This window comes from Copadichromis virginalis, linkage group LG22, assembly GCF_057382275.1.
Source record: "Copadichromis virginalis isolate Kocher_CV1m ecotype Utaka linkage group LG22, C_Virginalis_male_GT1.1, whole genome shotgun sequence".
NCBI lineage: Eukaryota > Metazoa > Chordata > Actinopteri > Cichliformes > Cichlidae > Copadichromis > Copadichromis virginalis.
The window spans coordinates 21,496,508-21,553,535 of NC_140638.1; the positions used below are offsets into that span (position 1 = coordinate 21,496,508).

Here is a 57,028-nt window from a genome sequence, read left to right on the forward strand (position 1 = left end):
GTAACAGATCTGTTAAAGACTGAATCAATCAACCCTTGTTATGCCCATTGTCTGTATTATTGTTATTAGTACTAATGATTTTCTCTCGTATGACTGTCCCTGTGCTGGTGAATCGGTGTCATTGTTTCCAGCCATCAGACAATATTCCTCTGTGCTGATCACCAGTTCACTCTGTACCAGTGGATCTGTGACTCCCTGCAATCACATGACCCTCAGTACTGCTGGAGTTTTCTGTCTTCTGTCTCTTTTTGCTCCTCTTTTATTTGATCTGCACGAAGAGCTATTTTCATCTGTGTTTCTGTCTCCCGCTCTCTGCTCCTGACTCTCATCTGTCGCTCCTCAGGACTTCTCACATTGATGCTTCTATACCCCACTCAGACAGTGCAGCATTCAAGCCCCATTTGGTCAGAATAGCATCAGTGTAATTCAATAAAGCTATGCTCTTTTCTGTCATCTGTTTCCATGACAATACCTTAGTCAGGGCCAACAAAGAGGCCTCATCATCAGTAATATTAGCTATAATAATGATGATAATGGTGCTCTTGAAATGCCATGCCTGTGATGATGATGGTAATAGCGATAATGGTCATTATTCCTGCTTTGTGTTAACCCCCCATCAATGCACAAACACAGCACCACCACCAGTGTACACATTTGAATCAGCAATGTTACTTAACGGCTCCACCTGTACATACCAGGTGGATTTACGCTTTTCCCCATTGTGACCATCTCGCTGCTTTGATTTAATTATATTTTTGTGCATCTTGTGTTTTGTATATTGGAAGCATTTTGTGATAAAGCGGTTTGTTAAAAGCACTCCACGGATAAACTTGACTTGTTTGACCTCAGAAATTGCTGTAATTAAGTCTACATAAAACTGTTTTAATTAGCCATCACGTTGTGTAGCCCCTTCGGTGTTCTTCCTCATTCAATGATGTTTTTTATTTCTCCTTGGTGGTGTGATCCACCTCAACATTCTATGTTGCCATTACAGATTAAGATCATTATTCTTTTTTTTTTTTACAGCCTTACCACCCATATTTTTCTTTTACAAAGCAGTATGTTTTAGCTGATGCAGATAAGTGAACTGAAAGGCATAATCTTTGTGCTGATAAATCGGTAACTGAATTTGCAATCTCCTCTGTCTATTTATCTTTGCAATCTAAAGTAGCTAGAGTAGTCTCAGTTTTTTGTTTTTTGCTGTTGTTGTTGTTGTTTTTTGCAATCCTGCCTTGTGGGGAGACTGTGCAGAGCTGTGGGAAGAAGTACAATCTGTGACATGTAAGTGTGCAATCTGTGAGACTCAGTCCTCTCTCATAACTCATCTATGGATATTCCTATTGGTGGAAATATCTTGCATGTTTCATTCAGAGCTATGAAGATTACTGGAACTCAATCAGAAGTTGTTAAAGCCTTATCAAATTCTAAGAGGTGTCATTTACTGGGCATTTATTCTTCATAGACTGGTTATAGTAATAAAAAGTTCAACCTTTGCTTAGTCAGGTTGTTTTTTGTTTCTTTGTTTGTTTTTTAAAACTTACTGGTTGTTGCTTATCCTCTTCCAGCAGCCAATTGTTTGGGTCCTTGTCTTTGCAGCCTGCTGTCTGCTATCTTCTAGAGATCTTCACAAATGAAATGAACGCATAACTTCACTATATATTACAAAGAACTTATACAAGTAATGCCACAAAGCCTTAATAAATAATTATTAAACATTATTGCACAATTTTGCTGAAATATATTGACCCCCTTACTTTGCATTTAACAAACAAGTAAGGCTTAGCTTTTGGACAAATCTAGAACAACCAGCTACCTGCAGGCAGTCAGTAACGTCACAGGCCGGGGGTCACGTGACCAGTCAGCTGGTCTTCAGCCAGTGAGCCTGACACGCTACTGTTTACAAATCAGCGGAGCCCGAGTGAGCAGAATGAGGCTTCCTGCGTGATCCGAACAGGTACGTGAATAAAAACTGCTAACGCATTGCTTTTTGGTGCTAGTTCCTGAGCGTGCGGCGCAACTTTGTCTCGTTTAAAGCAGAAGCTGTGTGTGTGTTGGAAGTAATAACAGGGCCCCGAGTTGGCTCGCTAGGCTAATGTCATATTAGCCTTCCTGCTTCCTGTCGTTTCAACTCTTATTCAATCAACATGAAGAGCTTCAGCTGCCAGAGTAAGTTTAGTTCATATTTAGCTTTGCTAGCCGACGGACGATACAAGCTAGCTTAGCTGCTGTTTGGCGTTTTATTTTGCTTTTTTAAGCCCCCTCTGCTTCGATCATCTTCCTGGCAGCTCATTCGTGCTGCATCCCAGACGGACCCTGTGTACGTTTTGCTTCAATTTGGACAGACCTTGTCATTGATGTAAGTTACGATGTCAAAAAAATGTGGGGAAAAACAGCTAATCGTGGGTTTGCTAAGTGGAGGACTAACTATGGGTGAAAGATTCAGTGACTAGTTCAGGGCAGTGCAGAGGTTTGGTAACAGCTAACACCACCTGCCTGTGTAGTTTCGTGTGGTTTCACACATACTTCTCCACACTGCCAAGATGAAGTTCAGTACAAATGTCCGTGTGGGAATCTTTCTGTAGGACACCGTGGACTGCAGAAAGGCCGTTTGGACTAGAAAGGAGCGAGACCCGGGACTTAAACACACCGCCTGCTAATAATATTGGAGGAAATGTTCAGTACTTGCTGACTTGAGTGTTTCTGTGCATTCAGAGTTTCGTTCCCTTTAGTGCAATGCTTCCTAGCTGTTGTTGTTGGTGGTGTTTTTATTATTTTTGTTTAACTTGTGATCTTTTATATGAGGTTACATGTAAATGTCATTGAGTAGTCCAGGCAAGATGTCCCCTTAGTTTTATCTGAATAGCTTTTATCAGCGAAAAGGCACTTTAGAAATGCCCATTTTTTAGATTTACCTTGCGACTCTTTGTGGATGTCCTCTTCCCCCATGTTACTAACGAGTTGTCCATTTCAGTACAGACAGATGTCTGTCAGATTTTATCTTTGGTAATTAAATCTTTCAGGACCCAACAAGTTCTTGGAATTTTGGTAAGGCTAAGGTTCCAGACATGTTCTCAGTCTCTTGCAGAGCATGTGACCATAAAGGCTCTTGAGCTCTCACTGTGTGCTGAAGTAGAGGCATGTGAGTTTGTTTAGCTGGGGTGTTTCGCTGCTGTCTTGACTGAAGCTGCCATTGACAGTTCCTATTAGCGCTGTTTGCCAGATCCTCTTTGAATATTCATCCTGTAAAAGCAGTTTCCCCCCACATGAAACTGCTGAGACTCTTGTGGATCAGCTGTTACTGTTTATTACTACTTTTAAAAAAAACATCTGAATTTGAATGCGAAATGATAAAAAGCATATCCCTGAGCGGAGAGCAGAACTGTAGTTGCAGTTCAGTCAGATGTCTTCAAATGGAAATACTGCAGGCACTTCAGCAAAATGTTTAATACAACTGACTAATCTGGGTTTAGTTTCCAGCTTATCTAGCCTGGAAAATAAATAAATATATATATATATATATATATATATATATATATATATATATATATATATATATATATATATATATATATATATATATATATATATGTGTGTGTATATATATATATGTGTGTGTATATATATATATGTGTGTGTATATATATATATGTGTGTGTATATATATATATGTGTGTGTATATATATATATGTATGTGTGTATATATATATGTGTATATATATATATATGTGTATATATATATATATGTGTATGTATATATATATGTGTATATATGGATGATTTCCATGAAGTATATTTATTAGACATCAGTCTGCAGAGTCAGCTTTACATGTTGAAGTTGCCACACAGCACCAAGGTCCTGGGTTTGAATCCACCCCAGCTGGCCTTGACTTTTATAGAGTTTTCATGTTCTCCCCATCTCTCTGTGGGTTTTCTCCAGATACTCTGGCTTCTTCCCCCATAAATTAACCTAATTAATTTGGTTAACTAGTTAACGTAGTTATTAAGTCAGTTAACTAAGATCAATAAACTGGCAATCTGTTTAAGGTGTTAAGAGTAATATGTCTCTGATTACCATTGCTAGCTTTGATCTTGTGTCTTATAGGGACAACCAGAAATTGTGTAAACCTTTAAAAAAAAAAAAAAAAAAAAAAAGCAGCTTGGATGCTGCAACCATAGATGATATAAAAGCGTACCATGAGGTCATCGATCAACTTCTGAGTTCTTGAGATTACGGTTTTTCCCTCTCACTGTTTTTCTTTTTCTTTTTTAAATTTACATGAAACACTTTATGTGTAACACCGAGGAGCCCTGCTCTCAAAAACTGACATAGATGTAACACTGTCTGCAAAGCTGCATTTAAGAAATAAGCGCTTAAAGTTTTTAAAACATATTTAGAGCCATGCCCGTACAGAACATGTCATCACCGGGTTGGTTGGTTGGTTGTGGTCAGTAGACTGTCACTTTTGCAGTAATTTGCTCTTCGTTGTTTGGCTGTTATCAAGTTAGAGCAGTTTTCCCATAGATTTCTACAGCACCAAAAGTGTTTTTGCGACCACAGATATCGCCATCTGGTGGTCTGAAGTTTGAATGCAGGTTGAAGGTCCTTCAGAAGTTACGTCTGTCTTTTTAATTGTCCGTCACTGAAACGCAAACTCAGCTGGATTCTTGGTTGGCGTTCTCTGGTACGCATGTCCAAAATGAGGTAATTTTGGAAACCACAATGTCATCGCTCAAATAGTGCACTGTGTAATAAAGGCAAGTGGACAGGAATCACTCATTGTTCTGGTTCTAATTTTAATTAAAACATGTTTAACTCTGGGGAGTCATTACCACTGCACAGCTCTCTGAAAGACAACCCATGTGCTTCATAGAACAGTTGCTTTGCTGTTGCCCAACTATCAGAGCAGACAGGCTTTCCCTGGAGGGCGGTAGTAAAGAGACCATCTAAAATGAGGCATTTCACACAGCTGGTAAAAGGAGGTTCTGCAGAAGTGTACAGTATGGTATGAAAACATGCCAAGATGTGGAAATCTGTTCTAGCAGACCCCAAAGATAAAATCATGAACCTATAGTTGCGCATACTGTGGGCTCTATTTAAAATGTGATGCTTCTTGGCTTAGATCAAATGGGAAGTGTTAGTCTGTGGTTTTTAAGCTCACTTTCAGACCGAATGTGTGTGATGGGAAATGAAAAGTGAACTGTTATGTTGCACGCCTTGTGGAAGACTATTAAGGATTGAGGTTTAGAGTGAGGCTGTATGCTTAATTTTGAAATCATTTCAGTGTGCTTCCCACAGTCCCGGGCATCAGCATAGCTCATTTGAAATCCCATCTTGGGTAAGAACTTAAAGAAGCCAAATCCTAAAAAATCTGCAAAACTAACACAGGATGATGTCACTGCTACAGTTTGAGTTTAGCTTTGCAAGCTTTTGTTAGCAATTCCCAGTAAGTGATCTTCTACCTCCGAACAGATGGACTCGCTGTTATTTGCCTGTTGATTTATTTATGCATTTCATTATGTATTGATTTGATTATTTCATGAAAGATTCGTGCTTTGAATTATTGAGGTGTCTCCAGGTGCCGTGGATTAAATTATGCAGAAGCTAATTTGCCTTGATTATTATGTAGTAAAGTTGGGATGTCATTTTACGTTCGACTCCGGGAAAAAGTAATGAAAGCAGCAGAAGGCTAAGAGAAGAGTCGCTTCAGGCAAGGCTGTGCTAACACGGCGAGGCCTCAAGACGAACACCCGCGTCATCTTTCACTCGCTCGGAAAGGCTTGCGGAGACACGCACATAAGATATGCCTATGCAAAGAACAAGTAGGGATGAGTGATCTCTAAAGTTTAGAGTCACTTTTTACTTTTGGAAAGAAGAGACAAAGCGACGAATGTGACTACAAGACTGTAGGGAAAAGAATTTTCAAAGTACTTTGCATGAGTAATTTTGGTCACAGTGATCATATGAATTAATATTCTATGCAAGATGACTACCGCTTGTATTTGTATTCACTCAGGAGACTTTAAATCTTTCATGCCAATCTTTGAAAGCAGAAGATGCTATTATTGGAAACACCTATTCACACCATTCTTCTGGAGGGGGTTTGTTTTTTCCCATAGTTGTGGACTGGTGCCGATTATTTGATAGGATAATGTCCTTTTTAGGAAAGCAGGGAGGGGGGGGGAGCACACAGATTTAAGGAGAGCATTCGTCTTCGAGTAGAACAGATGTTCCCCGTGAAAACAGCCGCATACATTATGCATATAAAATAATTTCTATTTTGATGGCATGTGTAGCTAATTTATCAAGCAGTGTTTCATTCACATGGTTAATTGGTTTAAGAAATGCCTTTGTTGTGTTATTTCCACAATTATTAAATCGAAAGAAAACACAATGCTTTGTGGGCACGTGCTATTCTGTAGGCCTGCGCATTAGGCTAAACATATTCATAAACATGGAATAATCCCAAGCCGGATAAAGAACGAAGGCAGGATTGGTTAACCTGGATTGTGATGTCTCACGGAAAAAGTAAACTTCTCTCAGAAGTTGGCAGCGAGTACTTGGCTCACGGTTTACCTGGTCGGGATATTAATAGTGGGGTTTTTTGTTTGTGTTTTCTTGGGATTTATTTATTTATTTTTAATGAATCCATCTTTCTGTTCTGGTAAACCACTCAGTATGGCATTAAATCATTGGGAAATCTTTCTATTCATCCTCTCTTTTTAAGATGAATCAATTAATGTATTTCTATGTGAAAAATGAACATAGGGGGTGGGGGGAAACAAAGGAAAAGTTTCTCCTAACTTCTTCAAATTGTTTTCTTCGTATTATATGTTTGGTCGTTAATTTACAGTCAAAACAGAGAAAAACAATATTACATTATTATCACACGGAGATTAATTTGTGGTGTGATCAAAGAGGAAGGCACGGTGCCCGTTAAAATTAGAGTCATATCCATCATCGCCTTGAAGGTTGTCTCTTTGTGAATCTCAGCACCACGTCCAACATTCCTCCTGCATTTGGATGGCTCCCCGGAAGTCCCGTCCTGACCGCTCGCCAGAGCTGATTTTTGTTTCAGAAACACTGCTGTCCGTGAGCCACGCGAAGACAAGTTTCTTCACATTAAACATCAGTAATTAATGCATTAATTTGCCTACTTAATGACCTCATTAGCTTCACCAGTTATGTTCAATGTATCACAAAGAGCACCGTGGAACATCAGGCAGCTCAAGTGCTTCTTGTTAATTTCAGCCATTCTTCACTGACTGTAATCAATGTCAGTGTTTTATTTTATGTTAAGTTGAAAATAATACATTTGAAGGGAGACTATGCCATATCCCTTTGTGCGATTGCCACAGTGTAGGGAAAAAAAAACTAAAAATACAACCCTGCTATTTTTTTTTTCTTTTTTTTAAGCATTGCTTGAAACACTGACTTTTTCCTGACATACTACATTAATTTACTATATAAAGCATATTTCAGTAGTTTTACTCGCTGAAAATCAGTATCAAACTCAAAAAAGCAAATTTTGATCAAGTCGCTCCTTCATGAAAATACTTTTTGAGAAATAAATTGTTGGATTTATTCTTCACTATGAAATGCATCTGCAGTCACTTTAGTCTACGTCTTTAGTGCTGGGTGTTTCTACAAAGCATTTCTTTCACCAACGTCTTTTAATTTTCTTCCAATGCTGCCTACTTCTGCTCTACTGTATTATATTTCACTGAGTCATTTTTGGCCCTTTAGCAGCTTTGTCCTTCATTTCCCCTTTATTATCAGTCCTTCTCCCTCTACTTGCAGAAACGATCCTTTCCTTCTGAGTCTCAACTGACGAGAAACACAAAGCTGTGACAGTAAGTACCGAGATCAAATGGTGTGCTTGGAGAAACTTTGCTGATTGCGGTGGACTGATTTGCCAGCACTGTTATATAAAAAGAGGTCAGAGGCTACAATGTTCATGAAAAGTTGGCAAAGTCAGGACAGGTTCTGAAGCTGAAACTGAAGCTCTGTGTCCCTGTTAAAAGAAATAAGTTTAGTTTGTGCTTTAACACCAGGACTTTTTGGGAGATCGTGTTCAGTTATCTTTCTTCTTTATATCTTTCTCTTTTTTGCTCTTACCTGCTGCCTCATTCTCCAGGTCCAGCTGGGTCGCAGTCATGCAGCATCCCAATTTTGAGACCCGCCATCCACTCCAGAGTGAAGATCATCAGGAGACAGGTTTTGACGCGCTCCAGAGTTTCAACAAGAATGAAAACAGTATGTCAACTTTCAGTTAAGACTTCCAAACCTCTGTTATAGATAACACCTGTAACCATTTCCCCTTCCTTGGACCAAGACCCACATCATAATATACCAATGCTGCAGTCCTTTTGGGACTAACAGGCTCACAACAATGGAGATGATAAGTTTAGGTTCATTCTGGAGATGATTAAAAAGAAAATTTTGAGCTGACTGAAGTGTGAGTCACAGATGTGGCTTGCGACACCCCCAGGCTGAGTGTGTTTTTTATGTTAACGTGTGACTGAAAGAAAACGTTGGTGGCTGGCATGTTGTGGAACTGATGAATATTCATACTGAGCGTCCCTGTGGAGCGATCCACTCCTGTAACTAATGCTGATAGACAGCTCTCCAACTTCAATGCATGTTCACCTGCAGGCCAAATTAGACTTATTACGGCCAATAAAGAAGAAACAGAGTATGTTACTTTACTTCCTTTAATCACCTTCTCTGCTCCCCTTTTTGCTCTACTGCGTGCCTTGTAAAAGAATAACTGATGGGTTATTGTGATGCAGTAAAATTGTCTAAGTATGCATTTTTGTTGCTCTGTCATTGCCTCGTCTAAAAAAATATATATACACACACACACACACACACACACAAATTGATTTCTGCTTTGACGCCCTAGCACTTGTTGTTTACATCTCCCCCTTGTGGCTGTGTCTGTTCTCAGTAGGAGGATCTCTTGACAGCAGCACTTCGGAGTCTCATTCTACCTTTCTCTCATATAGGTGAGTTATTCCATTAATATCCCTTCATGGTGGTATCGTGAACTCGTGGCCCACTTCTCTTAGCTTCTTATCTTGTTTGTTTAGTGCTTGATCACACAAGTTGCCCAAGTTGAGTTGAAGCTGGTAAATCCCCTCATGCTTTGCCTCCACCACCCCCTCCCCAATGCAGGAAAGAATGGGACGACTTGTTTCTCAACAGTAATTACCTGGCCAGGATCCGGCAGGCAGGCATCAATGGGCGGCTGAGGAGCAGCCGCTTTCGGAGTGTGTGCTGGAAGGTAACTGCCAGTTGGATCAAGCGGTCCTATCGAGTTTGATTAAGGGGGCTTTGGCAAATTCCCTGTCACAGAAAAGGGAAGTTGTGGTGGCTTACAGACTTTTTCCTCAGTGGATATAACAGCCTCGAGCGTAGTTCTGAAAGGGCTGATTTTTCTGCATGTTAGTGATTTCTCAAAGATGAACTGTTGCATGGACTGATATGTGCATTGCATGTCTATAGCTGTACCTGGAGGTTCTTCCAGAGGATAAAGAGCAGTGGATAAACAAGACAAAGGAGCTCCGGGCCCAGTATGAGAAGATCAAGGAGATGGTGAGAGCACCCATCTGTGGCCAGTGTGGTTCTAAGATATAAATGTTCTCCATTAACCTCACTGCTCATTCATATGTAGAATTTATAGCTGCTTATATCCTGAAACACGGAGCACAATATGCAGCCCATGAGGGAAAAAACTGATTACTTATCAAATCATCAAAGGTTGTAACTAATTGTTGTGCATTATTGTTGTTTTGTTTTGTTTTTTTCTGTCACAGCACATTACCAACCCCCGCAAGGCCGCAGGCCAGCAGGACCTTGTGGTGAACAACCCACTGTCCCAGGATGAGGGGGTGAGTTTTCTCCACAAATGTTTCATGGTTATGTGCAAAATATGACCCTGACACTTTGACACTTTGTGACCTTCTAATAATTATTGATACTGTCAATGACATATTGGTTTTTAACATATAGATTTACACACATTGTCATTGTAATGACAACAATCTCTTCCCTTGATTTTCTGAATGTAATTTTTTTTTTCTGTCACATCCAGAGTTTGTGGAATAAGTTCTTCCAGGATAAAGAGCTAAAGGGAATGGTCAAGCAGGATGTGTTGAGAACGTAAGTATCTCTGTTACTATTTGCTTATTTTATTTTATTTTTCTGTTATTAACATGGCAGGAAAAAAAAAATTGCTCTTTTTGTATTTGGATTAGATTCCCTGAGATCCGATACTTCCAGGATGAAGATGTGAGGACCAAGCTGACTGATATTCTCTTCTGTTATGCCAGAGAAAATGAGCAGTTACTGTACAAACAGGTAACATTCAACATCGTCCCGTGTGTTTGTTCAACAAGCTCACACAGAACAAAATGCCTTTGTAACCTAAGCATTACAAGTGTCTGTAACAGGTGCCAGCCTGTGAATAGATGGCCAGCATAGCATCTTTTTTACAAACTGGAAGTGACACATGGCTGAGCAGTGGCTAACAATATCTAAATTAAACCTGTCATGACGGATTAGAAACCTCGTGCATCACTATTAAAGAAAGACTGACCACAATTGAACTGTATTTGTTTCCTCTCCCTTCTGCCTTTTATGCATCTTACATTCTCTCTGCCTCTGTCTGATTTTCTGTCTGTAGGGGATGCACGAGTTGCTGGCTCCCATAGTGTTTGTGCTGCACTGTGACCATCAAGCCTTTCAGCATGCCAGTGAGACGGCCAGCCCCAGGTCAGTTTGCATTTCACTGAAAAGCCATTAACACCTTCAGACCTGCTTCTCTGATGACAACATATTTTTTTGTATTTATTTGTCCAAAGATTAAATTGAAAGATTCTCACTTTTTTCAGTGAGGAGATGAAGTGTCTGTTAGACCCAGTGTACCTCGAGCACGATGCCTAGTAAGTATCAGCCGATTAAAAGGGTTCAGAATAAGAAATGTTTATACTTTTAAAAAATCTCACTACATTTATCTTTGCCTCTCTCTGTAGTGCCATGTTCTCGCAGCTAATGGAGACAGCAGAGCCGTGGTTCTCCAGCTTTGAAAGGGAAGTGAGGAAGGTCTGTTCTAATTTGAAAAACTACTTTTGACACTGAAATTGATTGTAGATTGTAACACAATACCAGCTGATTGCACTGTCATGAAGACATGACATTATATTAACGCTAAATTACAATGTTGAAGAGCTCAGTCCTGGTTAATTTGACCACTCAGGTGGTTACCATGGTAGCAGCAATTGCATTTTTATTACTATAGTGAACATAGGACGAGAGGCTTCGTTGTCAGAAATGCAGACGAGCAGCTGGATCTGTTTGATGTACCCAACCGATTTGTGGCACAAGTGCAGGAACAAACAGAAACCATGATTATCACTGACTGTCAGTCAAATTGTTACTTAAAACACTTCATGTTTTGTGAACTTTTTTATTAGTTTTTTTTTTCTTTTTCCACTCCAAATTAAGCAGACTGTAGAGGCTCTTCAAAGCTCTTAGAGACAAATTTGCAATATAAGACTTTATACTGTCGCAGATATCTAATCAGCCAATGACATGGCAACAACTTGGTGCAATTAGGTTTGCAGACATTGTCAAGTTGACCTGCTGAATTTCAAACGGAGAATCAGAATGAGGAAGAAAGGGGATTTCAGTGACAGCCAAATGGGCTGGTCTGTGTTTCAGAAACGGCTGCTATGCTGGGATTTTCCCGCATGCCCATCTCTAGAGTTTACAGAGAATAGTCTGAAAAAGAGAAAATACCCAGTGAGCAGGATTTCTCTGGGCAATAATTTCTTGTTGACATCAGACATCAGAACAGAATGGCCAGACTGCTTTGAGCTGATGGGAGGGGAACTGTAGCCTGATTCGACAAGTCTCAATTTATGCTGCAACATTCAGATGTTATGCTCTTTCATGTTGGTGTAAACAACTTGCAAACATGAATCTAACCTACCATCTAAGAACAGTTTAGTGTGGGGAATTAGTTTTTTTTTTTGTTTTGTTTTTTTGTTGTTGCCTTTGCGCCACTGTCATTGCGAGCATCACTTAAAGTCCACAGCCTACCTCAGTATGGGCACAATGTGCCGATCTTCTGACGACTGCTTCCAGCAGCATAAGACATCATGTGACCTCAGCCCATCTCAAACTGATGTCATGGCCATGACAATGACTTCACTGTACTCAAATGCCCTCCAGTCACCAGATATCCTCCTATCCTGTTAATATTAGAGATGGACCGATCCGATATTACGTATCGGTATCGGTCCGATACTGACCTAAATTACTGGATCGGATATCGGAGAAAAATAAAAAATGTAATCCGATCCATTAAATATCACGAAAGCACCTCACAAAACTTGCAACACGCCGTAACTTGCCTCAGAACGTCGGAGCAGTATGCATCACGTGATAGAGCGGCTGTGGCATGCAGGACCTGTCGGTGGTCTGGATAGCATTTGGAGCTTCGCTAGCAACCCGGCATTTCATCTCCGACAAAGTTATCCCGAGAGAAGTAAAGCAAGTGTGTAAGTCCATCTCTGAATGTTTGTAAAGCATGCCTGCATTAAGCTTAACAAGCGATATATGGAGCGACTGCCTCTCCTGCTGCTACTTCAATCATGAAACTGCTTAACGATCAGCTGATCGGCTTTTCTGTCGCGAGTCCGTGTCTCTAGTTTGCTTTTGGCCCACTTTGCACCAGAAAGAGGAAACCAGCGGCTGAACAACAGCAGCACGTTTAAGCTTGATCAGCTGTTGTTAGAATTTATTTAATATTACTTTCTACTCGAGGATCTTTTTCTACGTAGCTGACGCTGGTAACTGTGCAGGGGCGGATCTAGCAAAGTTTAGCCAGGGGGGCTGATAGGGCATTAACAGGGAAAAGGGGGCACAAAGACATACTTTTCTTTCTTATTCTCATTTAAAATGTCGAGCTTTTAATAAATAATTATCTGACACCCAAAGTTTTAATTTGATGCAAAATAAATAGAAGTCCATTACTGTATATAGTAACTATTAAGTCTAATATATATACCCTAGTAAGCTATAGTACTTTTTCCTTTGGGAAGGTACCATCTGTGCAGTCTGCAATTTTGTTGAAGAAAGATGTTGAATCTATTTAATATTTCTTGAAAAATAATTGATTTCTGTGCATTTTTTTTCCACACTGCATCAAATTAAGGTTGGTTACGTCGATTAAGCATCATGAGGTGGAGCGTGAGGGGTGGTTCCCTATTTTTTATTTATTTATTTTTGTTGTTGCTGGGAGTTGGAACCCTATTAGTTAGGCTGCTTAATATTTATGCTAAGTACTCTTTAAAATACCAGAATAGGGAGGATGGTGTAGGTTTAAGTTTATTAGATTGATCAGTATTGCTGAACTATGAAATATTTTTTTTTGCATACAGGTATAACAGAATAGCTTTAGTGTAGTTGTTGTTTTAAACTTGAGTATGAACTTATACAAAATGCAGCAAGATATTTAAAAAAAACAGTTTTGTTGATTAAAAAACACTATATCGGATTCATATCGGTATCGGCAGATATCCAAATTTATGATATCGGTATCGGACATAAAAAAGTGGTATCGTGCCATCTCTAGTTAATATGAATCAAAAGATCTAATAATTAAACTCCACCTGAATTAAATAAAGTAAAGCAAGTAAACTTAACAAAACTCAGAATAGCATATCCTCCCAAAAGGATACTGCAGCTCCTCATTGTTGCTGATTTTCCTCATTTATGTTTGCATGAAGATGTTTCAGTTGTGATGGAACAATCTGCTTCCCCAGGGTAAAGAAGAAATGCTGACCACCATCCCATTCGCTCGACCCCAGGATGCAGGGCCATCTGTTGCCATAGTAACCAAAGTCAACCGCATCCAGGACCAGCTGGTGAAGAAGCACGATATCGAGCTGCACATGCATCTCAATCGGCTGGAGATCGCCCCGCAGATCTACGGGATGTCAGTATTTACATCTTTGGGCAGTCTGACTTTTTTTTTTTTCCTGATCCACTGCTGGACACAAATGCAGTAAAGCTTTTTTTTTTTTTTTTTTTTTTTTTTTTCTTCTGTGTCTTTAGCCGGTGGGTTCGTCTGCTGTTTGGCCGGGAATTTCCTCTTCAGGACCTGCTGGTGGTGTGGGATGCCCTTTTTGCTGATTGTATCACTCTGGACCTTGTGGACTACATCTTTGTGGCCATGCTGCTCTATATCCGAGATGCTCGTACGCACCATTTATTACTTAAATAATCCAATAATGCCATGTGTTGTCTTTGTAGCATGTAATTTCGTAAGACATACATAAGTGGAAAACTGTGAATTACTCCGGCTCATTTAGTTAGACAGAGTTATATTACTTCGGACTACAATTGATCTTTTCATATAAATAGCATAGACTGCAGTTCTGCTTGTATAAGTGCTACTGTTATGCCAATGAGCCAAAATGTAACACAATGCAATTTCAGTCTGCAGTTAATGAAGCTTGTCCATTCGCACTTTTTTCTTTTTTTTTTTTTTATATATAAAAATAAGTCTGCAACTTCTCTTTTTTTTTTTTTTTTTTAAGTTATTTATTTATTTTTTTTATTCTGATATTTTGTGGACTCTTTTTGTTTAGCTTTGTTTTTCTTGGAATGCAGAGTCTAGTCTGTGACAAATAAGTCAAATAGAAAACACTAAGGAAGTGAGACTACAGCTTGAAACACTCTTGGTGATTCACACTTGATTAAAGCAAAGCACAAGCTGTTACCAGATTTTTATTTTTATTTTTTTAAGATTCTTCTTAAATCTGTTTTTCTTTTTTTAGTAATTGCTAGCAACTTCCAGACATGCCTGGGCCTCCTAATGCACTACCCCCCAATAGGAGACATCAACTCTCTGCTGCAAAAGGCTCTGTTCCTTCGAGATCCCAAAGTAAGTTATTATACCAGCGTACTTAACTAGAAAAATAATACATGTTGGTTTTGCTGATAGAATTGACAGTTGGTGATGTAAGTCTCTATAAAAGTGCTGATGTGTGTTATGCGCTCACGTGTCTCTTTCACTGTCTAACTGGTCACAGGTTAAAATGGGGAAGAGAGAAAGAGACTCATGATCAAAATCAGAACAAACTTACAGTTAAACAAGCTCTCTTCTAGCAGCTTTTATCAAGTACTTACTGTAAAGGCGATGCCTCACTCAAAACAAGTTGCCTTTTGTCCCCATCACAGAGGAAGTAGAAGTTTTGCAGAAGTGAAAGACTCATATGCACAGTGGGCTAAAATCCTCGAGCAACACACTTTTAGCAAGGACCAAAAACCTTTTTGTGGTGTTGTTGTACTCTCAGAAAGCGCTTGGGTGTAAAAAGTGAAGTTAAAATTGGCAGCAAGTATTTTAGTTTCTCATGCTTGAGAGGTTACATTTTAATGTCGGGGCACTTACAGTAAATACAGGAAACGCAGGTGTAGTCAATGAAGCGGTCACTGCAGTTAATGACAAGTAGTCGTAGCACAAATATAAGTGCATTTTAATCTTTGTGTGTAACAAATAGGCCTCTGTGTTTATGTTTGTATGTTTAATGTACAATTAAAACACATTAATCTTAAACTAGCACCCCTTGCATATCAGAGTTTATGGTTGGGTTAGTTAATGTTCAGCTCAGCAGTGCATGTTTCATGGTCTTTGCAACAGCACTTCACTCGTTCCACATTTTGTCATGTTTACAACCTTATTTAAAATGAGGTGAAAATTTTATTTCATCCAATGTCCTAAACACAATATCCTCTAATGGCAAAGGGGAAAACATTTTCTTCCAATTTTTGCAAATTTATTAAAAACAAACATACAACATGTATATAAACAGTCACAGCCTTTGCTTAATATTTTGCTGAAGTACAGTTGGCAGCAATTACAGGCTCAAGTCATTTTTAGAATGGTGGTTTATTTTTGGACAGCTTCTCTCATTCTTCATTGCAGAAGCTCTCAAGGTCATGGTGGGGAGCATTGGTCCTCAGCCATTTTCAGATCTCTCCAGAATGTTAAGTCGGTTCAAGTCTAGGTTCTGGCTGGAACATTAACAAAGGAAAGAGACCCCCCTTCCCCTGCCAGTCTGAGGTTTAAAGTGCTCTTGAGCAGGATATCATCAAGGATGTCTCTGTACATCACTGCATTCCTCTTGACCTTGAGTAGCCTCCCAGCTCCTGAAAAACATCCCAATAACATGATGCTGCCACCACAGTGCTTCATTGTAGGGATAGTATTGGTCAGCTGATGAACAGTACCTGGTTTCTTCCAGACATGACTCTTGGCATTCAGGGCAAAGAGTTCAAGCTTGGTTTCATTAGGCCAGAGAATTTTTTTTTGTTGTTTCTCATGGTCTGAGAGACTTTCAGGTGCTTTTTGCCTTCAGGTGGGCTGTCGTGCCTTTTACTGAAGAGAGGCTTCTGTATGGCCGCTCTGTTACAGGCTTGACTAGTGGAGTGTGGCAAATTGGCCGGGCGGCCAGTTATACCTGGTGGTTCCAAACTTCTTCAATTTACATATAATGGCAGCACGGTGGCACGGTGGTTAGCACTGTTGCCGCACAGCAAGAAGGTCCTGAGTTCAATTCCACCATCAGGCCGGGGTCTTTCTGTGTGGAGTTTGCATGTTCTCCCCGTGTTTGCGTGGGTTCCCTCCGGGTACTCCGGCTTCCTCCCAACGTCCAAAGACATGCAGCTTGTGGGGATAGGTTAATTGGATAATCCAAATTGTCACTAGGTGTGAATGTGAGTGCAAATGGTTGTCTGTCCCTGTGTGTTGGCCCTGCCACAGACTGGCGACCTGTCCAGGGTGTACCCTGCCTCTCGCCCTATGACAGCTGGGATAGGCTCCAGCGCCCCCCGCGACCCTGAAAAGGATAAGCGGAAGCGAATGGATGGATGGAGGTCACTCTGCTTACTGTGACTTTCATTGCTGCAGAAACTGTACTCTTCCGCAGATCTGTGCCTCAATACACTCCTGTCTCTGAGGTCTACAGACTTGGACTTCATGGCTTGGTTTGTGCTCTGAAATGGACTGTCAACTATGGGACCTCATATAGACAAATGTGGGCCTTTCCACACCATGTCCAATCAACGGAATTTACCACAGGTGGACTCTAGTGGCAGATGATCAGTGGAAATGGGATGTACCTGAGCTCAGCTTTGATGATAAATGCAGTGGAAAAAAACTTCCAATGTAAAAGTCCTGTCCTGAGTTTGATTACGAAAATCCTAAAATGGCACAATGATGCAACTGCAAGACAGTTAAAGTAAAAACAGAAGTACTTGTGCACTTGGTAAATGTGAAACTATGTGAAGTGCAAAACTCTGGTCTAGTTTGGAAATCCAAAAAAGACCTGATACATTTTTGCCAAGATTTCCCCAGCCCTGACCATACTTTTCCTGTCATACACTTGTTTCTTTCCTCCTGCGGTCTTTCTGATTTTTGTTCACTTAACCAGAGGTCTGCTGTGCTGTTACTTCTCCCACGCAGAACGTTTGTAGTTGTACCGTTTTAGTTGCATGTAAGCTCGACGTTGTTGTGTGAACAAGTTAAATCAGCACGGAGTCTTTGACCTTAGCGAACACCTCACCTAAATTATCTTTTGTTCCTCGTCCAAATTCATTGACCTGTATACTGAACAACTCCACCAAACTCCTGTTCACCACTCTCCTGAGATGAAATTTCAGGAAGGTGTTGATCTGACATGACCCCCAGGTGAACAGCCATGTCAAACCAGGTCAACATCAGATTTATACCTGGAGGGTGGTTGGGGAGGGTTCATCCCTAATAACAGTGCAAGAAGGGGCATGGTGGAGGTTTGTTGCTCATAAGTACTAACTCAGAAACATATATTGACTTATTTATGTAGTCATGCATGTGCACATATTTTCGGTTGACTTGTTTACTGTGAGATTACTTGTTTGTTGTGCACAGCAGAGGTTTTTAATTTGTCTTGTTAAAGTTGTTAACAATAACAGTTTAAGCTTAAGTTATTGTTTTTGTAGAACAACCCGCGACCTGTGAACTACCACTTCCAGCAGAACCTGGATTACTACAAAACAAAGGGAGCTGACCTGATGAACAAGACACGGTAAAATAAGGCACAGCCTTGTCTTTGAATGGACCTGACATTGCGCACACACATGGGTATAAACATATGGGGCATGCATACATACATGCATGCATCCAGGACAAAAATGCATGTTTCCAATTCAAAATTAATTGGACAAACTAAGATATTTTAAAATATAAGGAATGTTTTTAATACTTTCCAGTCAAAGACTGCCTGAAGTTTATAACCCAACCCTCACCAAATGCTGCGTTTCCTCCCTTGAGATGCTCTGCCAGGTTTTTACTGCAGTCTCCTTCAGTCGCTGCTTGTTTGTGGGTCTCCATTTAATTTTGTATTTAATAACTGAAAGGTTATTAGGTTGTGATGAGGTGACTGTCTTGGTATTCTTTAGATCATTATCCATTTGCATTGTAAAGCACCATCTGACCAGTCATGCTGCTTTTATTTGAATCTTATCTGAGAGCATCACCCTGTGGTGAAGTTCAGACCAAAGAAAATGAAAATTTTGTCTTTGTCCAGAAAATTATGGACTCAACTGTATCACATACAATATGGGTTACATTAGTGGCCATTGATAAAAATTGCTTTAGTTTAGTTATGTGCAAGTAATCCCAGTGAGCCAAAGGTTCAGACTGCTGTTTCAAACTACCCCCCCCTCTATTCTGGGCTCTATATAACGCCCATGACAGCTTGCAGAACTTTGAACCTTCACACATAAATGACAGATGGGTCCATTTGACTCGAACATGGCTACAGTTTTCAGTATTTATCATTATTTATATATTCACATTAAAAATGTGTCTATATGTATAAAATACTAAAATTGCTCCTGCACTGATCCTTATGTTTTATTAAAGCATAACCTTACCTTGTAAGTCCACTCGCCATTAGTCATTTTACTTCCTGCTTTCTATTCGGACATGTTCTTTCACATGAGCACATTCTTTAGGTCAGTGAAACTGTATAAAAGTAATATAAAATAGGCAGTGTGTGCATGAGACAAGAATGCGGTCATTAAAAAAAAAACCCTCAGATGAGCTATTAGAAATCAGACCTCCACTCGGAGCATTAAAGTTTTATAGGGTCTAAAACTACCTTAAGATCTGCAGTCGTTAATATTAAGAACGAGATGTCAATTTATGTTATTGTGCCGGGTAATCCAGGTTTTAAATTCTGGGATAACTGTTTTGCATTCAAGAATTGAGCACCAAAAAAAAAACCCTCTCATGAGCCATTTTATAGCATTTGTTTTGTCTTTGAGACTTCTCAGGCTAATCCCAGATTTCTGGAAGCAGGGTTTAATTTTCTATCTTATAAAATATAAACCTCTGGATACCTTGAAGGTAGAACATTTGTTAAATAATGCTAAAAGTAGTAGTTTGGAAAATCTTCTGGTAAAGATGAGATCAGGTGAAGTGTCTCATATCCTTTTCTTTCTAGCTCTGGCTCTACAAAAGCTGCTCCACTCAACATCAACAAGGTCTCCAGCAGTCTGCTCAACTTCGGCAGGAAGCTCATTGCTCCAGCTATGTCTGGTGCGTCTATTTCACCAATCAACAGCGAGGTACACTCCTCCTCTTCCTCCTCCTCGTCCACCTCCCCGGCCTCGGCCCCTACGCCCATCTTACCACACCTGCTGGCAGATCCGTCAGCTCCGACGCAGACCCAGGGCCAGGCCCAGACTCAGCACTATCGCCTGCTCAAGTCTGAAAGCATGCCTGTCCACCTGAGCAAAGGTGAGCACAAGTAGTCAAAACAGAAATGTTCCAGATTTGTGGCAGGACAGATGTGATGACATCCTTCTTACCATCTACTAGTTGGTGTATTATGTACCCGGTGAATTACCCTTACACCCTTTTTAACACTGGTTGTTGAAGTTTGTTCAGCCTTTTGGTTTGTGTGGTTATGGCAGCATCGGCTTTGACTCTCCTGTCTGTTAGATGGCGTTTCAGGTGGAGTGTCTCAGGCCTCAGCCCAGACTCACAGTGACACACAAGGTAACTGCTGTCATGGCAACTGCTTGTGTGACATGCCCGCCCTTATTTGTCCGTGCTTTCATCACTGCCAGCCCATTTCTAAGCATCCTGCATGTTGTACGCCGTTTGCTCACCTGTCCCTGCTGTTGGTGTGCCAAATGTTACCATAAACAGACATGAGTGTGTGCTGCATGTGATTTTCAACTGTGACCACCAGAGGGAGATCACAGCTCGCTGCATCAGTGCAGATGATGGCATAGGCATCACTAGTGAGCTGCGACATCTCTCATCAGTAGTGCTAAGACTGTGTCCTTTAAAAAACCGAACAAAAAACCTGTCAGCAAGTTTCTGTTGTTGCATCACTGTAGCTGTAAACCCCTGTGTGTGTGTGTGTGTGTGTGTGTGTGTGTGTGTGTGTGTGTGTGTGTGTGTGTGTGTGTGTGTGTGTGTGTGTAAAATGCAAAGAAATGGTTTATCTAATGACTCATTATAGACCAACAGATTTGCAGTCAATTAATAACTGCAAAAGTCTGTTATTAATTGATTACTTACATTTGCATTTAATTGCTGCATTAATGAGCATCATTCTCTGAGCAGCAGGGACTGCGCCTCTCCAATCAGCTCCTGCTTTGCTCTGTGGTGAGGGGCACTGCTGCAGATTTGCATTATCTAAAAACAGATGATGACATGAAAGCTAAAAACTCTAGGAAAGGAAATATAATAGACAGACTCATTAGCACTACTAGACACTTTTATTTATCTATTTATTTATTTATTTATTAATTAGATGCACTTGGGGAAAAAATCATTTATCATTTAAAACACAATGTATGTCTTTTTTGATTGTGAATTCATGAATACATGAATTCACAATTTCTACATCTCATTCAGCACGGGGGGAAAAATCTGCAATTCCAGCTTCACAGTCCAGGTTTCAGTCTTGTCTTGCACTTAGCTGTTTAATATCTTTCTAAATTACAGATATTTATGAGATTTGGCCTCCATAAATAGGGTTCTTCATAGAGTTTAAAGGAACAATAGTTTCTTTCATGTTTATTTCCTGTGCAGGTTGTTCTCCCGTAAATTCAAATAAGGTGACGTCCATAGGTTTTCAACTTCCTAGTGTTACTAATAAAAATGTCTGTCTGTGCTTCTTAGGCCAAAGCTCGAGGACGGTCAGCTCCTCTACAAGCATAGAAAGCCTCTCTGGTGGCCGTGGTCAATCCACCGCCTCCCCGCCTCTTCCCCCATCCAGAGGGAGTGATGTCAGCACTTCATCCCCGCCCCTCTCCGCCACCAAGAAGGAGTCCTTCTTTAACATCACTCGCTCGCGCTCCCACAGCAAGACTATGGGCAAGAAAGAGATGGTAAGTCTTTTTAATTTTCTCTCACAGCTTTAACCATAATCCCTTCTTTGTAGGGTTTCCTTCAGTTTCCAGTTTTCTCTGTTTGTGTTTGTGGGATCAACAGGAAGAAGACCTGGAAGCCCAAGTCTCTTTCCTGCAGGGCCAGATCAACGACCTGGAGGCCATGAGCAAATACTGTGCTAAGATGATGAACACACACATCTGTAAGTTCAGCCACACATGGTTACATGGCTTAAAAAAAAAAAATTCAGTCTAATTCCACTCGTGCGTCAGCGTCTGCTGCAGGTTATATTTTTGTCTAACTTAAATTTGTAAATTTCTAATTTTGCTAAAAATTTACTGACTATAATAATACTGTTTATGTTTTCGAATTGTAATATAGTGATAGTAATATAGTCGATTTTTGTGGCCGATCAGTGCCTGACCACTCATTGTTCCTCTAGGTAAAATCCAGGAAGTGATTCTCCAAGAACACATCGAGAAAGAGGATGAGGTCCTGGTCTCACTGGCTGGACTCAAACAGGTGACTGTGTGAGCAGATGCTATAAGTGTGTATTCATTTTTGTGATGTCCCTTTTATAATCATATTCACTAACTCATCTCTGTGGCCTCCTTCTCCCTGTCAGATTAAAGACATCCTAAAGGGAGCGCTGCGCTTCAACCAGAGCCAGCTGGAAGCTGAGGAGAATGAAGAAATCACCATTGCTGACGATCACTACACGTCCACAGCAGCAGCAGGTGAAACTGTTCTAAGCACCAGCAGCCTCCACAGTGGCCAGCAACAGCAGGCAAACATCAGGCCGAGCAGGGACTCCGAGCTGGAAGGGAGCGCGAGCATGGACGAGAAGGAGGAGGAGCAGGCCATGACACCATTTGATCAACAGGTCAGCGTTTTTCCTGTCTGCGTAAATTATTGCTCTGTACCTCTGCCAGCTGTATTGGCATCAAATACAGTTTAACGTTCACTCCATACAGGATTATGTTTCGTCGTCTGTTCTGCTGTTTGACCCTTTGATCCCAGGATTCATTCATTTTAAATCCTAATCCCTTTCATGTCTGCAAGTCTGTGTTCAGAGTGGTTTTGTATCTTTCCAGGATTATGGTGTGTCATGCTAAATCTGCTCTCCTAAGAATTATACCATTTCTGAATGATACCGCTGAGCACAGCAAGTTTATCTCAAAACACTCAGCTTTAGGCCAAGGCAAGCGTGATCTCACACTTTAGGCATTTATGCAGTTTTAAAAAAAGATTCTTGCATGCAGGTGGCGTCTTCTCTGGGGTTGGAGGGCAAAAACTGGGACGATTACATCCTTATTTCCCAGGACGGAGACCTACACGCCGAAACTGGAGGAAGGTCTGCATCCGAGCGCACTCCTCAAATCAGACGGGGGCGTGGCATGGTGCGGATGGAGCCTGAGGGTGCGGCTGGAACTTTCCAAGATCCCCTAATGGCAGGCACCACCTCAGGTTCCTCCAGCCCAGATGAAGGCTCCACCCACAGCAAGGACTCTGACTTTACCATCGTTAACCCGAACGACCTGTGAACGTGTTAAATCACCGCCCTATTCCTTCACCTATACCCGTTCTGGTTCATATCCATTCAGCGGGGTTTGATCAGAGAAAGGTGACCTGGAATTGGTGAGGGGACTTTAGGTCAATGGTGAAACTGAAACTGCTCTCAACATAGAAATTGAACACCTGGACTGTGACACTTGTGTCACAAATGCCCGATACTCTCTCTTTAATCTGTGCCACTTCAGTCCTGTCTGAGCTGATGCTGTATGCTGTCTCATCTCCTTATTATGCTGGGCCTTTTTAGTGGGTACAATCTAACCTCATCTGTCACTCATGATTTGTAGTTCCCTGCTCTACAGAGAGAGGGCGCCATTGAACTGCTTACCCTGTCACTACAAGATGATTCTAAAGAGTTGGACCTGAAACTGCAGTTTACCTTCAGGAGGGGACTCCTTTTCTCTTACTGTAATGATTGAGAGTGTGGAGCTGTTGTTCCTCGTGAATGTGGAGCTCTGGCCACACCTCTGCCTGTGTTCTGTCTGCGTGTATGCCTCTAAAGAGGAAGCGCTCTGCCCTGATACTCGAAGGAAAGAAGGATGGTGTCGTCCTGTCACTTGTTGAGGGCAGCTTTCTCCCCCCCCATAAACCAGTGCCTCTGACCGTTATTCTTCTCAGCCAAACAAAACCTAACTCTGTGATCTTTTTTTCTTTTTTCTTTTTTTTTTCTTTTTTTTTATTTAAGAAAACTCTTTTAAAGAAAACTGTTTTGTTTTTATTTTTAACCCTTTAGTGCTTTAATTTCCCTGGTGTATATGATTAAATTATGGAATAAATCTCCTTTACCTTTGTTTTAAAATTGATTCCAATATGGACAATTCAGTGTCTGTTATCTTTGCTCACGTTACAGGTAAGTTGTTCTCGTGTTCTGTGGCAAAATTACACAAAGCAGCACACAAAGAATGTTCCTCTATAGCTGCCTATTCAGCCTAATTAACTCTAGACCAATAAAACTACATTGCTCTTGCTAAAACGCTGAACTTCTAGTGTCTTCTTTGGATTACTTGCTCTCAAGACTTTGAGTTAACACATTGTCCTGATTGGATAGCAGCAGTAAAAAGCAGACAGGAAGTGTGGGTAAATGGAGTAGGAGCATAACAACTGAACCATGGATTCGCAGCTAATGGTATTATTACGTATGCTGTGTACTTTGAGCAAATTTTGCAGAGATATCAGTCTTTGTGGTTTATTTAAAAGCTATTCTGGGGTTTTGGTTAAATAATGGTCTTCATCTCCAGATATTATTCATTGTTGCGAGGAGCTGCTACAGATGTTTTGGATGTTTATAACGTATTTAACTGCAAAGCCATCCATACTTATAGGCTTACCCATGCTGCTGCTGTATTTCAGTGAAACTGAGAGATGATTATGTCCAGGACAGTAAAAACTTGGATCTCATGCAAATAAAATGTGCATTTATATGTACAAACACTTACTATGTTCACATTTACAACTGCTTGTTAATGCAAATATGTAATCAGCCAGTCACATAGCAACAACTCAATGTGTTTAGGCTCATAAAGTTGGTCAAAATGACCTGCTGGAGTTCAAACCAAGCCTCTGAGTGGACAAGAAAGGTGATTTGAGTTTGAACAGTTGTGTCAGATGAGCTGATCTGAGTGTTTCCAAAAACTGCTGAGCTGCTGGGATTTTTCCTGCACAACCATCTCTACACTGAAAAAGGGGGAAATATCCAATTAACAGCAGTTTGGGCAAAAAAATTGTTGATACCAGCCGTCAGAGGAGAATAGCCAGACTGCTTCGAAATCAACAACAACTCAAATGACTATTTATTACAACCACGGCAATTTTTAAATGCAAGACACATTGAACTGTTATGGAGATGGGCTACACCAGCAGAAGGCCATACCACTGTTGTTATGCTGTTAGCTAAGAAAAGGAAAGAGAAGCTACTTCTGTTCTCCAGTCAGAGTAGAAAATTGGAAAAATGTTGCCTGGTCTGATGCCATGATTCCTACTGCAAGATGGTAGAGAGAGAATTTGCCATAAGTGACATGAAAGCATTGGTTCATCCTTCTTATCATCAATGGTTCAGGCTAGTGATGATGTAATGGTGAGGCTGATCTTGGCACAGTTTGAGCCCTTTAGTACCAGTTCAGCATCATTTAAACCCCAGACTATTACCTGACTATTGTTGCTGACACAGCTATCCCTTTATGACTACAGTGTGGGCATGCTTCCAGAAGGATTACATGCCATGTCACAAAACTAATCAAACTAGTTTCTTGAGCATGACAATGAGTTCAATGTACTCAAATGGCCTCCAGTCAGCAGCTCTCAATCCAATAGAGCACCTTTGGGATATATTGTAATGGGAGATTCACATAATGAATGTTCAGCTTATAAATCTGCAGAAACTGATATCAATGAACCAAAATCGCTGCCAGTATGCTTGCAAGGTGTACCTAATAAAGTGGTCATTGGTGCATGTTTTAATGGTTGGAAATAGTCATTAATTGTGACCTTTCAACCGTGATGCACCGAAGCTTTATATGGAAGCTGTAATTAGTTTTTTTTTTTTTTTCCCACTGCTCATCGCAGCAGCATCACAGGTCTGCTTCCCCAGCTGTCATCGCAGCACTCCTCTTGCTTGTGTCATGCGTCACTATAGCTGAAAGCTCCATCAAGTCTTGCAGAAAAACAGAGGCATGCGCACAAGTCATTTAAAAACTAGTTTATTTTCATCCTGGCTGCTGAGGAAGGTAATCGTGAACTGACCTTTTACAGAACTGCTCGAGCCTCATTTATCTACACCAATAATATGTATCTGGAATGTTTTCATTCAGGATCAATAACTTATGTAAAATATTCTTTGCAGTAAAAGGATAGAATTACTTAATAAAATACTGTACAGAGTTTTAAAACACAAACATAACAGTATTAGTTCCCTCTAACCACATATTTACACTTCTGGAATTGATCGTTTTGGTAGGTAACACCGGGTTCATTAGCACAAGCCTTTTTTTTTTTTTTTTTTTTTTTTTATGTAAATACAAAAATATAGAATACTGTATGTAAGACCGTAGTAAGATGGCAAAGTGGTGGATTTTTAGTAAGACAAAGGACCTCAAGTTAATTGAATCAAAGTTGAGTGAAGAGCAGCGACTGGGGACCAAAAGACAGGTAATCAAAATCTAGAGAGACAAGAAGAGACTGCGTTGGTCCACAAATAATGACAGAAGACCTCAAACATCCACACATCCTTTGACAAACTGTTTCTTTTAACTCACACGCAAGCTGTCTTACACACCAATCTGAATTTAATCACTGTGGAGTAAAAGTCACCATCATTTTTTTTCAAAAAGGTTTTGGCTTCTGGTTTCAATCATCCCCTGACCTCAGAAAACATTGCACATAACAAGTGAACATTAAACATTTGGCTTATTTACAGTTTAATACAGTACAAACCGCTCAACCTTGGCTTCAGTAACTACATTCATCTCGGCAGCTTCGCATTTCATTAGTCTTCCCTTGGCTGTGCACCGCCTTCTCTGGCTCGAAGGTTCAGTAACAGGTGAGCTTACAGTGGCTGCGTTTTGAAGACTTGCATTCATCAGTTCTCCTGTTTCTCTTTCTTAATATCTGTTACTCTCTGTAATGCCTACAAAACACTTTGATAGCTTGCCCACTCTGGGAGACTAAGACAGTGTCTCACACACACACACACACAGAAGTGAAAAGAGTTTTTCACAGCAGCTAGGTGCCCTCTTTTTTTTTTTTTCTACTTGCTATGCCGACTGTCCTCTAGTACTCATTGCAAGTTTTTCATTGTGGCCTCTGCGTGTTTGGGAGCTTGCCCGTCTTAATCCGGCTCTCTCCTTGGTGAGGTTTCCAGCCAGAGCAGCATCACGGACCTGCTTCATGTTCTCCAGGACTTCAGCCTTGGCGTGTTTCAGCAGGTCAGCCTGGCCCTGGGTGTCAGGAAAGATGGGGAACACAAAAATCAGGAGGCAGGGGTTACAAAGAACAAGGGTGAGGGCAGGGAGGTTGAAAGAACAAAGTATGAGCAACCAGCCAGAGGCTGAAACATGTTCTGATACTCTGCCCCGATTGGCTGTTGGGCTTTTTCAGCGTGCATGAGTGTATAACTGACCTTAAGGATGGTGATGTTCCAGCTGAAACGCTCAACTGCTCTGCTGACCTTGGAACCTTTCAGCCCCTCTTTCGTACCCAGGCTTTGCAGTTTTTCGTGAAACTCCATGGCTAGAACGAAAAAGCAAAGAACCACAGCAGATCAGACTTCCATTTAAGTCCAATCTCGTACATTTAAATTTAATTTTAAAAAAAATTAAAAAAAGAAGTATATCATCCTTTACAGGAACATGGTGCACTTTTCTCCAAGGCAATCAACATGGCTAACAGGCCATACTAACATGACAACACCTGCTAAACATCTGCACAGTGCCACTGTTGTGAGCATGTTAGCATTTATTTCAAATTACTTCCGTGCCTCAATCTATACTCTCATTATGAAAATAAAAACAAAAATGAATCATGTTAAATAAAATTGTTTTTTTTCCTCCAAGTGAACAACATAATTATCACTGACGCAGTAGCCTTCAGGTCTCCTACTTCCACACAGAGCTGTGTCCAATATGAGAACATTTCATCTGACCTTACTCTGACTTTCTAAGGATGTCATACATAATTTAGCTTACAAACAGAGACAAGCTCTTTTTTTCCCCCACATCATTTGCCCCCCCCCCCAAAAAAAAATAAAATAAAATAATGCCCCATCACACCACTTTTTGTTAAGTCATACAGCGAACGAGTGGAGCAAAATCTACCAGGAACACTGAGATAATCATGCTAGGGATGTGCTGGGCATGTCTCGAGTACTAAAGCTTACCTGCTTCACAATCTGACTAAGAGGAAAAAACTGGAATTACACGATTACTACGATTGAATGTCGTAGTGACCTTTTATATTAGATGCCAGCTCTATCCTTTCAAACATCCATCCGTTCAGTTTCTTTAAACCTTCATTATTATTCATTTGGGGGTTATTGAGGGGCTGGAGTCTATCCCAGCTGGGACAATATTGATCATGGCAGATAGTTGCCCCTCCCTGAGCCTGGCCCTGCTGGAGGTTTCTTCCTGTTAAAAGGGAGTTTTTTCTTCCTATTTTCACCAAGTGCTTGGTCACAATGGGTTGTCTGGCTGTTGGGGTTTTCCCTGTATTACTGGAGGGTTTTTACCTCACAATATAAAAGCGCCTTGAGGCGACTGCTGCTGTGATTTGGTGCTATATGAATGTAGCTGAATTTTGGTTAAGATAATCTTTGGTCCACAGCTCGCACACGTTGCTGGCCGGGTTTTATCTTTCCAAAGTGACTGCTGCAGTCAGTTGCTTTGTGTGCTGCAAATTCAGAACTGTAAAAGTATGAGTCTAAACATCAAGCTTGCTTGAGTGCACCCTGCCTTTCTCTGATGGTTTTTTTTTTCCCCCCTCTGACACTTGCAGCTACATTTTAACTTGTACTGCATATTTAGCTTCTCACATCACCTTTGCTCGGCTGTCCCCACATTCAATGTTCATATCTGCCCAATGATCTTTGTGCTCTGGGTCAATCAGTGAGTTTCAATATTACATCTGCATAAGCTTAAGCCCCAGAAGATTCTACGCTCACCTTTGGATCGCATTAAGGAGGTCTATTTGACCAACTCTGTCTCTGTTCAGTCAGTAAATACTGATGGCCATTTTTCATTATTCTCAAGCCTGGAGTCTTCTTCCAGGCTTCTTAAGCCTGGAGTTGATGACGTTTTTTTGTACTTTTTTAACAAACCAAATTCTAGAAGACACAGGTGGAGGATGTGTACCTGTGTAATCTTCAAACTTTTGGGGGAAATTAAGTCACATCATACACACCTTAACAGATTAGTGTTAAGGTGTTCATACTATACAAGTATTGACAAAATGCATGATAAACTTTCTTGGCTTTCTGTACAAGCTAAATTATACTATGGCTTACTTGTATTTTTAAAGAAAACAATACTGTTAAACACACCACACTTTTTTTGTGCTCAGTTGCAGTATCCAGATGAAATTCATAATCATGCCACACGATTCTCAACCAACCACAATTTAGTAATTCCTCGTGTTAAAAGTAACTTTTTGAAAAACTCTGTTATATTCAGAGCATCGTTTCAGTGGAATAAGTTGCCTGAGGCAATAAGAGAATTGGCTTCAATTCATAATTTTAAAAATCACCTAAAAGCCTATTTAGGCAGTTTTTAATGTATTTGTAAAAATTGTAGAGGGTAATATCACTTGTAATGGAAATTGTGTATTTTGTTTGAGTGTTTTGTTTTGGTTTTCTGCTTTTATATAATTTTTAATATTCACATGTTTACATTTCAGTATTGTAAAACTTTACAGTAGATCTAATTGTTGTAACATTTTATTTGGAGATATTTGATGGCTTGGGCCCCAGGAAGACTAGCAACCACTGTTGTGGAAGCTAATGGGGTTCCTTATAAATAAACAAATAAACAATAGCCGATTACAAAATGAAACTGCCAGGCGTCTGAGAGACTTGAGAGAGAAAGACGCAGAGAAATTAAGACAGCGTCACAGAAGTCAGGCCGGCAGCTAGTTAGCCTGTGTGCAACGAGTTGTGTTCCTGGCTTCCTCTGGCCGCTCCGGGCCACTGTCCCACTGTTACCATGGAAACCCAGAAGTGGGTTAACATGGGGCACACATCAGTGTGAGCTATCAACAAGAACCCAGAGTGTTAGACATGCCAAAATGTGGACCACACACACACGCAGAAGAGTGAACAGATTGGGTGCTAGTCTATTTCACCCATCCCTGACACATGATTCTTCCCGGTCAATAAACGTCTGCAAACGTGGACACGCACCTGCACACACATACGCTGTCACTGCTCTACATTCACACACACCTACATAAGTTGCCTGAATAATAACCTTTACTGCGTGGTTGCTAGGCAACTCAAAGCCTACGTGCCACTGTAGTGTGCGTGTGCGACTGTGTGTCTATTTCCCTGTGAAATCAAGCGAAGTCGAGGGTGGGGAGGGGGGTATTTTTCAAGCCAATATTGTTCAGTGTGTGCATACACAGGCAAACAACACTCCCAGATACAGGGTCTTGACCCAGAGATAAAATAGCCTTCAGGGCCAGCCAATCAGCATGTGACAGGTATTTGTCATCGTCACTTTATGTCCTCAGCCTGAACCGTGAAGCAACTGAGATGGAAATGATCCGACTTCCAGCAGAGATCTCGTCAAGAAACGACCGGGCTGTGAGCATCTGATGAAGTGTAAAATCTATACTTCCAGATGTCACACAGAGGCCAGCGCCCTGAGGGAAAAGCAGCTGATCATCTGGGGTTAATGACGGACAAGTTCTCCCAAAATTAGAAAAAAAAGTGGGTATGACTCTATATCCCTTGATGGCGTTTTTCATCTGTGACCGACCTCTCCATACTGGAGGAACAAACTGTACTCCTCCAAATGTTATGCTCCCGCAATTAAGATAATTTTACTACCTAACAACCAATTTAAAGAGGCCCTCAAAGAAGGAAAAATGTTGCTGTTCTCCAATAGTCTTTTTTTCCTGACCCGTTTCTCCTGTCGCCACCCTCTCAGAAGAAATAAGGAGTGAGAGAATAAGTCCAGGACGAATGATCCTGTCCAGTTTGAAGACGGAAAGGAGAAACACAAGAAGAGCAGGTGATAAGACGCGCAAAGCTAGGACTACTGTGTGCAGGCTTCCCTATGAGCCAATCAAACTTTCTTCTGGATTATGCTGTTGTCTTGAGAACTTATTATTTCACACAAAGAAACATCAATGCAGGGAAAGGAGAGAAAAAAAAAGTGCCTTTTAAAATCTTAAACTGGGATCAGGATGAGATGAGAGGAAGGTTATTTCTCACAAGCAGAAGTTTTATTGACGATTGATGATTACTGAGATGGGATGGAAAACAAAAAGATAAAAACGATCCATGTCTGGGCTTTACACAAGCATTTGCTTAGAGTCAACCTTTTTCTGTCCTTTGTTTAGATTTTTCATTTAGTTTTTAATCCCATTCATTTGAGCAGGCAAGCCTTGCAGATTCATTTTACTGCTGGATTTGGGGCGATCGTGGCTCAAGAGTTGGCAGTTCGTCTCGTAATTGGAAGGTTGCCGGTTCAAGCCCCGGCTTGGACAGTCTCGGTGGTTGTGTTCTTGGCTAAGACACTTCACCGGTTGCCTACTGGTGTCCAGCAGCCTCGCCTCTGTCACTGCGCCCAGGGCAGCTGTGGCTACAATGTAGCTTGCCATCACCAGTGTGTGAATGTGTGTGTGAATGGGTGGATGACTGAATGTGTAAAGCGCTTTGGGGTCCTTAGGGACTAGTAAAGCGCTATACAAATACAGGCCATTTACCATTTACACACATCCGAGAGAGACTAGAATTATATGTGAGGTGTTCACAGCAGCATAAATTGACAGTGCATTTGAATCAGTGATGGAGCATCATCTCTGACAGATGTGAAAATTAACACCCACAAGAATCTTGCTTTCGCTTTTTCTTTGAGGTTTAACTTCTCACCTCGCTGCCTGTGCACTTCAGGGTGTGACAGAAGTGAAACTAGTGTAGCTCGTGAGCAGGAACAGCAGCAAAGCAACAGCTTTTGAGGCTGGTGTTATAATAGTTTCACACTTAACAAAATGTAAGTTACAAAGCATCTAATATACATGTATACCACTAGTGACAGCTGAGAATTCCCCTCCCCAGCACACCCTTAAACTGGAGTGGATTTCCTTTCTTCTCCCTTGGTGTTCTTGTCTCCCTCCCAGCATTCCTTCTAGCCATCCATCTCTCCCATTCATCTTCCCACGGCTTTTGTAACGGCTGATGCAACTTCCAGCCAAGTATCTCTGTCACCAATCATCCCGTGCCCCCCCAAGTGACTGGTTTATGCCTTCTCGCTGCCAACTCCCTCTTCCCAGGCTTAGAGGTGGACCTCCGCCTTTGGGATCACTTGATCACCAGATTTCCTTTGTACACAGGAAGAGCTTTGCTCACAAGATCAGACCTAAGGCTCTGCAGCAGCTCTTTATCAGATGAGTGCAGAAAACACACACTTTAGGGATCTCTCGGCACAGAGTGGCCATCGCTGTACTCGTAACTGCGAAAAAAACAGATGAATATGTCAAATGCAGTTTGATCGCAGAGTCGAGCAGCGGCCCCGAAAACAAGAAAATAAAGTCCAATGGAGGATGTGATGAGTTGTCTGGGAGCAGAGTGGAGGAGTCTGCAAAGTTGTAAACAACATTCATCTCAGTCAAATACTTTGTCTCTCCACTGGAGTGGCCCCAGCTGAACCATCATCTTTCTCTCCGAATATCATTTGACTTGGAGTTTAACTGGAGTCCTCCCTTGTGTGGTTTTTTTTTTTCTATTCATATTTTGCTCAAGGGTGGCATTGGAAAAGCCAACAATTTTTTGCATCATTTCAAACTGCAACATTCTTATAAAGCTCATGGACGCTTTAATATTTAATGTGTACTAAGAGTTCTTTAGAAGGGAAAACAAAAGTGAGACATTTGTAAGCGCAGCTTGTGAAATTCACCGCCTTCAGATTCATACATATATACTGTGAATGTTTATCACTTTTTTTTCCCCCCTTTGCACCAAACCGGTTAACATGTCTAAATGTCAGTCAAGCTGTTTCCTGGGTGACAGCCAGACACTAAAACAGGGTGATGAACGTGATGTGCGTAATGTGTTGTGTGCAGCAATGTGTTTGAGGGGGTTGTTTATGGCCTCTATGACAACAGTCTGGCTAACTAAAGTCAGATGACCCAAGGGATACTGCTGAAGTAAACAAACCTCTGCCAAAGATCACAGAAATGATATCGGCAGGTCAGATTTCATGCCCTTCACTTAACAGACAGATGGGTGATGGATGATGGGAGTTGCACCAATTTAAAATCTCCTCCAGCCAAAATATACACACACAAACTGAGCCAGTATAAAGCCTCATCTAACCTTGTCTAACAGCGGTGATAAGACAGATAAAATATAGTGGGAGAGGAAAGGAAGGGAGCTGACGGTAATCAGCCACTGCAGCCATCTATATAGCACTGCTAAAGAGGCTGTGTGGGAGTATGCTAGAAATATGGAGATAGATTGGTTTATACTCATTACACGCACTCTAGATAGGAGAATCTCATTTAAACGCACGCACGCCTACACACCTGTTGTCTGTATATGCAGGATCTTGTCGTGGATTCCATCTGAGAGCTCCATCACTGCTCTGCTCGCCTGGACCATCTGCAGACAGGGAAGCATCAACATGATTCACATTAAAGAGCATGAAGGAGAAGAAATCACAGAGTTTAACTTTGAAGAAATGTGTCTAATCTGCTGAAGAGGAATATAGTGCACAGCACTGTGCAAAAGTGTTGAGCCACCACTCAGATCTTTAAGTCCTTTAAGATCTTTAAGGACTTTCAAGTCCTCTTGAATAATAGTTCTCCGGATTTTCTTGGATTTTAGATGCTTTTTCATCCATTTTCAGAGGAATGTTTGCTCGTTTGTTAATTCATTTACTTAATCTACTGACCAAGAATTATTGCATTAAGCATCTAACTCAAGGGATGAACCTTGTATCTTTGCAACAACAAGATGATTCCCAAAAAGTGATTAGCCAAAAACTTTTCTCTGAGCATGCTCTGCAGTGTGTCCTTAAAAACTGTTAAGAGACTTTGAGAAATTGAGCGCAAACAATGAACTGGCTTAAAGAAATATGAAAAAAATAATAATAATCCAGCCCATCTGCTGTTCTCTGATAGGATGGCTGTCAAGAAGCCATTTTTACAGAAGGGAAACAGGGAGAAAAGGCTGAGGTATGCCAAAACACAGCGGAGGCTCAGTCATGGTTTGGGTCTGCATTTCAATAAGTGGTGTTAGACATCTTGTCAAAACTGATGGAGTTATAAACACAAAAGTATTGCTCCACCATGCAATACAGTCTGGAAAGAGTCTGATTGTCATTCTGAAAAAGGAAACCGTTGCCAATCATCCCAAACACACTGCCAATACAGCAAAAGCATACCTGGATTAAAAAAAAAAAACTAAAAAAAAACTAACAAACAAACAAAACACATAATGGAAGACTATCGGTCAAGGATTAGCCTCCCCAGACCTCAACATTATTGAATCAGTGTGGGATCATCTTGACAGAGAACAAAACAAGAAGGCAGCCAACATCCATATAAGAGCTTTGAATGTGTCAAGAAACCTGGAGAACTATTCCTGAAGATTACTTAAAGTAATGACAGGAAAACTTACCTAAGAGAGGTCAGACTGTGTTAAAGAATAAAGTTGGACATAATACATTTTGACTTTCAAGCACATTATAATCATGGCCAGATATATTTCTCATTTTCCCAGCAAAATTTAAAGAAATGAGGGCTGACTCAAAACTTCGGCACAGTACCGTCTGTACATACCACACTGTGCACTTCAACTTAAAGAATGTAGTAATAACAATAACAACAACAATAATAACGTGTTGTTCCCACATTTAATGGATGACTGGAAATTGACAGGTGCATGCAAATAAAGTCATTCCCAGACTAATATGGCAGCTCTTTGAACATGACCCCACAAGACAAACACAAAGACAGATAATGATGTCTCTGTTGTTTACCGCTCTCGGCAGGCACCAGAATTGAGGTGTGGAATCCATTTATGTGAACAACATTCAAATCTATGCAAATAGTATTCAGCAACAGCGGGAGCTTTTTCAACTCTGATCTGCTCGGCTGGAAACAAGTGTGGCTAATCGCACGCACACGCACGCACGCACGCACACACACACACGCTTACATCCTAATTCACAAATAGACAGCCTGTGTCTGTGCAGAGGCTAGATGCATAGCATTGACAAGCTGTAGTTAAATTAAGGGGTTACAAATCATTCTGCTAAACATTAATCATGACTCAATAAGAAGAAACCCTTTCATTTTTCTCCATGACAGCAAGTCTCTTTTTCTCATTCACACTTGCGCAGCCTCATTTCATATACTCTCCCGATAGTGCTGCTAACTTTGCAATTCATACCGACTGTCCATCATCCTGCCCGAGAGATTCCCGGGATACATCTAATATGAAACGGGAACAAGTGCACTTTGAGCAAATATCAATTTCAAGAAATAATGTTGCAGGCAGGCAGATGGTGGAAGGAAAAAGAAAGAAAGAAAGAAAAAAACAGAGGCGTAGCGTTCTTCACCACAGCAACACTTTAACACTGCAACACAGGCAAAGCAGTCCACTGAATGCTAGCCCACAGATGTACAAAACCCACTTATGCTGGACAGCCACATTCACAAAGAGACACCAGAGGGACCAAGAGAACGCAGTAACTGCAAGAGATTAATCAGTGATAGAGGAAATATGGAGGGCATTGAAAGATGGCGGCAAAAACCAAAGGGAAAATTATTGAAAGTGTTATATAAAAGCGAGGATGGAAAGAAAGACTCATCCTTTCAGTTACGACACAGGAAAACCCACTCGAACACACCAACTCACCCTGCCTCATTGACTGAATGAAGAGTTAACTTGCAGACCAATTGACCCTGCTTGGTTTTTTGTTTTTTTTTCCTCCTCTCATTGTGTTAGTTTCCACGGGGGAAGTTCTTCTTCAGTGACTGGATTTATTTTTAGACGCCGTTACATAAATTCAGTCAGTTAAACCACTTGGTGAATGAAACTCTGCAGTTCGTTTTGGATGGAAACACAAAGTAGATTTAGGTCAAGGTGAGGATGTCGCCAGCGTGTTTATGAGACTTGAACAAATGGGGATGTTGCCCGCTACATAACAATGAAAAGCTCATGTCGGGTTTCAGAAACTATTGGCTAAAAAGGAAGCTTTTGTTTGGGAGGGGAGCTTTCATTGTCAAGCCAAGCGGTTGGGGGATGACTGATACGTTGCCTTTGTTTGGTCTTTCCTTCCTTTTGATGAATTTCAGATTTATGAGTCACATAGAGCCCTTTATCTGGTGCGAAAACATACAGAATATTAACTGTCAGGTCTCTTCCTTTCTCACCATCTCATAAGTAGAGACAACCCGGCGGAGGACATCAGGCAAAGACCCCTGGGGCTCCAGGGTGGGGTACTGGTCCCGCAGGTCAAACAGTAGTAAAGGCATCCCCTCTGGTTCTGAAACTCTAGAGCTCAGAGCCAGTATGCACTGCATGAGGTTAGCCACAGCCGACACCCCACACAGCTCCCTGAACACTGCTACTGAGTTCTGTTTAAAAGAAAGAAAGAAAAAAAGCAGGAAGGACATGTTTAATCAGTAGCTAAATAAGAATACACGATCTTCTCCTATTCACTGTCCTAATTGGACGAAAAAAAAAACAAAAAAAACAGAGGCACTGAATTGCGTGGAAAAAAAAAGACAAGAAAACTAGTGAAATCTCTCCTACACTCTGCGACACAAGTCTGCGACTTGATTTCGTTTCATTCTCTGTCACACACATGCACACCCTACACCCCAAATCCTGCAACAGAGCTATTTGTATTTGATTGTGCTCCTGCTGCTGTGCTGTGGCAGTAGTTCAGAGTGAAATGGAAGCAATCAAGAGATGTGGATGGCCAACAGTCTCATACACATTCACAGAACATGTAATTACTGTTTGGCATAGGGTAACAAAAGGACCCACAGACAAAACTGCCGCTTGGTTCATAAAGGTTAATTCGACCATTAATGAAAGACAATGAAGCTTCTGTGCAAGTTCAACACATTCCCGGGCATTTGGGTTAATAATTTCCTTGCCTGCTTTCTGGGAGCTAATCAGCCTCTGTCCCTGCTGATATAAACATGAGTGCTCGTCTTTCATTTATCTCGACCTCACCCTGTTCACTCAGAGATCCTCATCCAAGTCTCCAACCTGCTTCAGCTCAACCATGTTGGGACTCTGCCACGTAGTTTCAAGGTTTAAGGTTAACCTCTATTAATAGTTTACAGAGGCTGATAGTTTATTAATCCAACACTCAACTTATAATAAAATTAATTCAACTCTTTCGGTGACCTCGTCACTTGTCCCTCTGCATCGTCAGTCTTCAGCTCTGTTTATCACCTATGTAAGCTTCTTTAGTGCAATGTCAGTTGATATATTTATATCAATATACAGTGTCTTCTTCACTCACTGCTTTGTACTCTCCGTTTTGCATTTAATTATTAGTTATTATTCTCGGACTCTCTTCCACAGCGTGTCTTTTATCCCATCTTCGTTCATTCACCCCCAACCGATCATGGCAGATGCCTCTCTCTGAGCCTGGTTCTTCCAAGGGTTTCTTTCTGTCAACAGGGAGTTTTTTCTTCCTGCTATCACCAAGTGCTTGCTCATAGCGGCTTGTTTGTTGGGATTTTCTCTGGGGTTTTTACCTTACAGTATAAAGCGCCTTAAGGCGACTGTTATCGTTGTTACTTGGCACTATGAAAAATAAATAAATAGAATAAAAATGGGACTGAAGTGAAATATGGATCAACTTATATCTATTAATCTTTAACTGTAATTTAATTTCCTCATGAAAAATACATCAATTTAGTCCTAAGGAATTCCCATGGTTAAAATGCAGAAATTTGCAGGTAAAATAAACAAGTTTACAAATCGGCAGAAAAAAAGCCAACTTTACTTTGTATAGTCAGTTTCCTCCACCACAGCTGGGAGATGCATTTCTCAACAGCAACAGTGCGTAAGATCTTACCATTAGATGTCAACTGATTTCTGTTTTCTTACCCCTCTCAATTCATGTGCCTAATCCTAGCTATGGTGGCTGCTTTAGGACAAATAACTCTGGACACCGTTCACTCGTAGTGAGTGTAGGCTGTCAGTTTGCAATAACAATAACAGCGATATTCAGGTGAGTTGTTGAGGATATCAAACCCTTAGACTCTGATAGCTGCTGCCTCTGCAAGCTGCAATGGCTCTAACATTGATGGACTTGGACACTTAGCGAATAAACACTCATATGATTGACTCATATGTACTCAAACTGTTTATTAGAGACAGCCTAACATTAGCTGGCATAATGTTAGAGTATAACCAGCTGTTGTTTAGCTGGCTAATCCAGAGAGGACAGGGCTGCATGTCTAATCTGCTGACAGTAACTAATCGTGACAATATCGGGAATCAATTAGCATGTTTAGGTACGTTTTCATGTGCTAGAGGCCTGACTAGGAGGAGGAAGGAGTGAGGAATGAGGAGGAAGAGGATGACATTTTATTAAGATTCTGATTCCTGTGTTTTCAGTTCTATGTTGAAAGACGACCCCTTCTCAATTTGTTGGAAGACGTAATTACACCAAGTAATGTATATTTACTATATATGCACGTTCTCGTTTTGTAGAATGACACGTTTTACTTTATTCTTGTTTTCTTCCTCAGCAAGTGTGAACAGATATCGTTTTACACTTCGAGTTCCAAATACCATGAAAATGGCCCAAAAAACACTAAAGCTGATCCCAAACTAAATGGTGACATTGTGCTGGCTGTGTCCAGTAATAGTTTTCCTCACCTGCATGTTTCCCCTCAGATCGGTGGCTTCTCTCAGCAGAGGAGCAGCCATTTTGAAAACTTCATCCACTGCTCGAATTCCCAAGTCCCTCAGAGCTGTATAGTCCCTCCCCTTTCGGGCCTTGCGTACTGACAGACCCCTTTTGTGAGGTTTTCCTCCACCTCTGCGATTGGTAAGGGCCACGTGCACGAACAGCTTGGCATGTGGGAGTTCTTCTCCTGTCAGAGACTGCAGGGGTACATGTCGGTAACCAGGCTGGAGGCACTCCAGAGGTATGGTATACTGACCTGTTGTGGTGGAGAAATCACATACGCATTGATTTCATGGTTGCTACACAGGAGCTGTGGGGCTCATAAATAAGTATAAAACTTGTGCGTACTGACCTATGAATTCATCCCCAATAAAGTCATCATCCAGCACCACAAAGCGAACCATAGCAAGCTCAGGCAGGTTGATCTGGAACTCAAAGCTCTCATCGAAGATTGGGTTGTCTCCATTCTGGCTCACAGTCCTAGTGCGGCGCTCTGTGCAGTCGGCTGGGATGCCATGGATCTCCACATATACATATGGGTCCACCACGTCCCCTTTAGCCCCAGAACCTTTGGGTTTTGGCAGATTCTGGCCGCTAATGACCTGCAAGCGAAAGGTAGATCATTTCATTAACTGTTTCAGTCATTATAAACTTCTTGTTTATAATAAACTAGTTAAGCTAGATTATATGACTTTGCTTGGAAGTAAACGTAGAAGCATGCACTGTCCAACTTAATCCAAAGGTTCAGATGTTTAAATAAGCTTTGCTAGACTGATGGCTTTTTTAATGCAATGTATGCCATTCTGTCATGTTATGGGGTTCTATTGTTACCCAAAGGAATGAGGGCAAAACTTCAAAGGACAAAGTTCTAATAATAATAATTATTACTGCAATGTCAAACATTATAAGAGAATTTTTAGAAAACTTAAACTGCAGTCTACACACTATTCCTGCACACCTTCACGTGGAGCAGCTGCGGAGACACACCAGGCACCGTGTCTCTGGTGTCAGCGCTGAAGTAAGACACCTCCTGCCGCATGATGGCCGGACGCAGAACGTAACCGCAGTTCCCATTCTGCCGGAACCAGGCTGTGTTTAGGTCCATCATCAGTCCTGCTGTCTGAAAATTCATTGACACTATCTGGCAACCGCACTTCCACAGGTCCTGGGGGTTCATGTTGCTCGAGTCAATACGCATAGGGTTGGGGTACACCCGTGACAAGAAGTGCTTGTTGTGGTTGACAAAGTCCCCGGGGTTCTCGCTAGCAAGACGCACTGCTAAAGACTCGTGAAAAGAGCACACCTCCCAAGGTTTTTGGCTTTTGGACGAGGTTGGAAAGTCAATAAAGGTGACAGACTGGCAAAGATTTACTAAGTCCGAGAGCTCCTTCAACAGTTGGAAACGTTTGGGGGGAACGCTCGAAGGACTAGACGTGACAACGATTTTCTGCACAGTGTCCTTCTCACTTCCTCCAGGCGCTGCCCCTCCACTATTAACTGCCTTTATCTTCTGGCACATCTCTGCTCCTTCATCCTCCTCACTTACCTCGCCATCTTCCCCATCAGAACTCGGCACTAGCTTTTTACCCTTTAATAGTATTCGATGTCTTAGGGCATGCGGGGATGGAAGGTATGAAGCCTCTTCATCTGGAGGATCTGTGTACAGCTTCTCCCCTAAAATCCTCATGAGATGCTGCCACATCACTTTCTGCTGTCGAAGCGAACAGTGGTTTTCAACACACAGAATTAACGGGTACTCCGATGCTGCGAAGGCAAACCTTCTGATTGCTTCTAACACACAGTGCAGCAACAGCGGCGGGGAGAGGCTGTGGCCAGTACACACTAGCGGCTCCTCATCTGCACCATCCCAAACATCTAACTCCACGCACCGGCAGCCCATTTTGAGGGCACGAATGTAGCCGGAGATATCCGAGGGGCCTCGAAACTGGTCTTCGATGAGGTAGGTGTTGTGGGACGAGTTGATATAATAGTGAGACAAAGGCTGAGTCATGTCCTGGCATATGATGCTATGCTCTTGGTCAAAGAGGTGGCACTCCGCCGAAGTGAGGTAGCTGGTGAAGCCGTCCAATGACAGGTATCCCTGCTCCCGCCCCTTCTCCGATGGCTCATGAGCCTGGATGAGTTTCAGGCTGGTTTCCTCACTCACCTAGAGGGCAAGAAGAGTAAACAGACATTAGATAGACTAGGATTATATTTGTCCTGAATTTTCTGTGTGATTAAGCTAAGTTACCCACTTGAGCCATGCCCTGCTCAGCCTCAATGAACCTCATCAGGTCTTTGGTGTCCAGGAACTCTTTGTTACTGGAGAACTGCACTAGGAGAAAATAGATCTCAGGACGTGTGCAAAAGTCGTGGAAGACCTCAACGAACTCCTGCTTGGTGACCCGCTCATTTCTTGCCGTTAGCTTTTTGTTTTCGCTGTAGTCTTCAAGTCCAGATCCGTTATCTATCGTAAGCTCGCACATCCTCTCTCTGAGTCTTTGAAGCTCCTTAAACCTGTGCTCCACTTTGCCACTGTTCACCCCGGGGTTCACGCCTTGTATTAGCTTTATAGCCAATTCCAAATGAATCCCTTCTGTCGCGTCTCCCCGTGTGTCCTGGTTAGCAGCAGAGGAGAACAACTGCTCCAGCCAGCCAAGACGAAGACTGTTCTGACTGCTAGCAAGCATGTCGAGGGTATGTTTCCCATACTGCATCAGATACCTAAAGACAGAAAAATGTAGAAGCACTTAAAAAAAGACAAAGACTGAGCTATTGTAGGACACAATATTTTTGGTATAAATGATCAAATCTACAGCACAAACATTTCCATTTTAATTTATATTTCAGACATCTCGCACAGTGCTTGAAATATAAAATACAACTACTGCAGCAGTAAAATCAATTTAAAATCCGCCCATGTTTGACGGCACAAGCTTTTATAAAAAGAAAACTTAAAAGGACTACATAATAAAGGCAACCGAGCAAAATCCCACCGTTCATCTCAGTACAATCAATACCAAAAAAGAACAAGATAAAAGAAAAGTGACAAGATATGAAAGTGAACTGGCATGAAAGAAAAACACACTTTATGTCTGCTTAACCTTCCCTGCAAGACAAAAATCTCAGTTCAATCACACATTAAATCCTTCGTCAGTTCTTGTTCACCGTAACGTCAGTCAGACCACCAGAGGATTGTTGGGCTTTATTAATAAAAGCAGCCCGACTAAAGCATGGATGGAACATGGTGGCCGTCAACATGCACATTGTTTGCAGAGATGGCCAATATTACAGGGATGAGCTGTCTATTACCAAACGTTTGGCTTACAATGAGTGTGAATTACAGGGCACATAGCTTTTGACCTATAATAGACTAGCTTTGCATGATTTGAATGTGTGTGTGAATGGGTGAATGACTGAATGTAGTGTAAAGCGCTTTGGGGTCCTATGGACTAGAAAAGCGCTATACAAATGCAGGCCATTTACCATTTACCATTTTTAAAATCCAAAATAAGCCATTTTTATCTTGTTAAACCTTGTTAGTTCATTCAATGTCTGAAACAAGCTTGCTTCTCCCTCACCAGGAAAACACTGCTGGAAACAAACTGTGTTGATAGTCTGAAGATGTTGGCTCATAGGGAATACTTACACATGCATATTGAGTGTAGGCATCTTTAATATGAACAAAGAATAAGAAGAAAAACATTTAAATTTATGTTTGAACTAGTCCTTCAGACTAAACTGAGTAACTACAAAACAATAGGCTTAGGATGCTTTATGTAAATTTCACACACAGCTGGTTTTTTATTTATTCACATATTTGTGCTGTCATATGCTGCTTAAGAGGTGGAAAACACACAAGGATTAAAAGCTAAAGAATGAGTGTACAATGTAAAACTGCTCTTTCTTCTTTCTGTGTCTTACCTCAGACCAATAACCCAAATGTTAGCCACCTCTGCAGAGTTGGCAACCAGGTCCAAGCTTTCATAAATGTCTCCATAGATGATGGAGAATGCACAGTCCTCTGAAATCTGGTCATAAACTCCACTGGTGCGGAAGGTCTCCGTGTTACGACCTGTCCGTACCTGGAGTTTGAGACACCCGAAGATGAGGAAAAAAGAGAAGAAGAAATTATGCGAGGTTTAATAAAATCAAATGAACTGTTATCCACCGTATGGAAACGGTTACAAACTTGTACAGCTAATTCATTTTAAAAGGCTTAAGAAGGCATTCGTGAAACAAATCCATGGTGGGCTGATTTAGAAAAGTCTTTCCCTTTTCTTGGACACCGACCTCACGTATAGAGGAGAGAGAGATCCGAGCTTTGTCTGACTCCTTCTTGGATGGCTCCCAGCATAGAGCCTGGAGGCCGGCATCAAGGAGATAGTATCGCTGATAAACACGGGAGTTGGGTCGGATTTTCTTCAGCTCGCTCCCCTCAACCTGGAAACCAGATATGGTTAATCACTCACTAACTTTCAGAGTAGAGCTCAGTCGACTTCAGCCATGTTGGAAAGTAAGACTTTGATCTACCTGAAACCCTTGATGCATGGATACTACCTTAGATATATTTCATGTACAGCTATGTAAAGCTTATATTTTATGTAAAGGCTCTCACGGTAGCTGACCCACCATCGAGTGGATGCAATCAGAAGCACTGCTGATCTTTTTCTCTGACAGACTGCTGCTGAAGGACACCGTCTTCTTCTTCTCCCGACCAGCACGTGATCCATCCTGAAAAGGAGGGGGAGAAGAAGGATGTGACAGATAAAGAGGAGGAGGAGAAGAAGGGGGTGTAATAATAATAAGAAAAATGACTCAGGCAGACAGCGATCCCTCTGAAGAGTACTCTTTGCTTAGTCATGACAACAGTTTTTCAGCGTTGAATGGATCACAAAGGATTAAAATACATATCAGCTTATATAACCAAACCTAAATGAGATTATTGGGTCTACCTCATAGAGCCACCTCCTCCCAATTTGTTATTGTTCTTCCTGATACCAGGCTAAAAGCCTTTGTTCGTTCTTGCCCTTCACCATTAATCACACCTGACTAGACGGAAGCAGCAGGCTCCAGCATTCTAATTCTGCCCCTCCACAATGACACAGGCCGACCCAATCGGTTTATCTGAGCACACCATCACAGCTCATCCATCTGATTTATTGACCAATCAGATGTCGCCCCCGCAAAGAGCCTCATGCTTGCAGATAAGAGCATATATGTGGGCAAATATATTCAATAATGGATATACTAGTCCTGATTAAATGAAATCAGAGACTTAATTGACGCTCCAAAGAGGAGCAGGATAACTTAATTACAGCTGAGTAGCCTGACTGAGAACACCCACAAACTCAACCTGCTGGTGACTCTCAGAAGCAAGGAGGCAAAATGTAATTGATGAGAAATAGAACATTGTAGCACTGCAATTACCCATAAATTTTTAATTAGAGATTATTGTGTCAGTGATTGTTCCTTAATTTATTTAATCAATATTTTATGCCCTTAAAGTGGACCTACTATCCTTTGCCTTATTTATGTCTTATACATATATTGTTATAAATGATAAATGGACTGAAAGTTATATAGATCTTTTCTACTGCAAGCCTCATTCACCAGTTTATATGCACATTCACACAAGCACTTTTGTCTGTACCAGAACATTTGTTCAAACACATATACGCCGATAGCTTCAGTACCTTGCCCACCATAGTGGGCATGTCAAAATACTGGAGTACCCGAGGGAATCGATCCACCGTCTGCTGGTGGATGAACTGCTCTACCTCATGATCAGCAGCACTATGGTGGATAAACATGACCACAGTTCCAAATGGTGCAATCATCACATGTGGAAGTATTCCCTATAAGTCAAAAAAAAAAAGCTTCTTAATTTGGATGATGCCTCATGATCCACAATTAGAACTGATCTCCTTAATATGGCAAAAAGCTTTGGCTGTTAGCACAGCAAACCTTCTGTTTGCAAGGGACAGCCAATCATAAAGGTCGTGTTAAAGGGAGGGGGTAAAATGGCTTGGTTTGGAAATTGTTCATGTAGTAATGGTTACAAGGTTAGCTTTGCATGATTCACATTTCAAAGTGAAAACTGGAATTCTGCAAAAAGACCAAAACTAAATAAAGAAATAAATCAAAATCCGTTAATTCATACCATTTTTAGCTGTTAACCAAGTAATTAACCAATTTAAGGTATGACGCTGAGGTGCACAAGAGCAATATCCCTGTCTGAAAGACTGATACATTTGCGAGGGTTGTTTTGAAACAGTGAACAAATCAAAGCAGCACAGAGGAAGATCAAATCCAGCACTCTGTTGGTCCATAGCTAACAAGCAAACAATCCTTAATTTATTTATTAATTTATTTTTAAATACAAGCTTTTTAAATACAAGTCTAACAGATTGCTGCTTAGCAGCATAATGTTTTCGCATTCAGAGCAAATATATGTGAATATTGATCGGCGGCTGATGAATCCCTACTCATCTGCACAACTCTGGTTTCATTCAAATAAGACTTCATATGAACCTCGAGAGCACTTGTGTCTTTTATGAGGGGAGAGAGAGGCGGCACTTGATATGAAGGAAACCCAGCGGACATGAAAGGCAAAAAGAGATAAGAGAGAGAGGGCAGAAGGGGGGGAGGGAGCTGCGTTTCATCTGAGGAATATGAATGAACACGTGATAAAGGGGGGTGGGCATAATTAACAGAGGACGAAGACGCTCCCCTCAGACGGAAAGAAGGGCACATAACCATCCCAAATCCTCACAGAATCAATCGCCTCATTAGGACAGGAAAGTGTTTCCAATCACAATAACTCTTTTTTTTTTTTTTTTTTGAGTCACTTTAATGAGGGAGTGCTCTAAAAATACCCCTGGTGCCTGCAGGGATGATACAGGGAGCGAGAGGGGGTGTGGAGGAGATGCCCTTCCAATATGAAAACTACAGAATGAAAAAGAAAAAATTAAACTCTCTGATTTCGTTTTCTTGTTAAAAATCCCACACCCCTGTGCACCGTTGCACCAACACCTCTAAATTTAACTCAGTTAGAAAGACTCAGATGCATCAGCAGGGGGGAAATCTGAAAATCAAACCAAGATTCTGTCTTGTTAAAATAATTCATTTGGAAAAACTGGCAAAGTTCCCAGTGACCCAGAATGAGGCACGGCAAACAAAAATGGAGATGGATGCCCCTTCGCACAGCAGTTTGGAGGACCACCCGATCATTCACGAATTTCTTTTCGCCGTCATGCACTGCACTGACAGGCACAAGAGACTTATGATGGCCTCAATGTGCATCACTTCCTGTCTGTGGCATTACCAGTAAGGGTCTCTCTGTGGTTGGATCTGCACCCAATTGCAGTGCACATATTACCCATCATCATTACCTCTACTGACATTTGCACGTCACTTGACCACTAGCAAAACTCGAGATTGCGACAAACTAAATCCTTGCCATGCTTTGCAAAAAGCTGTGATTGATCACCCCTGTTATCCTCTGACATAAATTACTGACAGAAAGAGACAAAGAGCTTAAACATCAAACCACCTAGCACTGACGTCAGGAGCTAAATAAATTATTTTGGCAAGATAAAACTGGAGGGCACATTTTAACCCCGCAAGTGGATAAACAACTGAATAAAAATGCAAATGCAAACACATCAATTTTTCTTACAAGAAAAAAAATAAATAAAAGAACATGCATGCTATTAAATCAGACTGGAACACCCAAGGACACGGAAAACAAACAAAAACAAGTTCTGCCTCCATTCCCGTATAAGATTTCCCATTTACTTTGTACTTCTATACTGCATGTCTCAGTCTGCTTTTTTTTTCTCACACACAGAGATGAGCCTCTAAAACCACCAACTGCGCTTCAAAACAGGAAGCCTGTCAGCCCGTCACAGAGAGTTTCCTGTGGGCTCCACCAAGACTTGAGTAAAGTGACGATAGAGAGAGACAGAGCGGAAAAAAAAATAACGTGTGAAACCCTTCTACTTGATATGGTTATTTTTAGGTTTAACAATGTGACCAACAAGTCATGAACATGACTATGAAGAAACTGATCTCTCATAATGTTGCAATACCAGCCATGCAGACTAACAGTCTTTCTTAATTGTTCAACTATTGACACGTTAACAGTCATTTGCAGTTGTCCTTCCACGCTGCACGAAAAGTAGGAAAAGGGTAGGGTTGCTCACATGGGCAAGATGCATGAAGTGAATATCTATTGTACCATATGGGCTTTAAAAGCAGTGAAAGTGTTGGAGTTTCCTCCTGAAACCAAAAACAACTGATTAAAAAAAAAAAGTTTTTAAAAAAAAAAAAAAGAGTCACGAGAACCAAAACTGCAAATTCACTGACATTTAATACCAAAGCAAAAATGAGGCTTTGTCTGCAAGTTTTTAATTGTTCAAACTACACAAAAGATTACTGCAGATAGATTCGGATTATCGTGAGACTACGAGATTACTGATGTCCCTGTTAGGATTTCGACACTGACCGAACAGATGGAGAAATCCGGGATGGATGGATGGACGAATACAGGGATAGATAGATGGAGAGTGAGAGAAATGGGAGGAACTGGGTGGCAGAGCACACTAGAGGCAGTTTTTAGGGAAGGACACAGAGTACAAGAGACGTTACAGCAAATTCTAGCTAACACAGGAAAGAGGAAGCAGATAAACTTCTGAAAAATAAGTGCAAAGAGAAATAGATAAAGATGTTCTCTAGCTTGATTGCTAAATATCGTCAGTGCACACGATCAGAGGATTTGCACTTGGTCTCCCGCAGGGTTCAGGACGCGGTGCAGCACGGTGTTTTCATTAGTCAGAAGAAGAAGAAAAAAAACGAGTGCATTGTGTCATGTATGAGCTTGCGAGATGACATAGCTGGTACATCATACTAGCAGGATGAAGATGTAGGTCATCAAAGGAAGTTGCCTTTGATTTGTTAAATGAGACAGAAATAGAATGAAAGACGGCTGTTTAAGTGAGAGGAAAAGAATAGAGGAGTGAAAATTGGAAAGGGGTCCTGCCTCCGGACTGTTTGACAGTGGATTATGGACTCTTAATAGCATAGATTTTTTTTCCCTCCAAGAGTCTTTTACCCTGGAGCACCGTGCAACCAGGGGGGCCAAGGATGTGATTTAGAACCACATTAAAATGGGGTGAATAACAGCTGGTTTTCTAATGAAAGGATTGTTTATATTTTTCATGTATATGGAGACGTTGGTTTTTTTTTTTTTGGTTTTTTTCCAATCAACAAAAGAGACTGAACCGCTCTTGCCTTAACTGATGATTTAAACAGTTGCACATTGCTGCACTAATCAGGCCAATTCTTCATGCATTAAGGCAGGCTAATCACACGCTGATCTCGTGTTCACATGCTTGGTATCTGTATGTTGGGTGGGGTGATGGGTGTCGGGTGCACATGTGTGGCCACAACAGAGCCCAGGACACTGGAGATAAATAGAGCAGACAAAGCAGCGTGTGGTCAGCTCTGTCTGAGGCTCCATGTATGGGAAAATGTGGCGAGCCTTCGCAGTAACTCAGCTGCTCGCTCTGACTATGAACGCCTGCCCTTGTGGCAAGAAGAGCAGCAGATGCTCTTTTACGCTTAGAACCTTTTGAAGTCCCATGTGCGCGCACACACACACACACACACAAAGTGAAACAAGCAAAAGGTTGACTTGAAAAAGGTCACCTTGTCAGAGAGATAACCACAATTTCAGCTGACAAACGTCAGAGACGCATTTACTGAAGAAAGAGCGGGTCCGTTAATACCAAGAACAGGCTGCTGAGGACTAAGTCGGGCAACACCTGCAAGCGCATAGCCAAGTGAGTTTCTCACGTAACTCATCAGCACCTGTCGCTGCACTTATATGGGGTCCTTTTGCAACGAATTTAGAGTGCATGTGTGGAGCGGTTAAAGCTATGAGCTGTCAGCTATTAGGGAGACTGTCCTGCAGCTCCGTCACAGTCAGTAGGAAGCTTGATCCCCTCCTCGTGCTGTGCAGGGTCATGCTTATGCAGGCTGAAGCGGTACAAAGCTGACTAAAGATGTTGATGTGAACTGTGCTCGGGGGCTCACTCTCACTCCATCAGCTATCCTCCCCAGCTGTGTTCACCTCCAGCAAATGCTGCCCCCTCAGTTTGAAAAACATGCAGTGACACGCACGTTCCAGGCACACACCCGGATCACACCACTGAACGTGACCACGGTAGAAAATACAAATAATGTGTATACACACACACTCTATACACCAGCCAGCCACAACATTAAAAACCATTTTCAGGTGACATTTACAAAGCGATATGCTGCTGGGAAACCTTGGATTCTGGCAATAAAGCCAGATGTTACCGTGATACACACCACCCATCAAGACATTGGTGCAGATCAAGCAGAGTCCTCGTGGTAATGATGCTCACTGATGGCAGCAGTCACCGCCTACTGCAAAGTGCCCATGGCGTTAAACCAGCCCCCCATCTCCCCAAACCCACATATACGAACATCCAGACGTACAAACAGAAGCCACGGCATGCAGAAGCCAAAGTATCTGCTGCTAGAACACCCCCACTGGTCCTGTCTCCATGCACCCAAGAGGTCATCGATGCTTTGGCAACACATGGGGGGGGGGGGGGGGGGGGGGGTTCACAATATATCAGGTAGGTGGAACTAATTTGTTGTCTTTATGAGAGCTAAGCTACAAAAGCGATACCAACCTCCTACCTGACTGTTACAAATTACACCTGGAACCTGGGGAGCTGTTGCTTTTTGCTTTCAGTGTTTACGCAAGGCCGAGACGACCATTATTCAGGCTTAATAGATATACGAGTGCTGTCTGTCTTCTAATATAATGCTTGGCGAGAAAGGAAGAGTAATCCAAAATGTCAAATGACTCCTTTACTTACTCAGACAAGTGTAAGTGTTACAACACACTGCATAATTTATAAATGCAGAGGAAAAGCAGTTCATACAAAAAGAAAAAGGAAAAATCTTTGAATATATACAGTTTGTACAGGACTGCAGTATCCACACATACGCCTTGTGTCATATTAAACACACACACTCTCACAAACATGCAGCAACACTTTCCGGGTGTTTTCTAAAGTTATGTTGGCATGAATAATGAGTGAAGAGGAAAGCAGATATCAGCTGTGCCAAGCTGTATTTTACTAGAAGGCAGGTCTGTGCAAGTGTGCGGTGTTTGAAACTCGGAGACTACCTGATGTTATCTACATCAAGATGAACTCAAAGCAGGCATAAACTCCTGATCATGCACATAAGAGCATGGCAGGAAAAAAAATGGATTTGCAGGTGGAATAAAGCCCACACTGAGGAATTACAGTTGCCGAGACCTCCTGATACTGCAGCCGAAGCTACTGCGAACATACAAACGCAGGACACGAATCCCTGACTCCTGTTAAAACCGCTCTGGAATGTCATGCTTCCTGTTTATCTACCTACATACCACCCAGACTCCTGTTGTGAGCAATTCTGTGTTTTGCCATAGTCAAGCAAACAAGTGTTGTGTGGTGCTGTTGTGCTGACAGATGCACTCATAACCCCTCGCTTTTTTTTTTTTTTTGCATCCCTCTGAAACCTATAAACGCGAGCACCGAATCGTGATCGTTTTTTGCTTTGACACAAAGGAGGCATGTGATGCGTACAGCGAGCTTTCCCACGCTGTCCTTCATCACCATCCATTGTAGCAGCGGGTCAGAGGGATGTCCTGGAGCCATTAAACATCACACATCAAACGTGGCGCTGTGTATCAGGTGTGGCCCTCGCCAGGAGGTATTTGGACAACATTTGCGACCCACAATGAAGCAAAGAGATTTTTTTTTTTTAATGCTTTGTGTCAAGCTGGCCACAGCGTCCAGGGTAACAGAAGAAAGACAGGAGCCAGCCTGCGTGTGGGCGAGGAAGTGAGAAACATTTGCCTGTGTGTGTGCAGTGAAAGTGACTTGTCATAACCAACTGTTCATGACTTAATAGCAATATTGCAAAACGAACTGTGTGAGGAAATTGGCCAACAGGCTGGCATCCTGTCTTGCTGAGTTACAGCCAATGGTACTCGGACGATGGCATGTGCAAATAATCAAGTCCTTACAGGCAGCAGCTCTAGAGACAAGTAGCAACTGGAGATCAATACGAGACCTCCCACGGGTCTAGAGGGAGGCCTAAAACCATAAAAGGACAAACTCAGGGGATAACTCATTAATTAGATGTTATTGATCTGGCAATATCTGAAATGCTGTTCCAGTGGGGTGGGTGTGGGTGTATTGGGGGGTATGATTAAGTCTGGAGGCTTTCATTCAATAAACGTTTGCTCGCGTAGACACTCAGGTAAGTGTGGGCAGAGCGGTTAATTGAACATGGGGTGGGGGGTCTTGTAGTCTACTGTGGGCCACAGAGGATGGAGTGAATGTAATTTCCCATTTTAATCAAAGGCTGCAGCAGGTGGTTTCACCTATTAGCTCCTACTCTGGTCTTGCACTGACAGGATGCCTTTAGGTAACACTGCTTGAAGCTGTATGGCAAAGCAAATTTGGAACTGTGAGCAAGTTTTGGTTTGAAGTCGTGGGCCCAAAGGGCAACACTTGTCCTCTAAATATGTGACACACACACACACACACAATCATCTCCAGTGTGACAGGAACTAGCCTGATGTGCATCTTAATGCACAGCATGCCTTCATCCAGCAGCACACACGAGGTGAGATGAGGGGCCTGATTGTTGCCTATTTGGCACACACGGTCAGGAAGTTAACAGAATGTGTCACAATGCAGCGTAACAGTTTATTTCCAGATTACAACTTGATTCTATCGAGTAGTGTTGGCGAGATATTCTTTGGTGATAAGTCGCCACATCTGCGCACGGCTCGGTGGAGCTTTTATTCTCACTTAAATCAACAACAACACAGTATCAGCGTGGCGTTTCTGCACTGCTGGTTGCGCTATATGAGACATGCTTTCGGTGTTTTCTGGAGTTGCAACAGTTTGCATCCCCCCCCCCTCCAATAAGGAAGATGAGCCGTTTTCTGCTGATGAAACTGGTGGCCTACCTTGATCAGACTGCTGCGTCGAGGGATTGGTTTAGCAGCTGAGTCTGGACCCGTGCTCTCCCACTTCGGAGACTCGCAGCTGGAATCGTTCTGGACCTTCTTGCCGGCGTTTGGCACGCTGCAGCTGCCGTTCGACACAGGCTCTCCTCGGTGCGTCTCCAGGCTCGTTCCGGTTCCCCCTGACGCAGCTTTACAGCCAGCAACCGGTGGACCGACGGCGCTCATGTTTTCTCCAAATTCTGCCATGGTGTCACTTTCGGGGTTTTTTCCGTTTTCCTAGCTTTCATGAAAGCAGCCGAGCTTCCAACAGCGACAGCGATACACACTGACACAGCCGTGCCATCGTGTTACGTGAACGATCGGCGACCGTGCGCCTAAAGACAGCGGAAACTTCTCTCTCTCTCTGTTTCACTCGTGCTCTCTTTCTTTTTCTCACAGCCGCTCGCGCGCTGAGGGGCGAGGCGACAGGAGGGACAGCAGTGACAGACACACCTTCAGACCTTCGCCTACTGCAGCTCTCACATCTCGCCGACAGCTGGATGTGTGCTTGTGTTCAGGAAATTTTAGATGCAGCTGGGCCGGCCCGCTCCGCCCCACCTCTCCACCACGCCCACCACCATCTCCTCCCCTTACTCCTCCACGGAGTGCTAAATCTTAAATGAGAGCACTGTGTCACACAATTGTGCAAACTATTTATGATTTGTTTTTATTTCGTGTCCAGACTTGATCCTTTGAAGCTAGATACGCGCGCGCGCTAATAAAGTCGTCACGTGTCGATAATCTCGGGGGCGGGTTTTTTTGTTTTTTTGTTTTGGGGGGTTTTATGCTTTTTTTCGTCCTTCCCAAGAAACGAGGCTCACATAATGCGCTTTTTGTTTCATACTTGTTTTTTGTAAATAATCAGCTTTATGCGTATTCACAACTTCTGGGTTGTGAGAAACTCCCATTTTGCCATTTTGGAAAACCTGTTACTGCAGTTACTGAACAGTTGCCACTGTTTTCAGTAGCCTTGTTATGATTTAATGTACCAGCTCTATGTAACTGTCCGTGTGGCTGATAATGCATTAGCTTGACTTTAAAGTGCAGCGGCATATCCTCTTGATCACCCAGATTTAGGAATAAAGGCAGAACTCATATTATGGATGAATGGAAACCAGTGATATTAAAATGCTATGAGGATTGTTTTTAATACTTGAATGAAAAATCCTCTGCAGTGAATGACTGCTTGAAGTCTAGAAGCCACAGACATTACCAAATGCTGCATTTGTTCCCTTGAGACGTCAGGCTTTTACTGCAGTCGCCTTCAGCTGCTGCTTGTTTGAGTCTTTTCATTCAGTTTTGTATTTAATAGCTAACAAGCTGATCTGCTGGGTAGAGATCAGGTGACTGTCTTTGACGCTGGGCTGTTTTTGCACTATGTTTGGGTCGTTATCCACTATCACTGTGAAGTACTGTCTGATCAGTTTTGTAGCATTCGGTTGAATCTGAGCAGAGTGTCGCCTTGTATGATTCACAATTCGTCCTGCTGCTTCTATCAGCCGTTACATCATCTATAAACACTAATGGCCCATTCGCATGCCATAGCATTGCCTCCACCATGTTTGACAGATGATGATCGTCAGCTGTTTCTCTCCTTTTCAATGCTTTTCTTTCCTATCATTCTGGTACAAGTTCGTCTTGGTTTCATCTGTCCAAAGATTTTGTTTTTTCCTTTTGTAGAACTGTACAGGCTTATTTAGGTGTTTTCTATTACACCCTGATCTGAAATTCTTGCACTTGAGTGTAAACAGTGGTTTGCACCTGTGTGTCTCTGTTTCCATCCACAAAGGTGTCTCTTAATTGGAGGCTTAATTGAAGTTGACAGTGATTCAACTACCAACTTGAGACTTTTCTTTACTTGGTTAGAAGTGTGAACTGTTTTTCTTATTCGAGGAAATGATTCTGCGATCATGCACTGGCCTCAGTCGCCTTCAGGCCTTTTGGTCTTCAGTCTTTTTAAAAGTGAATCAGAATGTCGATTTGACCACTGCTAAAGTCTTTGCTGTCTCTCTGATTGCTTTATTTTGGTTTTTCGGCCTAATGATGTGTTCCCTAACTTACTTCAACATCTCTTTGGACCTCATAAAAGCGTCCAGTGAAAACTATCAAATACACTTGGATAAAGGACATGCAGTTGATTCCATCTCAAAATAATGAGGGCACATGTCTCAGTTGGCCATGAAAAAGTTTGTCAGTTAGTTGTCCAGTAACTTTTGTGCCTTGATGTCAAAGCAAAAAAAGTGTCATGTCCAAAAATTTATCGTCCTAAAAAACACAGAGGACAAAGTATTGTCCTTTTAAAAGTCATTAGAAAGGTTGTGGATTATGCTGGAGAACACAGGGGCAATTTACTGTGATGCATTACTTACAGGGATAGCTGCCAAGGTGATTTCCTGAGTGGAAAAGCCTAATAAAATAGGTCCATTTTTTCTAAGAATAAAAGGACACTCAGAGAAAAGTGTAGCCAGATCATATAATGTCACTCTGTCCTTTGCTGCACTGTTTATGTGCTTCTGCAGGACAAACTTGGTCTAAAGTACCTTAAAAAAAAACCCTGGTTCTTTTAATTGTTGACTCACTGCCATTCTTGCACAAAAACAAGCTCAGTGCAACAGCCACTGCTACATTACAAAAATCAAACAGTTGTGTGATTAATGAGACAGCAGTTCCCCATTTTCAGTGTAATAACACCGTAATAAAATACAGTATTAATTATATATATATATATATATAATCATTAAACAGTAGCTTATCTGAAGAAGCAGGAGAGGCTTGCATTTTATCAGCTTTGCATTAACATAATATAATGACTGTGGACTCCAGGGTGCCGTTGCTCATAGACCTGAAGCACAATTTCTGTAGTCTTATTCTGACTGAACGAAGGTGTCACTCTTCTATCAAGCGTAGGAAGAGATGCCTGTGCTTTGACGGTTCACTTTGGTCATTTCATTAAAGGGATGCGATCATATTATTCTCCTGGGGGCTCTTTCTGGTAGACATTTACACATTAGCTTAAGGAGGCCTGTGGTGAGGAGATAACGGCTTTTACAAAGCTGGAATCCTTAATGTTTTGCCTCACTGCAAGAGTTCCCCAAAACACTGCGATTCTTCTGTATTTTTGAGAATATACACACTGCAGACCACAGCTGCTGGACATGCGTCATCACTTAAGTTTGGAGCATTTGACACGTCCACCTCCATCAGCTCCATTTGTATTAGACATACATTTAAGGTTGCAATATTTTATGACCTAGGCAATGTGGTGGGTAATGGTGCAGCAGCTGGATTCAGATGTCAGATTATTTATGTTTAAACTCACAAGTGCTGACCACAGGGAACATCAAGCAATGCTGACATAAATACAGCCAGTGAGCACCACTCAGCAGCCACCTGATCTAAAGTTATTGTGTTGGAGTTTGTGAAACTACACCCTGGGGTTTCAAATGCTAAAACAAATCCCTTTGCAAAGGTTTACATGAGCCGGGTCTTTCGTGAAAACATTCAATGGTGATTTGTGGCATCCCGTATGCAGAGAATATGAATCCAATATTGAATTTCAGCATTTCATAATTAGACCATAAATCTGCTGTCATGGGGGAAAATTATTGTCACTTCAGCCAGTTTTCAATCATGGTTGGTGAAGCAGATATTTGGCATCATATTGGGCCTGAGCGGAGATAGATGACCTGCTGTCATGCTTGCACAAACTTGAATCTGCTTGCTAGAAATATATCAACACTAGTGTTTCCTTTCAGAGTTATCTGATGAATGGACACATGAATGTTTGTTATTTGCAGAAAATGTATCTGACTCAAGACGCATTGTGCAAAGGCATTCAGTATTGTGAGTCCCCGTTGCACTTTGTTAAAAATGATACAAACAGTGCTTTTCCTTTGCTGCCATCTAGTGTTTGATTTCAATAAATCCTGCCGCTCATTCAGCCTGATAAGGCGCACTCTTATATTTTGATATTTATGACTGAATGTTTCCTACGCAGATTGTGTGGTGTAGTGGGTTAACAGGTGAAGAGAAAGATGACTCCATTCACTTGTGACAGTTTGATGGCTTTACTAGAAAGAAGTTCATGGTCGGTTTTGAAATGTTTGTTCCTTACGGGTTTAATTTAAACACAGTACTTTCACCGCAGGCATTCTTGGTTCCCGAGAATAGTGTTTTTTATACTACTTGTCCAGTTCTGCAGGACTCACCCAGCACTTAGAGGTGTTTTTGTATTTTCCTATTGCGCCATTTAGCTGTTAGCACAAGTTTGTCAGGAGTCTGCACCGTTCCTTCGTTTGAGGAAGGACAGAGTGCAAGCAAGGAGAGGGAGGGATGGGCGGCCTTTGTTTTTGTTGAATTTTTGTTTGGTTGTTTTTTTTTGGGGGGGGGGGGGGGGGTCTATTCACTTCTACCATTAACAACTGATTGCATGTCCCCTGTTATCCAAGCTTCATCAAGGTCTTTCTCAGTCATGTTTTTTACTTGGAACATCAAAGGCCTTAACAACCTGGTGAAGCGCTCTAAAATATTTTCAGATCTAAACCCAGATATAGTAATTTTTTTTACAAGAAACACTCCTGCAGGATACACATCATTTCAAGCTCAAGTATTCATCAGTTGGGGAGACCTTTCATTCAGCTTTTAACTCTAAAGCCAGAAGAGCAGCTATTTTAATTAGTAAGAAGGTTCATTTTACAGTTTTTAAAATAATAAAGTATAAAAAATGCTAGATTTCTTATATTTGCTGGTAGTGTATTTCATACTCCCATTTTATTAGTAAACATTTATGCTCCAAATTTTAATAACCCAGATTTTACAAATAACCTATTTAGCACTCTTCCTTTTATTGATACCCATTGTTTAATTCTCGCCGGGGACCTAAATTGTGTAATGAACCCAACATCAGACCGCTCCTCACCTCGTATCTTTACTCAGTCCTCTATGTCAAAATCAATCTCGGACTTCATGTCTCAAAATGGGTTTGTAGATAATTCTGGCTCTTAGGCCTAACAAAACGTCATACTATCATACGCTTATGGCGATCGAATCTGACTCATCAAGTAAAATCAGAACTTTTTGAATCATGGTGGGGAAAGGTGAATCTCCCAATACGTTCAAGTACACCATGTGTTAGGCTACAGCTTGTACCGTTTAAAGTAATAAACAGAGTCCATTTTTCAAAATCTTGTTTATCTAAAATCTTTCCTTCAATTCTAGACCAATGTGACAGATGCCAAACCTCCCCTTGCCATTTAAGCCACATGTTTTTCTTCTGTCCAAGTTTGCA

The 57,028-nt window shown here is 41.6% G+C and overlaps 2 protein-coding genes across 3 annotated transcripts; one reads left to right on the forward strand and one right to left on the reverse strand.

Moving 5' to 3' along the window:
- The first annotated feature begins 1,842 nt into the window (after positions 1-1,842).
- Positions 1,843-24,465, forward strand: tbc1d5 (TBC1 domain family, member 5). Of its 2 annotated transcripts, none has more exons than XM_085447135.1 (23): positions 1,843-1,954; positions 7,800-7,852; positions 8,137-8,255; positions 8,950-9,007; positions 9,177-9,285; positions 9,507-9,596; positions 9,818-9,892; positions 10,096-10,163; positions 10,259-10,361; positions 10,687-10,775; positions 10,895-10,945; positions 11,036-11,105; positions 13,832-14,004; positions 14,124-14,266; positions 14,849-14,955; positions 18,051-18,136; positions 19,559-19,854; positions 20,059-20,115; positions 21,253-21,461; positions 21,565-21,664; positions 21,905-21,984; positions 22,088-22,345; positions 22,725-24,465. In XM_085447135.1, the coding sequence occupies exons 3-23, from the start codon at positions 8,156-8,158 to the stop codon at positions 23,004-23,006; spliced, it is 2,604 nt and encodes an 867-aa protein (XP_085303261.1). In that variant the 5' UTR covers positions 1,843-1,954; positions 7,800-7,852; positions 8,137-8,155; the 3' UTR covers positions 23,007-24,465. The 2 variants fall into 2 exon arrangements, with proteins under 2 accessions (XP_085303261.1, XP_085303262.1); XM_085447136.1 differs by lacking the exon at positions 1,843-1,954 and adding an exon at positions 1,999-2,166.
- Positions 24,466-25,714: 1,249 nt separating this feature from the next.
- On the reverse strand, positions 25,715-52,229 carry LOC146683327 (inactive phospholipase C-like protein 2). The gene is made up of 12 exons (XM_085447134.1): positions 51,703-52,229; positions 43,260-43,361; positions 42,921-43,070; positions 42,552-42,712; positions 40,883-41,351; positions 39,586-40,794; positions 38,980-39,229; positions 38,597-38,883; positions 36,121-36,324; positions 33,265-33,340; positions 27,149-27,258; positions 25,715-26,966 (listed from the first exon to the last, which is right to left on the reverse strand). The coding sequence occupies exons 1-12, from the start codon at positions 51,946-51,948 to the stop codon at positions 26,784-26,786; spliced, it is 3,447 nt and encodes a 1,148-aa protein (XP_085303260.1). The 5' UTR covers positions 51,949-52,229; the 3' UTR covers positions 25,715-26,783.
- Positions 52,230-57,028: the final 4,799 nt, after the last annotated feature.

Excerpts from the sequence above, each read along its gene's own strand:
- tbc1d5 (XM_085447135.1), top strand. The coding sequence starts at position 8,156 with ATGCAGCATCCCAATTTTGAGACCCGCCATCCACTCCAGAGTGAAGAT. Across the intron at positions 9,008-9,176 it reads TCTACCTTTCTCTCATATAG|GAAAGAATGGGACGACTTGT; the intron begins GTGAGTTATTCC and ends TCCCCAATGCAG. Across the intron at positions 9,286-9,506 it reads TTCGGAGTGTGTGCTGGAAG|CTGTACCTGGAGGTTCTTCC; the intron begins GTAACTGCCAGT and ends GCATGTCTATAG.
- LOC146683327 (XM_085447134.1), bottom strand. The coding sequence starts at position 51,948 with ATGGCAGAATTTGGAGAAAACATGAGCGCCGTCGGTCCACCGGTTGCT. Across the intron at positions 43,362-51,702 it reads GACGCAGCAGTCTGATCAAG|GATGGATCACGTGCTGGTCG; the intron begins GTAGGCCACCAG and ends CCTCCTTTTCAG. Across the intron at positions 43,071-43,259 it reads CTGATTGCATCCACTCGATG|GTTGAGGGGAGCGAGCTGAA; the intron begins GTGGGTCAGCTA and ends TCTGGTTTCCAG.